The 72089-nt window shown below is 37.1% G+C and overlaps 1 protein-coding gene across 2 annotated transcripts; it reads right to left on the minus strand.

The window, feature by feature from the left end:
• Window positions 1–12208: 12208 nt before the first annotated feature.
• NAMPT (nicotinamide phosphoribosyltransferase) lies at window positions 12209–56717 on the minus strand. Of its 2 annotated transcripts, XM_019745377.3 has the most exons (12): window positions 56459–56717; window positions 55804–55907; window positions 47152–47308; window positions 45575–45678; window positions 43540–43668; window positions 36599–36757; window positions 35900–36036; window positions 31964–32189; window positions 29981–30100; window positions 20039–20179; window positions 18239–18373; window positions 12209–15233 (listed from the first exon to the last, which is right to left on the minus strand). In XM_019745377.3, exons 2-12 carry the CDS (start codon window positions 55858–55860, stop codon window positions 15123–15125), a joined length of 1476 nt encoding a protein of 491 aa, XP_019600936.1. In that variant the 5' UTR covers window positions 55861–55907; window positions 56459–56717; the 3' UTR covers window positions 12209–15122. The 2 variants fall into 2 exon arrangements, with proteins under 2 accessions (XP_019600936.1, XP_088653936.1); XM_088797810.1 differs by lacking the exon at window positions 56459–56717 and having other exon boundaries at window positions 55804–56152.
• Between the last annotated feature and the right edge of the window lie 15372 nt (window positions 56718–72089).

The raw sequence follows: 72089 nt of genomic DNA on the forward strand, positions 1-72089 counted from the left end.
CATAGGCAAGGTGCTCCCCATTTCCCATGGACCACACACCCCAGGAAACCTATGAGGAAAGCTCAGGAGGACATGAGGGAGGGGAGCCACTCTCTGGCTCTTTTCATGGTTTTGCTCTTAGCGGTTGGTTGGTTGCAGATTTGTTAGGGTGCCCTTACCTCCCTCCTTAGTCCTTTATTCTCTTTTCTCCCTCAGCCTCTGCTGCCTGGGGTGGCAGTCTGGATTGTCTGCTCTTTAATTCCCCACCTGGAAAGCTGCATACGTATGATTTCTTATTTTCAGCCCTTGTCCCGAAACTGCAGGCAGTCAGCTGCCTGAGAAGTTGTTTTGGTGAAGCTGATAGAGCCCTTCCCAGCTCTGGCCTCTTCAGTGAACAGCTTATGCCAGCTTCAGAAGGAACTAAAAATAGCTGGCAATGCTCTGGCGAGTCATTCTCAAGTAGCTGGGTCAGATGAGGCACCATAAAAGAGAATCATAGAGCCTGATATACAGCTTCAAGAACTGCAAGCGCCTGTTTACTGAAAACCTGTGTGTGATCTTGGGAGCAGAAGAGCAATAGACACACACACATTTACACGCACTCATATTGCACACCTACCACACATGCAATGACCAAGCAAGGCAGAACCTCGTGGGAAAATAAGGTGTGAGTTGTATATGTAGAGGTAGACAAGCAGTGGCTTCATGGAAGGGCCTTCCCGGAGGAAGTGATAGAAGCTCAGATCTGGCGTGAGATGCTGCCTGTGGACCGACACAAGTGAAAAGGGTAAGAGGGAAGGGCTCTTCCTTGTGCCTAATGCGATACAGTCAGGAAGATGGGTATGGTGGCTGTGGCGTCACACAGCCCCCGCTGGAAATCCCACATTTCCCTCCGAGATTGTTACTTTCTATCTGTACTCATCAGTGTTTTTCACCTCTGAAGCAAGGATGATGCCCACCATAAATGGCTGAGATTCAGAAAGGTCATTCATGCAGGAGCTGGTATGCCTAGTACAGAGTGGGCGAGCATAGCTGTTCATTTCTTTCCCTTCCAGTCTCCTTCTTACACAGGAAATGGCACAGTGAGCAAATCAGTTACTCGCTACATTCCTGAAGCTCATCTAGCTATAGTTGGAGCTCCCAAGTTTGCCGAGGAGCCTGCTTGATGTGGGCCTTCCTGGGGAGCTTTATCTTGAGACTGTGAGAGAAGGGTGGATGTGCTGTCCTGAGGTCAGTTTAGGCCAGTGTTGTTCAACGGCAGGTCAGGACCATTAGTGCTTCAAGACACCAATTCTGTGGGCTAGCGCCAGCAGTAACAAACCGACAGACAATAGAGTAGAATAGAACCAGACCTACCAGTTGTGCCAGTATCAGAGTGCGCAGCACAAAGTTAAGGGTTCTGGTAACAAACGCGCATGTGTGTGACAGGGTTGCAATGTGAAACGCACTTTTTACCGAGGGTTGTGGTCTAAAAGTAAAAACAAACAAGCCCAAATTATGGTCTGGAGGACTGGAGGTTTTGTTTAGGGAGTTCCTACTATGGGAGTTCTGGCCTCTGAACAGTAAATTCCTGAGGAAAGCTTCCTAATACTAGTAGTAGTTCTGGGGGTGTGGTGGGGAGAGAGTTCATTGGATCTTTTCTGGGAGAAGCAGAAAGAAATGTGGAGCTGGAATTCCCCACAACATGCAGATGAGTGGGGGCTACCTGAATGGCTGAGCAGTTCCACTGATCATTCGAAAGCCATTGAAAGCGCTGCCATTTGAGTCCGGGTAACGAGGATCTGGCAAGTATGGAGTAGGAGATGCAGGTGGAGAAGGAGATGTGGCTACACAGTGGGGGAAGGGTGAGGCAGAAGTGACAGTTGTACGATGACGAAACTTCGCTTGCTCAACACGTAATGTTGAATGTCTCCTATGGGCCAGGCCTAGGTTAGGCCTTGGGATGCACAGTTCAAAGGTCCGGCATTGCTCCTGCCCCACAGAGCATGGTATCTAGTGGTGGAAACACGTAAGCACCTGCCGAAGGAACAGTTTTATCCAATGAGTTATATTTTTTACCTATCAAGATTTAAAGTGTCCTTGGGCATAATATGGGATTTAAATAGCTTTTTAACTATTTGTGATACATATATTAATTTGTTCTCTGTTCCCAGTTTCAAAACTACCTGAGAAGGAAAGCAGTGAAGTATCTATCTCTCTATCTATCCATCTTTCATCTATCTACACACACAAACACACACACACACAAACCGTGTTAAGTTCCTTTCAATCACGTGGCTCTCAGATTTTTTTCAGCAGGCCAGTGGTCCTCAATAGCAGAAGGCTTCCCTAGCTAACCCACTGGAACAGTGGGAAAAACTCATCTCCAGAGGCGTCCTGGGCACACCACTCTTTCGACTTATGGAGCCAGCACTTGTAATTCCATTTATCAAAAATGCTTGTCATTGTTTTTGTAACAATAGTAATAATATGTGCCCCTTGTAGAGAATATGGATAACACAATAAAGTATACACCTGGAACTCTTTGATATATGGAAATTGTTGCTAGAAGCCTCCTTAGAGATTTGTTTTTCCAGGTTATCATATGTGAAGAGGAGAGGAAAGGATATGTTTCACCACGTGAATAGATTTGCAGAGCTTGGAAACAATACAAAATGTGTCTTTTCCTCAGAGCTAAATCATTCTCCTCTTGGCTCCTTATAGGAAAAAATACAGAGAGCTTTCCTCCCTCAGGCAGGCAGGCCAGGGTGATGACAAGTTGTATAAGCCTCACAGAACCATTCCTGGCCGCCTCTGGCTGTGCCTTGCTCTCTAAGCAGATGGGAGAACCCTGCTGCTGCTGTTTTAGCTTGGAGGCACTGTGGTTTATATAGGGTCAGGGATAGAGTCCTGCATCAGGTTTGGGTAGTGGTTTATACAGTGCCGTGCTTCTCAACCAGAGATGACGGGTGTTCAAGAATTATCTGATGGTTTATCCAAACTGCATGGGCCTTTCTGCTGTCACATCCTGGCAAGTACAGAGATGTTCAGCAGTAAATGCATGTAGTTCAGAAAAGCTCCCCAGATCATTCTCATCCTCTCCCTCCCCTTCTCCGCCTACTGATACAAAGGGGGATGGATCTAAACCCTCCTCAGAGATACAGAGAATGAATGTGAAAAATATAATCATTGGAGGCTAGAGAGAGTCTAGAAAAAGGATTGACAGCAGGCATTGTTTCTCAGAATGCATCTTTTCCTGCACGAAAGTGTCCTCTGATATTCCTAAATGTGGCTTCTTAGGTATCACCACAATGAGAGGAGACAGAGGGAGAGAGCTCTTTGCCAAGGCACATATTACCCCAAAGCGTGGTGAATAAAGCTCCGAGCACGTGGCTGCAATGCCCTTTACCTCCTGAGTAACACACACTGTTGGCTCCGGTCTGGAACCCAGTGATGCAACATGTTGTTTCAGCCTGCCCTGGTCGGAACCCTGAGCAAAGAAGTCATCCAGTTTAAAGGAAAATAGCAGCAATTATTTTCAGTAAATTGTTACCTTAAAAAATTTTTCAACCTTTTTGCATCTTATATTTTAGACATGTCTCTTGTAAGCAGCAGATAGTTGGATTTAAAAAAACCCCAAACCAGTCTATCTTTTAACTGATTTTATGTACATATATGTAGGATATATGTATGTATTATTCACATATAGAATATATCATTTATCTTATTATTTTTGGTATTTGTCCCACTCGTTTTTTTCTCTCATTTTTGGCCTTTTGAAAAATTTTAACCTTTTCCTGTTAGTTTGTAAGTAATACACTTTGTTCCCATGCCTGTTAGTTCAACATACATACTTACCAAAGTCTAAAGTTGATCAGTAAGTTTAACCTCCTCCTGACAATTCAAGTGACTTAGAACACTTTTAATTCCTTTTACCTTGCTTCTGACTTATGCTGTACTGGGAGATTTTAAATATTAATTTAAGTCCATAAGACACCATCATTATTGTTATACAGTCAATTTTGTTTCATTTCCCCATACTTGTTCACTTTAATTGCTGCACATTCTTTCATCTCAGAACTTCCTTTAGTGCAGGTATGCTAGTGGCAAATTTCCAGTGTTTGGTGATCTGAAAATGTCATTTTATACTAATTCTTTTTTTTTTTTTAAAGACAATCTTTTCTTTCTTTTTTAAAAAAATTTTTATTGGGGAATATTGGGGAACAGTGTGTTTCTCCAGGGCCCATCAGCTCCAAGTCGTTGTCCTTTAAGCTAGTTGTGGAGGGCACAGCTCAGCTCCAAGCCATTTTCAATCTTCAGTTGCAGGGGGCGCAGCCCACCATCCCATGCAGGAATTGAACTGGCAACCTTGTTGTTGAGAGGTCGCGCTGTAACCGACTGAGCCATCTGGCTACCCCTATTCTCATTCTTGAGAAGTATTTTTAGTGGGAATAGGATTCTGTTTTAGCAGGTACTTCCTTTTAGGACTTTGTCCTTTTAGAATGTAGCATTGTCTTCTGGCTACCGTTGTTGAGAATTCAGCTGCCAACCACTATCTTTAGAATGCAATCTTCTTTCCTCTGCCTGCTTTTTGAAGAGACTTTTTGCTATTGTTGACTTTCACTATAATGTGCCCGGGTGTGGATTTTTAAATTTATCTTGCTTGGGATTCATTGAGCTTTCTTAATCTTTTGATTGTTGTTTCTTATCAGTTCAGGTAAATCCGGAGCCCTTATCTCTTAAAATATAGTTTCTACCCCATTTTCTCTTTCCTTTTCCTCTGTAGCTCTGATTAGACATACATTAGACCCTTTTACTCTTCCGTGTTGCTTAACTTCTGTTTGAATTTGTCCATTTGTTTTGTGCTGTATTCTGAATAATTACTTCTGACCTCTCTTCCGTCTGGTTCCCCTACGACTGTGTAGTCTGTTAATCTCAGTTCCTGTATTTTTTTTATTTCCACAAACTCTATGAATCCTTTTTTCAAATCTGTTAGGTCATTTAAAAATTTTCCTATTCTTCGTAGATATTTTCAAACTATTTTTAAAAAATATATTAAGCATAGTTATTTTATAATGCCTCATACTGTCAATATCAGCACTTTTTGGTGGATTCTTTCTGCTGCCCTCATTCATGGTGTCTTGTTTCTTTGTGTGGTTTACTTTGTGAGTTGCTCATTTTCCTTATGAAGTTGTTTTGGGAATTCTTTGAGACTCAGGATGACAGTATCCTTTCAGAGAGGATGTACATTCTGTCAGGCATTTAGAGAACTTTAACAGTCCACTTTAAATTTATAGCTTGAGGTTTTTGTAATGTAGGGGGTGTGAATTTGGACAGCAAATAGGTATAAGGGCTTGTTTGCAATGATAACTCCTTGGAGATTTTTCTTAACTTGATCTGCCAAGAGCTAAAGCAACTGTTCTTGCAGTGCCCTAGTGGTGTGGCGGTGGGTTTACTACTGGTTCATCCACATCCCGAAGTGTAGCCCTTGGGGGTAGGGTGTGTTTTTGATTTCTGTTCACCAAGTCCTGTCAGGCCCTAAAAATTGAAGCTCAGGGTCCTCAGGTTTGGTAAATGCCCCAGAACAGAAGCACCTTCAGTGACAGGTTCTCTCTTCAGGGTCCAATTTTCACTTGGATTTTGACCTGGTAATTTCTTAATGTCCTTTTAGTTCAATATATATTTAAAATTAAATTTATTGGGGTGACAAAATTACATAGGTTTCAAGTGTACAATTCTAAAATATATCTTCTGTATATCACATTGTATGTTCACCACCCAGAGTCAGCTCTCCTTCCGTCACCATATATATTTGACCCCCTTTACCCTCATCTACCACCCTCCTCCCCCTTACCCTCTGGTAACCCACTAGACTATTGTCTGTGTCTATGAGTTTTTGTTTCTTTGTTGCTTTCAGTTTTATATCCCCCATATGAGTGAAATCATATGGTTCTTGACTTTTCCTGTCTGACTTATTTTGCTTAGCACAATAATCTCAAGATCCATCCATGTTGTCAAAAATGGCACTATTTCATCTTTTCTTATGGCAGAATAGTATCCCATTGTGTATATGTACCACATCTTCTTTATCCAATCATCCATTGAAGGACCTTTGGTTGTTTCCATGTCTTGGCCACCGTAAATAAAGCTGCAATGAACAGTGGAGTACATGTATCTTTATAGAGAAATGTTTTCAGGTTTTTTTGGCTCTAGATATTCTGTTCTTTAATCTGAAACTGGTAGTGTTTTTTCTGGAACCTTCTTCTAACACTGGGAGGGTCGAGGTAGGGAAAGCTCTGGGAAGTTGGGGGGAGTTGGCCAGGCTGTGTGTCTTTGTGTTGTTTTCTGCCTGGCAGTGAGTGCTTGAACCACATGTGGGGACAGAGTCCCAGAGAGCAGTTTCCAGGCTCTCAGCCTCTTGTGGGGAGGTGCTGGCTCGGGTAGTGAATGACCATCAACTGTGATTGGTTGGCTATCAGCTGTAACCAGTTGGCCAATTGGCTACTGATGTAACTGCTGGGCTGCGTTGATTGGTTGGTTGGTTGGTTGGTAGGCAGAGAAGTGAATGGCGGACTGCAGATCGTGTGGCTACTACTGCGTGTGTCTCACCCAGCCGCCAGAGAGAATATAGTGGTATGACTCCCCTACCTATGGCTTCGTGGGTGTTCCTTTTTGGCCTAGCCACATCCTGCACTCTTATGTGGGGAGCGGGACCAGAGGCCCCGCAGGCCGACCCGAACGACACCACAGTTCTCACCCTTCTGTATTTGGTCTTTGCTCTGAGGCCCCAAGCACTATGTTCAGCCGTATTATATGCTGATCCTTCAGGCAGGACTGTAGGCCACAGGGAGTGAGTGTGCCTGCACTCCGGATTCTTCCCTCTCCCAAGACTGCAGTTAGCTCCAGACTGTGTCCTGCAGACCCCGGCCCGCATCTCTGCACTTCCCCCTTCCCTTCTCCCCTGCTTGTCTGATTTTTCCACCTTTTGGTGATTCCATGTGCGGATCTCTCAGATGTGATTGTGTGTTGTTTGAGTTATCCTTTGCTGAATTATAGTTGTTCAATTTGTTGTAACTTCCAGAGGAGATTTCAAGCAGCACTCCTCATGCCGCCATTTCTGTGACATAATCAGACAGAGTTTTTCAAAAACCCCTCCAATATTTTAAAATAAAAAAAGTTACCCATTAGTTTTTGTTGTTTTCAGTGGGAATGTGGTCAGAATCACCTAGCCTGGTTACATGTATGGAAACAGAACCTTCCAGTCATAAAAATACAAAAAAAGCTTTTATGAAAAGTTTGGTGTTTCTAGTTTGCATAGAAGACTCCTGGGATTTCTTCTTAATCTTCCCACAGCACTTGGTCAGATTTCTTAATTTTATTTCCTAAGCTTCTGTGTCTCCATCTGTATAGAAGGCATTAAAAATAGCCACCAATTTTGGAATCTGCATCAATGAAGTTCATAGAACACCTTGAAAGTTGAATTAAAATTATATTGATTTACTTTGCCTTGTTCCAAAAATAATTTATGGTGATTATAATCTTAAAATTCTCAAGAGCACCACTAGAAGTTCAAATAGAGCGGTGAGGGCATTTGTGAGCAAGCCGCTGATTTCTAATCTCTGCTCTGCAGCTGACTTGAGGAGTTCTCAATGTGGTCTGAAGAACAGCCTCCTTAAGTTATCTGCACGTTGTTTTAGTTACAAATGAGAATTTTTCTGTGGAGAGGGTCCAAAGCTTTAAGCAAATTCTCAGAGGTCTAAGACCCAAGGAAAGTTACAAAATATTGTACTACATACAAGGTAATCTTAGGCAGGTAATTTATCTTTTTTGCCTTAGTTTTGTGCTTAGTTTTTATGCTTTAAAGAAACAATCTTACTTCATGCATTTATTGTAAGGGTTTTTCAAAAACACTTTATGTGAAAATGCTTTGAAAGTTATCCATCTTTTTAAAAAACTTAGTAAAATGTTCCACTCTTTTGAAACACTTATAAAAATGCTTGGGGTATTAGTATTCAGAGGTTATCAAAACACGGTAGAAAAGTGTGTATCTTAATGATGTTTGTTCAACAAACATTTGACTGTCTACTCTGGGCTGAATGCAGGAGACACAGATGAATAAAACACCATCCTATGCTGCCTTGTATAGGACAGCTAGGTCCATGGAGTGTGAGTACTGTTTACAAATAATACCTGTGGAGGCTAGAGGGGAAGGGCATGTGAGGAGATGGCAGCGCCCACTGAATGCTTCTGACAGGCTTCATCACCTAATCACCTACAATGAATTAGCCAAAGGTAGGCATTCCTGGCTGAGGGGTCAGCATAACCAAAGGCAGAGAAAAAGGAAATGGTGTAAGGTGTCTGTGTGCATATATGTGTGAGGCAGAGCAAGTCAGTGTGGCTTGATGATGGCAGAGAAAACAAAGGACAAGACCTGAGGTTATCTGCGTAGCATGGGCCAGATCAGGGAGGGTTTTGTGGGTTAGGCTGCATTCTGAGCATTAGCCTGCAGGCTTAAGGCAGCACCAAATGCTTTAAGCAGGGAACTGAAACTATTAGATTTTGTTAGAATACTCCAGTAGCAGAGTGGGAGGGAGAGGGGACTAAGGATAGAAAATCTAGTCAGATACTTTTTATATTGTTTCAGGAAGAGATTTGTGAGTTTGAAATGGGAGTTGGAGAGAAGCCAGATTATAGCAATATTTAGGTAGTACGTAAATCAACAGGACTGTGACATTGATTACATGTGTGGGATAACGGAGAGGAAGTCTCACTTCAGTGGGTTTGTTGAACCTGCAAATGAGGCAGACAGTGAGGAGGAATATAAGTTTGGACTCTGCGTTTAAGTAGGTATCTGGGTGGAAATGCATCCTAGACAGGTAGGGAAATTCAGAGGTGTGGGCTACAGACATGAATGTATGGAGGCTTTAGTAGATAGGTGATAGCTGAGACCATGTGAATGGCTGAGATCAGCCAAGATAAATATGGAGATAAATGGGAAAAGCCAACATTTAAAAGGTAAGTGAAAAAGAGCCCAGAAAGAGGAGGGACTCAAGACGTTTCAACATAGAAGACAAAGTAGTTTCACGGAATGGATTATTAGCAGTGGCAAATACAGGAAAGATCCTCTGGTAAGATAACTCAACATTCTCATTTGGCAATCGAGAGGTCACTGGTTTTAATGAGGGATGAGAACCAGATTGGAGAAGTGAGGCAGTAAATGGAGAGGAAATGTACACAGCTCGTGAAGTCTGGATATGAATGAGATGGAACAGAGCTGGTGTTATCAAGGGAGGTACTTTTTTTTTTTTTTTTTAAAGGATGGAAGAGGAAGAAGGAATAGTAAGGGAGAGGTTGAAGGTAAGAGTTGGCTTTTCCCAGACTCAGAAATCTGGTAGAAATCTTCAGCTATTCAGGAAGACCTAATCAGAATTAAACTTGTGGCCAATTCATCAGGAGAGCTCAGAAGTATAAGAGTTAATCCATTTTAATAAAAACTACAGAATGTCATCACTAGTTTAAGTCAAAGAAGTAACATTTCAGTAGCCAATTACAAAATTAAATAAAAAAAATAAAGCTGGTCAGGATAACTGTATTTTTAATTGAATTTTGTTTCCAACCAAAGAATGATGCCTCTTTCCTCCATGATGAACATAAATCAATATAAACCAAAACTGTATTTTTCTGCAGAGATCATGCTATAAACTTGTAGAAAAGTCAATTGGCAGGCTATCCTTCTCACCAAGAGAGTGACATGAGCCCTGAAAAGTGGTAACAGCTTCAGGTCCCTTGTGAACATACCAATTAAGTCACCAAGAGTCCACCTATACCAATGAGGTGATGGGTCCATCAGGCCATGTAATGGCATACTGGCAAATTCCTGATTATCTAGGACCCATTTTCACGTTAATTAAAAAAAAAATTTGGTGACGTTTTTAACTTGAATGATTCTAAAATTCCTTTTAAGAACATACTTCCCTTTGCTGGAATAACTTAAATATTTTAATAAGTTTTAATGGAATGAAGAACTGTGAATCAAATATAGAGTTGTCTCTGGGGAACAGAACAATTAGGGAAACTTTTGAATAAAACCATAATTTAAAATTAGGTGGTAAGAACCTGAATACATGGGGAGGTGACTGATTTTAACTGGCTGCAGAATACTTTGGCTGGTCTCTTTAAAAAATAAAATGTAAATCTTAAAACATTTGAAACAAAACAAAATTTTAAATGTATTTAAAGGCTTACACACTTGGGCCTGTATCAGTGAAAGGGGGTTTGGAGCAAGCTAATAAAACCAAGGAATTTTTTATCTAGATTATTCCTTTCCTCCATCAAGTCAACAAATATGGTCTGAGTGCCCGGTAAAGGACATGAAACTGTTGGTAACTGAACACAACACTTTTTAATCAGTTTGCACTTGTTATGCATGCTTGGACCCTCCATCTCTTTGAGGTTCACATCCCTCCTGGTCGCTGCCTCCTGCTGTCCTGGTCCCTTTCCTTCAGTCACGGATCACTGTGGCACCTGATTTAGCGTTCCTCTCCACTACAACTTCTGCCATCTTCCAGGAGGATTTTATGGTCCACCTACACAACCTATTCGTCCTGTCCGATTTCTTGACCTTGTCTTGTCTCCAATGATCTTTCCTTCATTCAGCCACTGCAAAGTCACACCTTGGATCGTACTACACCATGAGCTGGCTCCTCTCTAATCGCTAAATCCAAGCATCCTGGTCTCAGACTACCGTTTCTTGGCCTTTGAAACCTGCTTGTTCAACAACTCCCAACAGATCAGAGCTGTCATCAGATTGTCCATCGGATTCTGTCTTCCCAATGCTCTGTGATGCCTTCATGTCCTTACCTATTCTAGTTTAGATACTGTAGGACCATTATTTCAACAACTCAATTATTTCAGTAACTGTTCAATTGTTGTACTTTTCTTTCAAAATTATCTAGTTAAACCCCAAGTATCTCCCCTTTTCTGTCTGTACCCAGGCATCAGGGTGCTACTAGGGAGGGAAATAAAAAAATCTTAATAGGCAAATTTTCACTGTAAGTTCTCAATCACCAGTGAGTTGGGTCCTCCACACTGTTCTATGGTCCTCTACCTCTGGTCACTTTACTCTCCATAATAACTATTTTAAAACCTCCATTTAAAAAACTCCTACTCCAAAAACTTCACAGAGAAAACCAAAGCCTGCATACGCACCTCTCCTCTCCTCCTTTCTTCCAGAACAAAAGCAACCCCTCCCATCTAAGAGCTAATCCCTGCACCAGGGCTTTGGACCCCACCCTCCTCCACCTTCTTTAGAACCCAACATCATCACCCTCTCTGTGGACTCTATCAACTTCTCCCTCTTTCCTGGGTCTTTTGCAGAGATAAAGCATAGCTAAAAAGGGAAGACACACTATCGCCTCATTTTCTCTTCAGACCCAAAATTCAGAGTTATGTAAAGTAGCTTCTTTCTGCCATCTGCCTCCTCTACTACCTGGATGGGAATGTCTCTAAGCCACTGATGATTTCCAGGTTAAGTCCAATAGATGCTTTTAATTCCTCTTTCTATTTGATCTCTTAGCAGCATTCAACATTTGTGCAGAAAAACTCCATTCCTTTGGCTTTTGTGACTTTATTTCTCCTGGTTTTCCTTCCATCTACACTTGTTCAGTCTCCTCTGCCTCTCATCTTTTGCCACTTAACTTTTGCGAGTTCCTATGGTTTTGCCCTATGTCCTCTTTATAGTAGCAATTGGCTTTTTTTTTTTTTAAGGAACATATAGTAAAATATTTTAGGCTTCGCAAGCCGTAAGGTTTCTCACAACTACTCAAGTCTGTGACTGTAGTATGGAAGCAGCGACAGACAATAATTAAACTATGGGCATGGCTGTGTTTCAATAAAACCTGACAAAAATATACAGTGGGCTGGATTTGACCTGTGGTTTGCCAGGCCGTACTCCATGCTCTTCCTAGAGAAGGATCCTTTCCTGTGTCTCCAGTGACCATGTATATATCAAATCCATACCTTGGGACCCTTCTGTCCCCAAATCTGTATATCCAACTTCCCTTCCCCTGCTAAATCTGGTCCCCTTCTAGTGTTCTTAGTAAGAGGCACTGCCAATCATACAGCTGCACAAAGTAGAAAATAGGAGTCATCTTTGATACCTCTCCTTCTCTTATTCTCTAATTCTTTGAACTGGAGAAATATCTAAAAAAGACAAGTCTCTAAATGCCATTATTTGAAGCACACAGTCAAATTTAACATTTCACTAATAGAGCTAAACTTTATTTCCATGTTTATTACATGTTTATCTTTGATGTTGAATACATATTAGAATTGATTTAACATACAACTTTGGAGAAAAGCTGACATTCTCCACTGAATGGGTTAAAAAGGAATGTAAAGCTACAAAATACTTGTTTGAAGTGTTGAATTCTAAATTATGGCAAACAGAACAATACCGTGCCATTTTTCTCTTTCTAGTTTTCCAAGATGGATTTCATTATAAAATATTTTTCATAACAATTTACTTCAAGAAAGGAAATAAGTGATAATCATTAAAACCATTTTACTTTAAGTATAGAGTACAAATGAAGAGTCAACACAGAACTCCTATTTCCTATTTAAAATACAAATACTTCATGATATGAATTGAAGGGGATAAACTGGTATCGGTTGTAAATCTAGTGACTTAAGCAAACCCAACACATGCCATTTGCTTTTGTCTGGACTAGTTAGGCTGAGTTAAGGGTGACACACAGCAGAGTTCTATTTGATGTCTATGGTGACCACTGCTACTCAGAATGCGGATGGCTTAGTACTAAGTGCTTAGTGATGGAAATTCAGGATTCATCAGTTCCAACTGGCTAAGAGCTAACAGAATTAATCATTCCACCCCCAATCTATGGCCATGTACAAACGTACAGATTTTAGCATTCACTGAAAGCTTTAAAATAAAACTCCTCTAAATACTCTGCAACTGCTGAAATTCACAGTATACAAAGAATATTGTCTGTAGTGAATTTCAATGTTTAAACAAAATCAAAATTATAAGTGGTTATCAAAGTTACTGGCAATAAATATAGTTTCTTTTAATTCTCTGTAAGCCCCTTAGCACATTTTGTAAAGGTATTCTTTTTAATACTATTAATCTTTACTTAGATACATTAAAAAAAAAAGCTTAAAATTTTCTACCAGAAATTACAGGATGAAAATTTTTACTAAAAGTGAATAATGCTTATTGTTCTCATTAAAGTGTTTAGAATCATCTGCGAAAACCTATATTGTTTTTAATGATGCTTATAAAAGACATTTAATAAAGGTAACTCACCTCTCATTAGATTATTTTACTGATAAAATACTTTCTCAAGTAACTGTTTAGGACAGAGGATTTATGGCTTTTCCATTTTTAAAAATTCACATTTAATGTCATGTTGTTAAAGCTTTTCTAAATCAGTCTTCCAGTATCAGATTCTTAAATGAGAAAAGAAGTGACAAAAGAGACAAACTCTGTATCAACTTAGCCTCCTCCCTTCCCTGGAAATCAACATTTCTCTTAAAATTCAAGGCACACTCCTTTTTTTAGAACGGGATGGAGAAACTTTCTGGAAAGGGCAAGATAATAAACATTTCAGGCTATGTGGACTGCCATGTGGCCACTATTGTAACCACCCAGTTTCTGCTGTTGTCCTGAGAAAGCAGCTGTAGGTAAGATTTATGACAAACAAGGGCAGTCCAAATTTGGCCTGTGGGCCACAGCTGTCCAACCCCTGCCTTAGAAGAACAGACCTAAATATAAAAGAATCATCTAAAAAAACATAAAACTGGTCTCTAGTCACATGTGATGACTGACTCAGAATCTAGCAGTTAATCACTCTAGGATATTTTGATGTTGAACACCTCGAAGTTAGCCAACTTTCTGCTTTTGGTTAAGATTCTTCTATTCAAACCCATGTTGTCATGCTTTTCATTGGGGATAACTTATCTTCATTTAAGAACATGCTGGAGTATTATTTATTGAGGGATTCAGTTTAAAATTAATAAATGATGTCCATACAATTTAATATCCAATTTAATTTTTAAAAAACTTAATGAAAAATATAACAGAATCAAAAAATTTAAAATAAGTACACTCACTACCCATTCCAGTAATTCATTTAAGTCATATCAACTATAGAATAGGAAAAATAAATCCAGAAGTGTTAATTACTTTAAAATACACTACTTCCACTTTTGTCAGTATTTTACATTTATGTATATATTCTATAGTGGAAGCAGAAATTCTCTCTAAAAACATTATCTCCTTAAAATCTTGAGGTGCATATTACAGCCACAGGCAATATCTGACATACAAAATTGCAGTACAGGCCTTTTAAATTTGGCATTTCACTGGTACAATACAATGACCAACGTACAGAATCACTGTACAGTGCCTAGACATTCCAGTAAGAACCATTATTTTCCTTAATGTAGAATGAATAATACATATTCTACAAGGGGCAGTGAAGTTAGTAATTCTCTATAGGGTATGTCCCAACATAATTTTCAAATTGTACAATAACACAAACCACTTTGTTAAGGCCATGTTTTATTTGCTGATTAATGGACAAAAGGCAATGTAATTTATTTTCAAGTATTTTCTTGAAAGTCTGTGCTCATAAAAATTATGAAAAGTTGGAAAGACTGTTAAATCATTGAAACTTTAAATATATCTTACACAATCTTGTTTGTACAAAAATACAAGTTAAATATAAACATAAAGCAATTATGATAATTTTATGCAAATCTGTTTTATGTGATCTTTAGTTATATATAAAAGTTTCTTGGTTCTGTTATTTGTGAAAAGATCAATACCGGATTGAATTACTATCTATTGGCAAAGGGCCCTAAAAAGCTTACTTTAGCATTAATCTTTTACATGATTAAGTGCATTTCCCAATTTGAGATCACCTAAACACTGGAAAAAAATAAAAAAATGAAAGGGCGGTATGTCCATAAACCAACAAATAATTTGGCTGTAATGTATCATAAAACGCAAAGAAACCCCACACATCTGTACAGTAAACATCACGTATTACATACACACACAGGTGTATTATGTGCGTGCATGCACATAAACACATACGCACACAAACACCGCCAAGCACACAGACCCACTCATAAAACAAAGCCTAATGAGGTGCTGCTTCCAGTTCCATATTCAGCCTCGCATTTTTTCTTACTTCATCAAATGAATAGCTTTTTGTCACCTTCCCATTCTTGAAGACAGTGTGGAGAAGATCCTGCACAAAGATAAAAGAATTTAATAATTAGACTAACAAGGAAAATACTTAAGTAATGCTATGATGGATTAGACTGGTTAGTCAAATACACAGAGATGTTGATGGGGTTCAAATTATAAAGTGATTTTATACACAAAGGATGCTGGTGGAGCAGGCAGAGAGCAAATGGCTATGCAGAAATATTTAACATTTATGAATAGGAATGATCTAATTACATCATTAAAGGTAAAACAAAAAAACTTAACAGACTCATCTCCTTTTTCCCGATGGAATATGCTTACTGTTTGGTTGCCCAGAACTATGGCTGTCGCTGATAAACATGACAGGCATCAAGGAAAACCTGCCAGAACTTCCCATTCCTAGCCAACAGACTCAACACCAGTTAAACTCATCAACCTGGAATTTAATTAAATTTCCTAGTCACTGAGTTTTGGCCTTAAAACAAGCACCCCTGAAAAACAAGAAACCAAACCCAAACAGAAACAAAAATAACTATTGATTTCTTGACTAATGCATAGTGACTGATTTAAAGAGACTTTGTGGATATTACAAAAGTCACTGGTACATGTAGTCCATTTGATCCATGCAAGGGTAACAAAGATGAATTAAGAAATTAGGACTAAATTCCCTTTTGGGTCTGGTAAAGCTATTCCTGTCTCATTAAAGAATTATCTGCCTCTAATTATCTATCTAATATATGTAAGTAATCTATCATGTATAAGTTTTTCCACCTAGTCGGAAGATTGTGATACATGACATTATTTAATATTTTTGTCATTGTGTTGTTTCAAATCACACTGCTCTAGCTGTAGCATTTTCTTTCATGAAGTTAAATAAAACCTATCAAGGAATGGTGGTTTCTATTCAAAATGCTTAGATGATTATAAATTCATTACTGCCTCATATACTCTAGAATATCATTCACATACTCTTAAAATCAATGCCTTTTTAAAAGTAATAGTTATGACTATGTCTAACATAACTTTAGTCCATCTGGGATAAACTAATTCAGCAAAGTCTTGATAACTATAAGGGCTAAGTGAAGACCACTCAAAGAACTGTATTAACAGGCTAAATAAAGGAATGTAATTTTATTTATTTATTATTATTTTTCACATTGATTGTGTTTAATTGTCTTTTTTTTGGCCTATTAGATTATTAGCTTGAGTCAGTTGAGGAAAGGAACCTAGTTTATCTTTGCAAGCCTGATATTTAATACAGAGAAGGTATTCTACGAACCTGTTGGGTGAATTGGAGGAGTGAATGAAAATAGTTTCCATTTTTGGGGGAGGGGACAATCAAGTGTAATTATTCATGGGCAGGCAGTGAAATGTGCAGTAAGAATAGCTCCCCTCGTTATGTTCCAGGAGCCTTAGTGTCCACCTTCCTGATGTATGAGAGATTTTAGTAGGTGGACTCCACTCTTACTTCACTTTCTTATACAATGCATGAAGGGGGACAAACTGATTTGAAATTAATTTCTGTATCGGTCATTTTATTCTCTTTCTCTTTAATCTTTAATTCACTTGTTGCCCTCTTCAGTATTTGTGCATCATTCTTGTAAATGTTGCTTTTCATCATTATTAGTGATCAAGATAATGTTCTTCTCTATAATATGGGTTAGATTGTCCTCAAAATCATGAATAACAAGTACCAAGATAAGGAAGGAGGAGGTTTTAGTAATATGAACACAGCTGGAAATGAAAACTGCCAGACTGAGGAACAACCTCCCAGCCCCTGTGGAAGCCTAATGGAAATCAGAATTTGGAACCTGAAAATAAAGAGCTCTTGGGTACTTCAGTCGTTCCTAAAATGCTATAAAAAAGAAACAGATTACTTTTCCCCCTGGGAATGGACTCCTTTCAGTGGAAGATATTGTACCCCTTTTTTGTGGGAGACGATAAATAAGTTGTAAAGCAAGCCCTCCATTATTTGGTAAAGAAATGAGCCCCTTTTCATCCTAAAGGGATCTAATTTTAAAAGTTTGTTTAGGAACTTATGTATTTTTCAGTAAATACAATAGGAAAATGTTATTTCATTAATTTTGGCTCAAAATCTTAAAAGAATATAATAAAAGTAACAAATAGAATATTTGATATGGTACGAAGAATCTAAAGTAACAAATTAATGTGTTTATGTTTAATGTAAACTTCTCTGAGAATATGAATATTCATGAGTAGTTTCCCTCCAAAAATGAGTATTTTTTCCAATCCAGTGGCTTAAAAAAGAGAAATTTATAACTTTTAAATATAAATGTACTTTTATATGTTAAAGACCATAGCTCATATAGACTACTTTAGCATACTAAAAATCTTTCCAGATTGGTTGACTTGAATTAGAAAACTTGGTTAGTCTAGGTGTCACCTTTTATTGTTATATAATCTGAGTGAAGTCATGTAGCTTCTCACGTTACACTACTAAAATAACGTAATTTGCCTTTTTAACCCATAGAGTTGTTGTGAGAATCAAACCATCTAAAGAAAACCATCTGAACCGGATTCTAGTAAGTTTTTAAAAATGGAATTATCTTTTAACAACATTCTAGAAGTTGGATAGCCCTTCATTTATCTATTAAAATTACCCAAGTTTACTATAATATAAACAGTTATGAGAAGTCGAATAGCACCCTTTAAGTATGCTTAACTACTCCTCTTCAGAACAGACTCACTGCTGACTGGCAGTGAGAGACCAAACCCACAGTTTGCTGACGCTCCTCAGTCACTACCTGCTGGTCAGTAGAAACACTTCCTTTTTGTTTTGACTGTTACAAAGTATTTCACCCAATTTATGATCTAGCCACTTAGGTTTTTTATTTTATTTTGGTAGGCTAGGTCAACTATTGTATATTTTATAATAAAACTGTTTTGTTTTCCAAGAAAAAATATTGTTCTGAAAATAATTTAAAATTAAAATAGAACATAAAAGCCTCCTTTCTTGGCTGTGGGAGCCAAGTTACTACTGTTAAAAAACAACAACAAAAACCAAACCCAAGAGCAGATACATACATGACCATATTCCTCAAGGTCTCCTTTTCCTTCCTCAAGTGTAACAAAATTCCCTGCTGGTGTCCTATGTAAAGATAATCGACCCTTTTTGGACCTTTTGTTGGGATCAGCAACTGGGTCCTTGAAGACATTAACCTGGAATCCAAATTAAGAAAGAGAAAAAGAATCATCAGAAAGAGTCACTCAACTCCATTAAAAAAAAAAGTATATACATAACTTACATATAAATTTTAAGGCACTTTATAAGTATAATGAAGCCAATCCACACTGGGCTTTTAGAAACATAATTCTAGCTTGTTTTGCAGGACAGAGTCCTCTGTCAGGAAAAAAGATATGAATAAAATACAAATCTTGGCTATCCTTTCTTACCACTGCAGAATACCTAATACTCCATTTGTAGGTAGTGTCTGAGGTTAACACGTGAGCCTTCAAGTATCTCCTTTTATGTTACAAACTGCTTTTAAACTGATCTAATCATGCTATTAAAAAAAAAAAATCTACGTCAATTCAATTATATAACCTGTGGCAAGGGAACTAGGATTTTACTAAGGTATAAAGGCTTTCCTACTCCATAACCTTTCCCTTTGGTTACTTTTTTCTATTATCCTTGTCACTGTCAGAAGCAAAAAAGACCTAGAGAACCTGGAGAGAGCAGAACTTTTGTTTTAGGATCAGAAAAGTAGGAGGCAAAACATAATAGGAGCAACTAGTGATGGGTTTGAAAGAAGAAAACAGATGAGTCAATCCCAGAACTCTCCAAAGAAAGATGGACGTGAAGTAAAGCTGGGGACCAACCCAGGTATTTTTAAGAGAGTTGTTAGTATCCCCCACCCTTACCCTTCGACCCAGACTCTCAAGAGTTAATGGAGATCTAGTGGGATTGTTGTTCAGCGGCCTAGTAGCTTGGCCTCTCCTGTTCTCAGGCTACTAGAACGTGATTCTGGCATCACAACTCCAACCTCGTACTCCACCTTCCTAAAACACTGTTTTGATAGTGTTTACACTCGTACTTGCCCATCTTTAATATATGATGGCTAGGTTAGCTCACATTCCCATTCAAATATGGCCAACTTTTTGATTCAAAGTTACGTACTGAAGTAGTGGGAAATGCCTGACTTGCATTATGTCACTTAAATAATCTCGCATCTTATTTTTCCCCCTAAGTCATATTATTTATTACCTAATGTCTCTTTTCTTTCCTTGTTTCTGAGTCAAGGTCAGTGGTATCTGACAATATTAGGAATATTAGGGCTGGGTGGCTCAGGTGGTTAGAGCGCCGTGCTCTTAATGCCAAGGTCGCCAGTTGAATTCCCACATGAGCCAGTGAATTACGCCCTCTACAGCTAAGATTGTGAACAATAGCTCTTCCTGGAGCAGGGCTGCTGTGAGCAGCTGGAGGTTGGCGTGAGTTGAAGTGTGCTGCTGTGGACTGCCGTGGGCTACTGTGTGCTGCCGCTGAGTGGCAGTGTGCGTGGCCAGCAGCCAGTGAGAGCTGCTATGTGCTGCTGTGTGCTGCCATGAGGGGCTGGGGGCCAGCGTGAGCTGCCGTGAGCGGCCGACTGCCGACCGATGGCCTCGGCCGGGAGGAGCGCAAGGCTCATAATACCAGCATGGGCCAGGGAGCTGTGTCCTACACAACTAGACAGAGAAACAACGGCTTGAACCGGAGTGGGGGGAGGTGGAAGAAAGGGGGAGGAAAAAAAAAAATTATAGTTCAGAACCATATTATCCTTTAACTATTGCATTCAATAACTACATTCTACCAAGATACATAAAGAAGGTAAAAGTTAAAGGACATACCCCAAGGCCATTGGTTACAACATAACTACACTTGAAGGAACAATTCAAGAGATCTCTTGTTAACTTCTGTAGCAAAGCTCCACCAGAACCAAAGGAAATGTTTTCAATACTCCATTTTTTTTGCTTCATGCCTTCTACAATCTAGAAGATTAAAAAATAAAAAAAGAACAAAAACTATTATTAAGTAACCTGGAAGGAGGAGGAGATAATCTTCCACGGGCCATACTGATGAATAAACAATTTCGAGCCATTTTATAACAATAAATGATAAGAATAAGGCCTATATAAAGTTATATCCCACCATTTCCTCTTTTAAAAGATTCACCCACCCCAAAAAGGTCAGCCTGAGGGATAAGTGTGGAAGGAAGGGATTTCATTGAAAGTTACTGAACTTGTGCTGTTGTGTCATCATTGTGGTTACGGTTGGGGAAAAGAAGGAAATGAGAGGGAGTGAGAAAACACTGGCAATAAATATTCAAGGTACTTGAGTAAACTCCTATGTCTCTTGAAGTTATTGTCCAGATGCCAGTAGCACAAGCAATGGGACCTAGACATTTGCCCTGAATTACTACACTCTGGGAATGATAAATCATCCCTAATAAATTTCAATATATGTGATCACATGTCATAATACATGCCATATGTAATGGGGCATTTAAAAATCAACAGATATTGGTGGCGAAACAATATAAAATACTCCCTCCTACATAATAGTTGAAACATTGGAAGAGTCATTTTACTGTGGCTGGTACTCCACTACCATAAGCAAAATTAAGAAAAGACTGGGTGCTAACATTTATCACTGGATCATTTTTGGCAGAACGATTATCTACCTATAAGCCAGCTAGAGAAACCTGTATGAGCATACAGCTTTGGCAGCTAAAATAGTTTTTTCAAGGAATACATAATTTAAAAGTTATGTTAATTTATTCAGCTACATTATTATCAATGTCATTTATATTTCTTTTTCCTACGCAGGACTTATTAACACAGAATCTGTCTTATTTAACACATTCAATCACTTTTATGACAGAAGATGGCACATAAAATTTAGTAATCATTCCTTTAATTTCATGAGAATAGTCAAAAGGAAGTAACTGGAAAGTCTTGCTCTATTTTATTGAAACAGAACTTTTAGAAGTGATTAGAAAATTATAAGCAAATTTAATAGTCCTATGTGAATCATTAATAATATATATTCACCATATTCCCCTCAAATACTAAGAGTCTCAACCTGAATTATCTATTATTTTCAACACTGCAAGATAAAAATATATGAACTCCAAGGACCTTCACCTTCTTTTTTTTTTCAATTAGTTTCAGGTACACAAGACAAAGTAATACTTAGACGATTATCATTTATATCCCTCACACTGTGTGAACACCCCCCCATTCACTATCCCTCTGACATCGCACAGAGCCGTTACATTTCCTTTGTCTCTATCCCTAATGCTGTACTCAGCTTCTTGTAAGTATATACTTACATTTTATATATATAAAATTTATATATCAAATTTTATATATATAAAATTATAGTTGGCATTCATTATGGTTCAGCTTCAGGTGTACAGTGCAGAGATCAGGCATCTACATCATCCCTGATGAAGTCTCCCAAATGGGACAAGTGTCCATCGGATACCCTACAAAATCTTTACATTATTGATTACATTCTCCAAATTAATTTTCAAAACCCCATGGCAATCTTGTGAATACCGACTGTTTTCTAATCCCCTCACCTCCCGCCTTATCCCCACCACCCCGCCCATCTAGCAACCCTCAGTTTTTCCTCTATGCCTCCAAAACTGTTTCTGATTAGTTCATTCACTTATTCTTTTCTTTAGATTCCACATATAAGTGAGATATGGTATTTGTCTTTCTCTGTCTGACTTATTTCACTTAACATAATGTTCTCTAGGTACATCATGTTGTTGCAATGGTAAGATTTCTTTCTTCTTTATGGCTGAGTAATACTCCATTGTATAAATGTACCACAGTTTCTTAATCCAGTCATCTACTGATGGGCATTTTGGTTGTTTCCATGTCTTGGCTATTGTGTATAGTGCTGCAACAAACAGGAGTGCATAGAGATTTTTGAAATAGAGTTTTGGATTTCTCCGGATAGATACCTAGGAGTGGGATTGCTGGATCATAAGGTAGTTCCATTTTCAGATTTTTGAGATACCTCCATACTGTTTTCCACAGTGGCTGCACCAATCTGCATTCCCACCAACAGTGCACAAGCGTTCCCTTTTCTCCACATCCGCGCCAGCACTTGTTGTTTGTTGATTTATTGATGATAGCCATTTTGACTGGGGTGAGGTGGTATCTCATTGTGGTTTTTATTTGCATTTCTCTGATGGTTAGTGAGATTGAGCATTTCTTCATATGTGTTTGCCATCTGTATGTCCTTTTTAGAAAAATGTCTCTTCATGTCCTCAGCCCATTTATTAATTGGGTTTGTTTTTTTGGAGTTGAGTGAGTCTTTTATAAATTTGTGATATTAACCCCTTATCAGATATATCATTGGCAAATATCTTTTTCCATTCAGTAGGATCCCTTTTTGTTTTATTGATGGTTTTCTTTGCTGTGAAAAAACTTTTTAGTTTGATGTAATCCCACGTTTATTTTTTCTCTTACTTCCCGTGCGCGAGAGGATATATCAGTAAAAATTTTACTCCGGGTAATGTCTGTGAAGTTTCTTCCTATATTTTCTTCTAGGAATTTTATGGTTTCAGATCTTACATTTAAGTCTTTAAGCCATTTCGAATTTATTTTTGTGTATGGTGTAAGGAGGTGGTACAGCTTCATTTTTTAGCATGTGTCTGTCCAGGTTTCCCAGCACCATTTATTGAATAGACTGTCTTTACCCCACCGTACATTCTTGCATCCATTGTCGTAGATTAAATGGCCATATAGGCATGGATTTATTTCTGGGCTCTGTATTCTGTTCCATTGATCTATGTGTCTGTTTTTATGCCAGTACCATGCTGTTTTGATTACTGTAGCCTTGTAGTATAATTTGATGTCAGGTATTGTTATACCTCCCACTTTGTTCTTATTTCTCAAGATTGCTGAGGCTATCTGGGGTCTTTTATGGTTCCATATAAATTTTAGGATTATATGTTCTATTTCTGTGAAAAACGTCCTTGGTAGTTTGATAGGAATTGCGTTGAATATGTATACTGCCTTAGGCAGTATGGACATTTTAACTATATTAATTCTTCCTATCCATGAACATGGTATGTGTTTCCATCTATTTGTATCTTCTTTCATTTCTTTCTTCAGTGTCTTATAATTTTCTGAGTACAGATCTTTTACTTCTTTGGTTAAATTTATTCCCAGGTATTTTATAGTAAATTGTAAATGGGAGTTTTTTTTAAAATTTCTCCTTCTGATGTTTTATTATTGGTATATACAAATGCAACTGATTTCTGAATATTAATTTTGTATCCTGCTACTTTACTAAATTCATCTATCAGCTCTAATAGTTTCTTGGTGGAGTCTTTAGGGTTCTCTATATACAGTATCATGTCATCTGCATATAATGACAATATTACTTCCTCCTTACCGATTTGGATGCCTTTTATTTCTTTTTCTTGTCTGGTTGCTGTGGCTAGAACTTCCAGCACTATGTTGAATAGAAGTGGAGAAAGTGGGCAACATTGCCTTGTTCCTGATCTTAAGGGATCTTAATGGTTTTAGCTTTTCCCCATTGACTATGATGTTAGCTGTGGGTTTATTATATATGGCCTTTATTATGTTGAGATATGATCCCTCTATTCCCACTTTCTTAAGGGTTTTTATCACAAATGGCTGCTGGATTTTATCAAATACTTTTTCTGCATCTATTGATATGATCATGTGATTTTTATTTTTCATTTTGTTAATGTGGTGTATCACATTAATTGATGTGCGGATGTTGAATCACCCTTGCATACAAGGGATGAATCCCACTTGATCATGGTGTATCTTTTTAATGCATTGCTGAATTCTGTTCACTAATATTTTGTTGAGGATTTTTGCATCTATATTCATTGTAGATATCAGCCTGTAGTTTCCTTTTTTTGTGGTGTCTTTGTCTGATTTTGGGGTCAGGGTGATAGTGGCCTCGTAAAAAGTGTTTGGGAGTCTTCCCTCCTTCTGGATTTTTTGGAAGAGCTTGAGGAGAATAGGTGATAATTCTTTTTTGAACGTTTTGTAAAATTCACCTGTAAAGCCATGTGGTCCAGGGCTTTTGTTTGTTGGGAGATTGTTGATTACTGATTCAATTTCCCTGGTGGTGATCAGTCTATTCAAGTTTTCTGTTTCTTCTTGAGTTAGCCTTGGAAGGTTGTACACCTCTAGAAAATTGTCCATTTCTTCCAGATTGTCAAATTTGTTGGCATATAGTTGCTCATAGTAATTTCTTAAAATTTTTTGTATTTCTGCGATGTCTGTTGTCACTCCTCTTTCATTTCTGATTTTATTAATTTGGGTCCTCTCTTTTTTTAATGAGTCTGGCTAAAGGTTTGTCAATTTTGTTTATCTTCTCTAAGAACCAACTCTTGGATTCATTGATCTTTTGTATTGTTTTTCTGGTTTCTATTTCATTTATTTCCGCTCTGATCTTTATTATCTCCTTCCTTGTACACCCTTTGGGCTTATTTTGCTGTTCTTTGTCCAGATCCCTTAAGTGTGAAGATAAACTGTTGATTAGGGATGTTTCTTGTTTCTTTAGGTAGGCCTGCAATGCTATGAATTTCCCTCTTAGGACTGCTTTCGCGGCATCCCATAGATTTTGGGTCATCGTGTTTTCATTTTCGTTTGTCTCGAGATATCGTTTGATTTCTTCCTTGATCTCCTGTTTGACCCATTCATTATTTAGTAACATATTATTCAGCCTCCATGAATTTGTGTGTCTTCCAGTTTTTTTCCTGTAGTTCATTTCTAATTTCATAGCACTGTGGTCAGAGAAGACAATTGGTATGACTTCAATTTTCTTAAATTTATCCAGACTTGCTTTGTGGCCTAACATATGGTCTATCTTGGAGAATGTTCCATGTGCGCTTGAGAAGAACGTGTATTCTGCAGCATTGGGGTGGAATGCTCTGAAAATATCGATTAAATCCAAGTGGTCCAATGTGTCATTTAAGGCTGTTGTTTCTGTATTGATTTTCTGTCTGGAAGACCTGTCCCTTGTTGTCAGAGGTATGTTGAAGTCCCCTACTATGATAGTGTTACTGTTGATCTCTGTCTTTATGTCAGTCAATATCTGTTTTATATATTTAGGTGCTCCTATGTTGGGTGCATAGATGTTTACTAGGGTTATGTCTTCTTGTCGGATCGATACCTTTATTATTACATAGTGCCCATCTTTGTCTTTTAATATGTTCTTCATTTTAAAGTCTATTTTGTCAGAGATAAGTATTGCAACTCCAGCTTTTTTCTCATTTCCTTTTGCATGAAATATCTTACTCCAACCTTTCACTTTCAGCCTGTGTGTGTCTTTTGATCTCAGGTGAGTCTCTTGTATACAGCATATACAAGGGTCTTGCTTTCTTATCCACTCAGCCACCCTATGTCTCTTGATTGGAGCATTTAATCCGTTTACATTTAAAGTGATTATTGATAGGTACATAGTTATTTCCATTTTTAAATTTGTAGTTAGATTGTTTTCATCTTTCTTCTATTTACAGAAGTCCTTTTAGTATTTCTTGCAATGCTGGCTTGGTGGTAATAAATTCCTTTAGCTTGTTCTTTTCTGGGAAGCTCTTTATCTCTCCGTCAACTTTAAATGATAGCCTTGCTGGATAAAGCAATCTAGGTTGTAGGCCTTTGTTTCCATCACTTTGAGTATCTCCTGCCACTCCCTCCTGGCCTTCAATGTTTCTGTAGAAAAGTCATTTGATAGTCTTATGGGAGTTCCCTTGTATGTAACCCTCTGTCTTTCTCTTGCTGCTTTTAGGATTCTTTGTCTTTAACCTTTGCCATTTTAACTATAATGTATCTTGGTGTGGGCCTGATTGGGTTTATCCTGGTTGGAACTCTCTGCATTTCCTGGGCTTGTATGTTGGTTTCCTTCATCAGGTTAGGGAAGTTTTCGGACATTAATACTTCAAATATGTTCTCAATCCCTTGCTTCCTCTCTTCACCTTCTGATATTCCTATGATGAGCACGTTGTTGCGCTTGATGTTATCCCAGAGGTCTCTTAAACCATCTTCATTGTTTTTTATTCTGTTTTCTTTTTGTTGTTCTGTTTGGGTGATCTCTGCTAACTTGTCTTCTAAGTCGCTGATTCGATCCTCTGCTTCATCTAACCTGCTGTTAATTCCTTCAAGTGAGTTCTTTATTTCAGTAATTGTGTTCTTTAGTTCTAACTGGTTGTTCATTACGATTTCTACATCCTTCTTTATGTTGTCTCTAAGCTCCTTAAACATTCTTATCATCAGTGTTCTGAACTCTGTCTCTGACAGGTTGGTTACCTCTGTTTCATTTGGTTCCATTTCTGGAGGTTTCTTCTGTTCTTTTATTTGGGACATGTTTCTTTGTTTCCCCATTCTGGCTGACTCTCTGTGTTTGCTTCGATGTATTAGGTAGATCCCCTAGAGTTCTTTGTTCTTGCTGGGTTATCTTATGTAGCATGTGTCCTTTATTTTTGACTTGCACTACTTTGTTCTTCTTTGGACCTTCACCTTTTAACAAACCCACATTGAGAAAGGCAATCTTCTTAAATCCCAACCATCTAATTCTAGTGCTACATGTAAGGAATCAAGATGGAAACACACACAATTTATTTTAAAGTGATTCCTTAGACTTTACATAAATCCAGTCTCATGTCTTTATTATTATACCTGAACCTGAAAGTACCCAAGGGCCTCGAATTCAGATTTATTTTTCATTGAAATAACTGTGAACAAAATATAACTAAAACAATAATAAACCTTGTAAAATATGAAATTAAGGCATGTTCCAAAAGAGTGAATTTCAACATGGAAAAAATGAAAAGAATAGAACAGAAAAACAGAGGAAAAGAAAGGGACACAGATAAATGGACGGTAAGGTAGTTTGATTAAAAAAACAGAAAAAATAGTTTCAGACCTGTCACCTGATTTTAGATATGCCTCAGAAGCATAAGAATGAGAAAATTACAAAGAACAGTAATCACCTAGTGTCCTATCTCTATATTTCTGGCCCTGTTTCTTTAAGAGAGTCTTCCCATATAGCTATATAGCTTTATAATGAAATTATATAGCTTTATAAAATTTAGATAATTTAAAGTTTTAGTGAATTGTTCTGTTAAGAGTACATTTAGGGCCGGCCCGGTGGCTCAGGCGGTTAGAGCTCCATGCTCCTAACTCCGAAGGCTGCCGGTTCGATTCCCACATGGGCCAGTGGGCTCTCAACCACAATGTTGCCGGTTCAACTCCTCGAGTCCCGCAACGGATGGTGGGCTCTGCCCCCTGCAACTAAGGTTGAACACGGCACCTTGAGCTGAGCTGCCTCCCGGATGGCTCAGTTGGTTGGCGCATCCTCTCAACCACAAGGTTGCCGGTTTCGACTCCCGCAAGGGATGGTGGGCTGTGCCCCCTGCAACTAGCAACGGCAACTGGACCTGGAGCTGAGCTGTGCCCTCTACAACTAAGACTGAAAGAACAACAACTTGAAGCTGAACAGCACCCTGTACAACTGAGATTGAAAGGACAACAAATTGACTTGGAAAAAAGGCCTGGAAGTATACACTGTTCTCCAATAAAGTCCTGTTCCCCTTCCCCGATAAAATTAAAAAAAAGAGTACATTTAGATAAAAAAATTAATGTGTTCGTATCATTAAGATTTACATAAAACCAATGTCTTCTATTAAGATCCTCACAAGGATCAGGGGAAATTCCCCAGCAAAGTAGAGAAAAGGGTTCTAGGAAAATAACAGGATAATTAAAGGGGAAGAAGAAAAGTATTTAAAATATGTGGAACTTCACTTGCAAAGAGATCTTGCCAATCTTGAGAATCTGGTGCCATTTTTGTCGTTAATGACTAAATCCCTAATGGAGACACAAACAGAAAGAGAAGACAGACATTTCTGTGTTTTGTCCAACACAAGAGATTTTTGCCTTTTTTCCTAACTAAGCAGACTGATTTTGGCACACACAAACCTAGAGCAGGCTTACACCGTATGTAAACTTCACGGGATGCTACAAGAAGACTGACTGAGAGAAGCAATCCAACAGTGAGGCTGACTGTCACTTGTTTGAAATTAAATACATTTTTCATTTTGTCAAAAGTAAGGCATTTAATTTGGTATATATACAAAGCAAAACCACTCACTATATGTATTATTCCTGCTTCTAAAAACTTATTTGACCCACTTCCAATATGAAGAAAGCAGGTATCACCCCATCAGCCTTTAGGTAAACCAACACTTGAGTACATCTGCATTACACAAATGATTCATTCTCTGATTGTTCTGTTTAAGGTTTGACCAATGCCAGAATATTTGTCTCAATATTTAACTTTGTATTCATAGTTAAAAAAAAAAAAAGTTGAAGTTTTGAACTGAGTCTCAACTTTTAAAATGCACATACATTCTCAAAGTTTATTTAAAAACAAAAAGAAAAGAAAGAAAAGCTGAGAACTCAGGTTTTTTTTAAAGGCAAGTTCAAATACCTGTTTGAACAGCTCAACTTAAAGAGCTCAGCACTGGAACCAGGAAGGGCAGGTCTAGCAGTGAAGAGAATGGGGCTAATGGGTTTTCTGAAATTGGTAGAGTACCCTGCTCATGTTTCTTCATCAGACAGGGGGATTAAGTGTGTGTGAGGGTACCCGCCAAACTGCCTAAAATGAAGGAATGGGTAATAATGCTTAACTGATGCCAAGATAAGAAACTTTTAACTCAGCTGAGCTAAGGAGACAACAGCAATTCCATATGCCAGCTGAGGTTTCCACACTCAGGCCCTGCTTCTCACAGCAGGTTTTTCTTCTATTCTTTCCTTTTTACACGAAAGCCCCTAACCAATACCAAATGCCTTAGAGGAGTTTGGGGGAGTTTCCACTTTTATCAGGCAAAGCAGTTTGGGAGGGTTGGTGGAAGAAACCTCACTTCTCTTATTCCAAGAAAGCTATTCCAGACACCACCTTTAGGAGCTCCAACTGCACAGAACCACAGAAGTCATGTCTGTTACATGTAGGAGTTCCTACTTTTAAACAAATCTTTGGAAAACAAACTATTTATAATTTGGGTACTGAACTTACTCTAACCACACCAAACTTTCACACAGAAAATCCTTTGATAACTTGTGTTATCCAAGTGGATACCATTGGAGACAATATACATTACAATGTCAGTGGCTTACAATAGCAGATGGTCCATGTTCTGACACCAGTGAGATCCTTAGTTTTTATGGAGTATTTAGGTATTAGTTAAAATGAAATTATAGCTCATCAGAAGCTTATTTGAAAACAAAAGAGGCAGAAGCTGTAGTGTAACGCACTATTTGGTTAAATCTAACAATAGTGATAATAGTGTTTAATTTAGAAGAGCTGACAAACCATTTTATAATTTTTGAAAAAGCACATATTAAAACCATTTGAGTTTCACACTTAAGAGTATGTAAAGTTCCATTCTATTAAAACTGAGACCTATTTGGGCAGCATCAAGATTTTTTGTTTCATATACAAGGAACATTCCTTGACTGGCATTTTCTTGTGTCATAGTGATATTTCTTTAGGCTCATCATCTAGGGTGGCCAGTGAGGACTGGGAATATAGTAAGTGTGGTTTGGCGGGTACTTCTATACTTTAACTAACTACTATTTACAAAGTTTAAGCAATTAACAGAAAAGACATGTACATTATAAACTTATGAAATGAATCACAACTGTACTCAAATTATTAATGTGTTTATCAAACTAATAAAAAGGAGCTTAATTATGATTACATTATTGGAACATTTACTATAAAACACATACCTCTTGTAAGGTATTAATATCTACTCCATCCCCTTGAATAACTCGAAGATAAGGTGGCAGCAACTTGTAGCCCTTTGAGTTCTCAGTCACAGGGAACTTCTTACCTAAAATATCCAAAACCTGTACAGAAAAATACACACCCAACACAAAATAACTAAAACTGAAAAAAAGTGTAAAAATGACTTTGCTTTGCTAGACAATCTTGAGAATATAAAATTAATGAAATTACTTAAAAAATTTTACAACAATATGTATAAGCCTTCTAAAATTTAGTCTCAATTCCTTTGATTATGACAGAAACAGGCATGCTATTTTCTATCAAGTCAATTTACATGGTAAGTGGCTCAAAACATAAAGATTTTTCCCTTGTATCTTTCAAATTATACAGATTCAGGAAAAAACCTCTAACTTTAGAAACTTAAAACAGTAAATATAATAGTTTTAAAAGGTATAGAAAGCATCATTTAATAAACTCATAATTATACTTTTGACTTGGATTTATTCTGCTTGTGTCCAATAGTTTTTGTTTGGTTTAATTTTGATATCACAAATATAAATCCATTTGAATTACAAAATTCAGAGAAATGATGGTATGTAGACAAAGCTGGAAATAAGTATATATAACCCCCAGTTTCTCTGAAGTTCTCTTCATTTAAAGATGACACCCATTTTTTGACACCCAAGCCAAATTGCATAATATGCAAATTGTACCACTCATCCATTAACTACTGGAAGTTTTATAGCAGCTGAAATACCTAAATATTGATTTAAAATTTCTGAGAAAGCTGGTCAGAGATACAAAGACCTATCAGACAAATTTTCTCCCCAACAATCAGTCCCTTTTCCTAAATAAATTGGTTTAAGATTACAACAATGAGAAAATTCCATATTGATGCCTCAGTTTATTCTTAAAACTAGGTCTACACATTTTTATTAGGTAACAGGAAAAAACATGAAACCTGTTAAGTTAGCGAAAACCAAATCTGTTAATACTTCAGGTTAAGATAAGACCTTCAGATCGGCCTATTAGTTAATAGGAAAAGAGCTCCTTGATTCTATATTCCCTTCCCCCCTTATTGGCTCTTTTCTGAATTACTGAAAGAAAAGACTTATTTCTAGCTTTTCCCAACATTTAATATATCAGTAAATACATTCCTTCAATTCCTTGGAAATGATCTCCCCACCTTTCTTAAGGGGTAAGTAATGTATCATCTAATCATTAGTTAGGAAACAGTGTGGTAACGTGAGAAGGCCATAGTCAGAAAGACCTGCAATAGGGACTTAGCTTATTCTCTATGTTGTCTTGTGTGACCTTGAACAAGTTACTTTAACCTCTCTAAGTCTGTTTCTTAGTCTATAAAAAAGAGATAACATTTATTATAGGGTTTTCATAGAGATTAAATGACACAGCTTAAGTAAAGCCCCTAATACAATGTTTTTCTAGTAGTGAGGTCAAATAACCTGCTCATATTGGTGTTTTTCAAAGAAGGCAAAGCCCTGAACACTAAAAAAATGCAGCATTGCTACACTGAGGATCAACAGTATCTCTAAAGAATCACTACTTGAAAAGCATTTTCAAATTTTTTTTATTCCACACCACCATGTACTTATTTCTTTTGCACTAAAAACTTCCAAGGTATAGCAATGATTTGTGATAAAGGAAAAGAAAGAAACCATAAACTTGGTAACCAATTCACAAGATTGGTTAAAACGGTAATGCTATTAATTTTGAAAGTAGAAAAGAAAATATCTGCAACAGTACTTAACTGTCTATTTGACAGTATAAATAAATAACCCATAACTCTGGGTATCCTGTTATTAATGTGTGACCTTGGGCAAATCTATTACTCTCTCTGGGCTGCAACTCTGAAATAAGGGGACTGGTCCAGATAGCTCTGTAATGGTGTGTGTATAAATGAAAAGTAGTGTTGATGCAGCTGGTGTGTAGGCATTTTAATAATCAAGTTACGTATTAAAATTTACCTTTAATACAGTGTCAAGAGGATTTCCAGAATCAGGTCTGATTATTAGTGGTGCCTCTGTACTTCTTGATACTATTAAATGTCTTAGATCTTCACCCCATATTTTCTCACACGCATTATAAATATCATAGCTATCGCTGACCACAGATACAGGCACTGATGAAAACTGTGTTACTATATGTTCAAAAGCATCTTTTTCATGGTCTTTCCCCCAAGCTGTTATGGTACTAGAAAACAAAATGAAAATAAAGATTTACTTAGGCAGACACATTAGCTGTTCCTGAATCATATTTCATGTTTACTACACCGCCAACACTGCAGAGAAGGTGAGTGATTTAGTTTAATGAATGCAGACCAGGTTACTTGAATACCTGGGCCCCTTGGCCAATTTTTTTGTATACCTCTCTAATAGTTGTTTTAGTTTTTAAGTCAAACAGAACCAACTACAGTTCTTTTTTTTTTTTTTTTGGTATTCCTGAACCTACTCATTTAAAATCAGTGAGCTACAAAAGTACCCGCTGAATGTACTCTATTTATTATGCCAAGATGTTAGAAAGAATGAACATGCTCCCATTATTGGCTAGTACTTGACTCCCTTCTGTGAATTTTCAAAACCATATACCAATAATAGTAGGGACATGTATTTGATCTTTTTTACTTTTCAAACCTTACACTTAAAGACAATTACTCATATACTATACTATATACATATAGTCAACTCTTTACCTGTAATATCTTCAAATGGCCAGTAATAGGTAGTCATTTATTTCATTTATAGATTCTCCACTACTAATTAATACATGCCCAAGGAATAAGAATTCTTAGTCTGAGCAAAACACAATTAAGATGGGCAATAAACTGTGAGTTTCTATAAGGCAAGAATGGTTATAGTGATTTTTACAATGTCCTCAGTATGGTTCTTCTTATTGAATAGATTAATATACGTATGTAACTTAAGTACTTGTTGGTTAACTAATACATAATTTTTAAAATTCTTAAACAGAATAATGAATTTGAAAATTGCTGCCATTTCCTCATGCCAAGCAAGTTTTCTCCCTAATTTTCTTGTCTTTGCCTCTAACTTATTTTCCTAAGTAAAATAATGGAAAGTAAGACAATCCACTCATTCATGATAGAACTCCATGTAGATATAAATTTATTTCAAGATTGACTGAAGAGCCATACTAATTTATGTTTGAAATTGTCATTTCGTCTTAATTTATTTTCTAAAAGATTGGAGTAAACTTTTCTCGTGCTGTCAATGGTACGCTGAGGATAAAGGGAGCACGTACAATTCAGGATTATAAAGACTTAGCCTACCCCAGAGACCTCTCTCATCTGAAATGGACAGATAGCCAGCCTGTTTACATAAAACTCATTTTATGGTGAACACTCTTCTAAACAGTTACAGAGACTGCCAGTAGCTATGATGCCAACTCTATTTCATGCAAGCATCTGCAGGCTAAGGGAAAATTACGATATGAAGAGAAGCCTCTTCTTCATATCAAGAATTGCTATTGTCTTCTTTATAAGGGAGAGAATTAAGCTCAAAGAATACCAGTACTGGATAGCTTTGTAATGGAAGAACAAACTTCTATTGTTAGAGGTCATGCCAATTGTTACTCCTATTCTAGTGCCATATTTGGTATATGGAAATCATAAATATTTGTTCAATGAATTCTACTCATTCTATAACTCCAATTTCCAGCAAATTAAATTTGGTATCTTTCCAAAGTTTGAGGGAAAAGTTATGACACTGCATACTTCTAGTCGATTCATATATTCCTTAAGAAAATATTTATAACAATAATGGCAGTGCTCTAAATTTTAGAGTTCTATTTTAAAGTTATTTTAGATGTTAGTCATTTATCCTCAATGACCTTCTGATGTTAGAGATGTAAAATTTTAGCTCCTCCTGTTGTTTGGTTGGATGGAGGAACTGGAGAACAGAGAGTTAAGTGACTTGCCCAAGGCCACCCAGAATGTCAGCTGTAAAGGTTCCTATGGTTTCCCAACTTTCAGTCCAAAGTTCTATTCACTATACCTATGCTGTCGTTTAAGATTTTGCTGTTTAAGAACATCTGAAATAATCTTATGTATTAAGGAACTGAAAATTTACAAGTAAATATCATGTGACTATGTAGATTTTCAGTGTTTTACCACGAAAGCCCTAAAGATATTATCTTTATTCTCAGATTTATACTACCATACTCATATTACTTTAAACAAAACCAGTCACGAGTCTAATATATGGATACTACATTAAGTTTTAAAAAGATGCATATATATCTAGTCCAAAATAAATATACTGTAACCCCAAAACTTTTACCTGTTGATAAATTTTCCGTTTCACTAGTCTTAAATGTGAAAGTATTCAAAAGGCCCTACTAATACAGCAATGCTCATAAATGTTAGCTGAATCTACTCTCTACTGAGCCCCAATTCAAATCATCGAGTTCTAGCAATTTCATCTCCCAAGCTACTGCTCATGTTTACCCACTTCTTTCCATAGATTTAGCCACTTGGCTCTGGTGCAGTATCTTTCTATAAAGCCCCCTACCGTCTCTTTTCTCACTCTCTTTTTTTTTTTCAATTCAGAGGATATCCTATCAAAATAATCTTCCTGAAATATTTCTTTGACATCACTTCTTTGCTCAAAAACTGTAATGCCCACTCCCATTTGAAAATGGAATTAGAATAACCCAGCACAAATTTGAGGGCCTTTGCTAAACCTGTCTTCCCAGTCTACCCTACGTTGCCTACAAAATCTCTGTTTCATCCCTAATTCCCTAAACACACTTGCACTCTCCTCTTTCAGTCTTGCTCTTTCAGGACAATGCCTGACACATGGTAGGCATGCAATCCACATTTACTTAGCTAATCAGTGATTCCACCATGACTGCCATTAAATTTTACCATTCCTTCAAGAAGGCAAGATTTCATACCATCTCTATAAATTTTTTTAAAAATTGTTTATTTTTTGTTTATTTCTTTGTCTTTTATCTATAAAATCTTTCTGGATCCTGCCAGTGGAATATACCTTCCCCACCTTGCACCACTAGAACACTTTAATTGTAACTCTTTAAAAGTACTTAATCAACAGAGCAGAATGTCGCTAGTGTATTATTTTTATCCCAAATATAGGGTCATTTTTTTCTCTTTAATCTTTCTATCCCTTGTAGCACTTAGTAGATTGCCTTGAATAAAAGCTCAGCTTTATTCTAAACTCAGTGCTAGCTTTGGCACGCTGCAGTATTAAAATATGAGTTGAACTTAATAAACCTCCTCAAATAGTAAATACCTTTTGTTAAGAACCAGAAATAAGGTTTGCCATAGATTTTTAAAACTCCACTGACTTTCATAAAGTTACCTCTAGGACTAGAACAGCTGCTGCCTAGAATTATAACTGCCTTCTAGTTTAACGAGATGGTTTAGTAAGATCAGATAAGGAAGCGAAGAAGAATCTGAACTCTCTTCCTTCCATCAAAAGGGCTTAGGTGATCATCTACAAATGAGAGTACTGGGTCCAGATGACAATTTCTAGGGCAAAGATAGGTGAGGTCATGCAGAAGAGCAGGGAAAGGGGAAAAAGTGACCAGATCTCAACAGTGATGTGTCCAGACTTAATTTAACAAATAAAATATATCTGATATGGCAATAGAGTCGTTGAAAAAGTTTTACCATAAAATCCATACAGCAATGTAAGAGTTGAAAAAGATCTTAATTTGTTTCTATTAGGATAGTTCTCGGCCTCTGATACTAATCTTTATATAAGGTATAAATACTGCATTTGTATTGCTTAAATTCAGGAAGATTTACTGAAGTACATGGCTCTGTAGTTAAGCAAAACATCACTCAATTACAAACACAAGAGTGAAAAAACTTAGTTTTAGAAAACAAATGTTTGGATAATGGGAGGATGAAACCAGAATTTTACCTGTGTTCTGCTGCTGGAACAGAATAGCCTGGAACAGGATCTTTTGTTCCATAGTATTTTTTAATTAAAGCAATTCCTGCTACTGTATCTGTTCCTTTGAAGTTAACCAAATGAGCAGAAGCTCCGATGCCAGCAGTCTGGAAAATAAACCATAAATCAAAATCCAAAAAGGAAAAGAAAAACTCATACTTGAGGTACACAGCATAGCTCACAAGGAATTATTATTCTCGTTTTCTTAGAGATAGTTAACTATTATCAGATAATAACTCCTTACAACAAAGATCCAGTTTTTCCCAAATATTTAATTCAATTATCTCCTCAGAGAGAACTACTTAATACTGATCCCCCCCATTTCTCATCACCCTCTTTTCCCTTACTTTGCCTTGTGTTTCTCTGTGGCATTATCTGACATCTGCTATATTTATTATGTCTGCCTGTCTGTCCATTTGTCTGTCAGCCCATCCATCCATCCAATATATAAAGGATATGGACATTTGTTGAAGGCTATAGTCCATGTGCTTTGAACAGAGGCTGATGTATGTAGATAGTTAATATATATCTGTTCACCGAATCTCTGGAATTTCAAAATATGGCCGACATAGAACCAACATCAATCTCATAACTTCCCAGAAAATTTATAATGGTAATCTATCGACAATCCACATTTTATTCAATGAGGTTCATTTCAAAGCTTCTTACCTCTTGGGAAGAGACTCCTCTGTAGCCAAAATCATGCAACTTGTACTCCAGACCATCTAAGTTACCAGATGTTTCTAACAAATACTTGGCCAATATTTTCTTCTGCTCTCTAGAATTTGTGGCTACGGTGATTGGATACCAGGACTGAACAAGAATAGTCTGTAGCAATAAAATTAACCATATATATTAATACATAAAATATGGGGTTCTTTCTGAGGAAAATCCTAGCTTTCTCTGGAGATATGTCCTGGGCTTCCATACTATTTCAATTGTATAACAGGATGCCTACACATGTATTCCAGATATGGTGCATAGCTCAGCTCTCAAATCAGCAACACGAAGGTAAAGCATACTGGGCCCTTACCAGTAGAGAATGTCAAATTACCTAATTCTACCCAAAGCTCCAAAGCAGCAAATAATGTTGAGAAAGATTATCTGTGATGAAAGACCAACTTTTAAAATGATTTTCAATCTGTCATAGGTCAATAGTTTTATAAAATATACTCACTCTTGGATGGTGAAGCAATTCCCATAAGTTTCTAAATGCTTATCCTTGATTTCTCTATTTAATGTGAACCTGCATCAAATAGTTCATGGACCAACACTGGCCCATGGACTACACCTGGAATAGGATGGGTCTAAAGTTAATCATTTCTCCAGGTAGTCTTCGATCTAATTTTTCCTTGGATTTAATATGACCATTGGTAGGTTATTTACTTGAGATACTTTTGCTTAGCACTAGAGAATTCTATTCACTGAGTTTGCTTTAAGTCCTTGGCTTTTATCAGAAGTCATTATAAGGCCACATGAAACATTTCTGCGTATGTTGTAAAATTGCAAGGCCACTGTCTATTTTAAAACTTAGTACCTATTATATAAGTTCCCAAACGAGGCAATGGAAGAACTGCTACGTTCCTACTTTCTGATAAGAACTGCCCTTTGGGGGCCGCCAGATGGCTTAGTTGGTTAGAGCACGGGCTCTGAACAGTGGGGTTGCCGGTTCAATTCCCACATGGGCCAGTGAGCTGAGCCCTCCACAACTAGATTGAAGACAACGACCTACCACTGAACTGCTGAAGGGGCGGCTGGAATGGCTCAGCTGGATAGAGGGCGAGCTCTCAACAAGGTTGCCAGTTCAATTCCTGCATGGGATGGTGGGCTGCGCCCCTGCAACTCTGAAACGGCAACTGGATTTGGAGCTGCATCCTCCACAACTAGATTGAAGGACAATGACTTGGAGCTGACGGACCCTGGAAAAACACACTGTTCCCCAATATTCCCCAATTAAAACAAATAAACAAAAACCTGTCCCTTGGTTTCCTTTTTTTTTCTTGGGTGTTGGAAACGCCAAAGTCAGTCTGATGTTTAATCATGGCAACCGTATTAATTATTATGGCTTGGGAATTCATTCTTTCTCCATTCTAGGATCATAATTTTCTATCTTTATTTTATAAACCAGATAACCTATTATTAGAAGCAACCTCAAATTTGTTTTGGAAAGAGCAGCTAAGATGACAACAATGTCTGAGCTCAATCAAAAAGCTATTTAATGGCTTAAATTTTACAAAACCAGCTTTTACTGAATGCCAGATCAATAAATAAGTTAAAAAAAACAGAGAGACTATTTAACCTTGGACTCCCCAACTTGGTCACTTAAAAAAAACACTGTAGCATTACACTCCTATGATTGATAAAATATGGCCACAAATCTTTGCAGCTCCTCTCATCAAGAGATGGAATCTGTTTCTTCATTTCTTGATTCTGGACTATTCTTATGATTTGCTTTTAACCAACAGAATGTGGCAGAGGCCATGTTGTATGACTTTCAAGCTTCTGTTTCAAGAGGTTTTGCAGTTTCTACTCTCATTGTCCTAGAATCTCGAGACTACCATGCTGTGAATCCTAAATTATGGAGAGGCCGGTAAGCCCGGCCATCTGAGTGAGGCCCCAGGCATGGATGTGAGGCCATTTTAGCCGGTCCTGTCCTTGCTGAACCCTCAGCTGAATGAAGACACACAATCCAAGCAAGACCACAAGGGAAGCAGCCTGTCAACCACAGAATCATGAGAAATAATAGCTGTTTGGTTTTAGGAGAGTTTAACATAATAGGAAACTGATGCAACTCCTAACTTAACCTCTATAACCAATCACATCTAATCTCTGTTTCTGAAATTACTCCTTTGATTCCCTACCTCTAATCTTAGGTTCTCTGACTTACTCTTCATACCATCACTGGTTATCATTCTAAAGCCAGAGTTTTATTCAGGTTGTGTCATTCCTTAAAACCCTTTAATGACTATTTACTGCCCGTAGGGGAAAAGGCCAATTCATGCAGAAGTTTGAGGCCTTCTATAATCTTGCTTTGTTTAACATCTAAAGGTTTATCTTCTACTATATTTTCCACTTTGATGCTGCAATTTCCTTTGGGCTATTTGCCATTCTAAGACTATTGTGCCATTTCCTCAGCTCTTCCACGCCCTTATTAAATCTTATTTATTTTTTCTATTTCATGATTTCTTAGACAAAATTACCTATTTTTCTGCTACCAATTTAGCACTTACTGTTGGCAAGAATGTTAGTGGTTAGTTAAGGATGAACTGCTCCTCCCCAAAGGCCCTCATATCAAAGACATCTTACTTTAATTTTTGTGCCCAGCATTTTTTTGTAGCTGGTACTCATGTTCATTTGTTGAATTTAATTCAATTAGTTCTCACATTTTAACTTAGATTGATATTATCTCGGCGTACAGAAAGCTAAAACATAATGTGAACAACTCTAGTTGAGTTATAAAGGTAGAAGATTGACCTTACCCCTTGAAAAATGCCAGGGAAGGAGAGAAATAACTATCAGACACAGTGATCCTTCACATCACCATTTCCTTTCCATAGTCCAACAAAATCAGCTTAAATTATACTCTTAATAAAATCAGTCCCCTTTAAAAAAGATCACTGTAGGTGTAAGCAAGGGAAAAGAAAGGCAAGTTAGTTTGGGTTAATCCGAGGTCTAAATAAAGTAGGCCTTGTTGGAATATTTTCCAAAACAGCAATTTGCCCACATAAATCAAGATTTAAGTTTTTTGCTGAAAATCTAAGACTGAAAAATTAAAACTAAGACTGAAGTAAATGAACCTGCAAATTTTATTTAAGACGTATTTACTGTAATGTTACTGAGCGGAACAAAGAATTTTAACGCATAAGAAATGGTGTGGGATATAGAAAGGGGACTGGACCTATTCTGTTAACTAATCTGCTCACCTCTCAGGGCTTCATTTCCCCTGTGAAAGGAGGGCGTTGGATTATGTAATGCTTTTTAGAGTCAACTTTTCTTTTTAACAGGACGAGGTTTTGTTTCTGGTTGGAAGAGACAGTTAAATTTAGCCCAATATGCTCGTACCTTAGCCTCTCATAAGTCTGAGACACCTCTGTAGAACCCTTAGGCTCTTTTAAATATATTCTGAAATCTGATTTGAGGACTAAAATTTCTTCTAGCACTGATATTGAAATTGATAAAGCAATTTAATAATTTTAGTGGGTTTTAAAATTCAGCATATTGAAAATAACATATGATGAATAACAAGGAAAAAATGTGATTAATAACTTTGAACATACACTGGGAAAGAGAACTAGAAGGAGCACTATTTAGTACTATACTTAAAATGTTTTAAATCAAGGATTGCCTGAAGAATATCTTCACGTTTGTAAATAACAAGTTTATTGGATATGGTAATAGATTTCACACATAAGGTGGTGAATGGGAGTTTGGGATGAGTAAGAATAAGATGAACCTCCTGTAACCACACATAAATACTCACAAAGGATGCAAAGTTACTATGAAGATGTCTCTTCTGGAGACCTGGTATTGAAAGAGTCAACGCATTGTTTTATAAAACATGGATCTGTCAGAAACTATCATACTAGTTTGTGGCAGACCATAAATTTCTTTTCAGGTAAAAATACCTGAAATTATTAAAAAAAATATATTAATAGAATAAAAGGTAAATTTGATATAAATTGTTTCAGATTATAAGCAAATAAAAATAAGGAACTACGTACTTTCTCTTTTCTTCAAAATCTAACAGTCTCATATTGGATTTTACATTTAATAACTTTTAAATTAAAATATTTATATATTTGTTAAGAAACTACTGCTGTAATATAGCTCTATATAAAATTTACTTTATGATTTTCTAGTGAAATAAACCAAAATAATAATGATATTAAAAAGGTTTTTTTCTCTTTCTTTTCTTTTCCTTTTTTTTAGAGGCTAGTGTTTTTTTTCACTTTCTGAAGAGGATAAATAAAAATGCACATGAAGTAAGGCAGACTGGGAACTAGTTCTCTATGTCCATAAATAACTGCTTCATGGAAATTCGATTAGACACAAGGGAAGAGTACTTATTGACTAAATCCTCAAAACAGAAATCTAAACTAAGTGAAAAAAGGTTATGCACTGATGATGACTTTATAAGATATACTTATTTAGGCTCTTCTGGCTTTGAAGGTAAAAGGATAGACAAGATGACGTGGTTAAGAACTCCTCTACTTTTGTGTTTTTATAATACCATCCCCTCAAAATCAAATATTTGTCAGTACAAATACTATAACAATTGTACAAAAACTAATAAAATATGTTTTCTTTTACTTTGAGTTCATAATTAATTCAAAGTTTTAAGACAGCAATTAACTACTGAAAATCTTTATTTTAGCTAATTGTACACATTTTCTGAGCCTATTAGCTGATGGCCCATTAAGAGTCTAATTAGAAAATTTTAAATTTCCTGTCAACTTGGCAAAAATGAATTTCAAACATATTCTTGGACCTCTTGATTTTTCTAAATTTTATCCACCCTTTATAAATGAACCTCAAATATATTATTTTAAAATATAACAACAAATTAGTTTAACCAATAAACTAATAAGATAGAGTCAGTTCTAGGCACTAATACCTCTCAAATAGAAAGATGGTATTTCTATGGTCACCTTTGAGAATATTTCCTGTTATAAAATCTAAACTGCAGATTATAAATATCAAAACTGTGATCATGAAAAAACAGGATTGTGTAGGTATAGATGCAAGGAAAACAAACAAAAAGGCTTTAATACAAACTCAGAATTAGTAATATAGCCTTCTTTTGGGCTTAGAAATTGAACAAAATAATCAACAAATCTTGAATGTATAGAGCCTAAGTCCTTAACTTATTAGATAAAAATGAAGAAAGCAATTACTAAAAATTTGAATAAAATTCCTTCAGCCTAATTGGAACATAACAGCCATAAAATATCTTAAGTAACCAAGAATAGGAGGTCTGACAATTAAGCTCGTGAACTTGCCACTGTGCGCTTACATTGGCAGCACTGTACAGATAGCTCGGGAAGGTTTCATAACTTTGGTATATCAGTAGCTCATAGCTGTGTTCATGTGGATGTGTGGCGGTGTCTTGCTGAGTGGCGTTCATTATTGTCGTTGTGTGTTTTTGTGAGCCACTGTGAGGATGTCTGAGCTTAAATTAGAGCAACAAAAAAACATCAAATTTCTTGTTAAACTTGGCAAGAGTGGAAGTGAAATCAGGGACATGGCAATCCAAGTATATGGGGATAATGCCATGAAGACTAAATGGATTGTACACATGGATTAAATGTTTTTCTGAGGCGAGAGAATGCACCACTGATGAAGAGGTCAGGGTGGTCAGTAATGAGCCGAAATGACAAAAACAACGCAAAAATTCTTTGAATTGTGCGTCCAAATCATCGGCTGACTGTGAGAAGCATAGCAGACCAAGTAAATATCGAAAGAAAAAGTTAGGAAAGTCTTAACTGAAAATCTTGGCATGAGAAAGGTGTGTGCAAAAATGGTCCTGAAGGAGCTCACTGGTGAACAAAAGCAAAGGAGAGTCAGTTTGCCAAGAAATTTTGGAGAGGCAAGACGATGTTTTGGGCCTTGTTATTACTGGTGATGAAACATGGGTGTACCAATACGACGCTGAAACAAAGATTCGAAGTGTGTAATAGAAGGCAACCATTTCTCCACATCCAAAAAAGTTCCGTCACTCCAAGTCAAGAGTCAAAACGATGTTGCTAACCGTCTTTGATATCAGAGGAAGTATTCATCATGAATTTGTACCAATTGGACAGTTAACCAAGTTTACTATTTGGAAGTGCTGAAAAGGCTGCATGAAAAAGTTAGACGAAAACGACCTGAACTTTTCTCCAACATTTCATGGCTCTTGTATCATGACAATGCACCAGCTCACACAGCACTGTCTGTGAGGGAGGTTTTAGCCAGTAAACGAATAACTGTATTGGAACACCCTCTGTACTCACCTGATCTGGCCCCCAATGACTTTTATTTACCCAAAGATAAAGAAAATAATGAAATGAAGACATTTTGATGACATTCAGGACATTAAGGGTAATATGACGAAAGCTGATGGCCATTCCAGAAAAAGAGTTGCAAAATTGCTTTGAAGGGTGGACTAGGCACTGGTGTCAGTGTATAGCTTCCCAGAGGGAGTACTTCAAAGGTGACCGTAGTGATATTCAGCAATGAGGTATATAGCACTTTTCCTAGGGTGAGTTCGCAAACTTAATCGTCAGACCTTATACATCTGTGCTGTTTTTCTAATTTTTCACTATGATAATAGTGAAATTTATTTAGGATTGAAACAAATAAGATGGAAGCCAACTGAGCTTTAACAGCAATAATTCTTAATAATTTGATTTAGATAAAATCTCAGAACATTAGATTTCATTGGAAGGAAACTTAGATTATTTAGTTCACCTGTCATTTATAGATGAGGAAACTGAGGACTGGAAAAATTTTTTAAATTGTAGGAAATTACATAGCTTTATTAGTAGCAATGTTTAAACTAGAATCCAGTTGAATATTTTTTACACCTTCAATTAACATTAAATAAGAATTAAAAACAAAACAAAACAATTCACCTCAATCCAATTTGTAAGCCAGTAACACTCTGGATCTGTGTTTTCCACTGTGAAGAGAACATTTCCTCTGGGAATGACAAAGCCCTCAGGAACAGCTTTTACTTCTATTGGAAGATGCCCATCATATTTCTGGTAAGAGAGTCATGAATTTATTAATTCACCAAATGATATACAGTTACCTGTTTTAATAAGGTTCTTTATATTTTATAGAATCTAAACTTATTTGATAGAAACTGTCACTACAGATGTCATTATATTGTTAGTCATCCATCTAGTCAGAATATCCTCATCCTGATATAAAATTACTTAACAGCTTAGGCACTGACATTAATTTTTAAATTTCATGTTGTCAAAGTGCTTCTGCTACAAACATTTATCACTAGAAGATACAGATAATTTTAAACAGATCAAAAAAAGGTTGATTCCCCTCACTTTTTCAAAAGAAAAAGAGTGTATTCTTTCAAAAAAAAGTTTATTCCAAGAACATGATCTTTCTTCTAAGTTGGTCATTTTCATCAAAGAAAGGCTAAAGACTGAAAGAGAAAATAAGGGATTACTATTAAAGAGCAAAACAAAATAAAATAACAAACAAAAGAGAGAGAGAGGGGGAGAAAGTGAGCGAGTTCCCTGCCAGTAAAAGAATCTTAAATAGGTTTTTTCTTTATTCTGATAGTAGATCTGAAACCATTTGGTAGTAGATAGACCAAACATTAAGTATACTTTCTAGAGCTTCAGCAATCAATACCCAGTGCCACAATTCTCGTAGGCGAAGAATATATTTGCTACATGGTATGTTACTGGAAATTTAATTATGCCTCCCCTCTTTTAATGTAAAAGCTGTGGCTAACTTTTGGCTAGGAAGGCAAGTTGTATCAAAAATTCTCATAATTTATTTCTGTGATTTCGGACAAGGTAACTAGATAAAAGAACAATCTGTTTAATGAGAAGCTCTGAAGGCCTCAAGATATAGCAGAAAGAATACTACTTAGAAGTCCTGGAGGGTCCTCAAAGGAAGTAGGCGACCTTGGGCAAGTCATTTAATATCTCTAGGTCTCAGACTCTGTGCTTGTAAACTGGGGTTATACAAGATTATCTTTAGAGAACCTATGAATCCCTAAGATTCTCTGAACATAAAATCAAAAGGTTTATCACCCTGGCCACTGGGAATTATATTAACAAGCCTAGCACCTAACTTATGCATTACTATTATTTTCACAACATACCAAATGGGATAAGTGCAGGAGTTACCCAGCAGACTTTACTAACCTTACTTAAGACATGGGAAAACTACAACACAGAGTACTCACCTGACTTCTTCAAAGACCCATAAGTACCAAATAGTAAAACTCAGTATTACAATATAGGCATGAAAAATTTCTAATTATTTTGTGTTTAATAGTCTACAATTGGAAAGACATTTGTTTTTAGAAGTAAATTAATACTTAACATGGAAAGATGCCAATAGATCCCATTCCCAATCTATCTTTGTAATAAAGAGGACATTCAATTCTTATAACTTAATGTTCATGTCTTTGCATGCCCAAAAGTTTAAGCAATAGATCCAAACATGCTAAATATGAATATTACAGTACAAAAGAATAAAAAGCAACTTCATGGATCTGTACCAAACCATTCTAACTATTCAGTAAGGGAAATTACATAGATTTATTGTGTAGTGGTAGACACACAGCATCTGTTTTCTTAGATGTCTACAGTCAAGAAAATAGACCTAAATTTTGAAATTAACAAAAAACCCTGCCCTTTTCTTAATTAGTATATTTTGAAAGGACTAACTTGCCTTCCTAAAAACGTGCTAGTTATTTAAATTATAATTCATTATAACAAATCACTTAGACCTGCTGTAGATTCGAGATACTAATGATTTGCCACTAGAAAAAAATTTTTTTATGTTACCCTTAACTTTTCACAAGAGTGTCTAAAACAGCCATGATATTTGGGTCACTGGCAGAAAAGAATTGTAATTATACATCTAATCTAACAAAACAATAGAGCAAAACATGAAACCATTTTTTACCTCAAGAATGTAGTTCCATCCCTTTTCATTAAACACATCATCTTGAAAATGCTCTTTGTATACCTCTTTGGCTTCCTGGATTTTCTCTTTGGTCACTACTTTACCTAAAAGGATAAACTTTGGTTTACATTTTGAAAAGCATTCTGTCAGTTGCTGAGTTGTCACAGGATTAATGCCTTTAGCTATTTCACCCATTCATGGATAGTAAAACAAGAACTGAGAGGTTAAATAACTCACTGAGTCAAAAACAGAGCCAGCAAAGGAATTTGCACTTTCAATCACTCTCTCAAAGAACGTTAATTTCTTATTTGAAAAGTAAATGTGCAATATAAGAAATTATTACAGGTATGTTTTACAAATCACAGTAAATTAACTTCTAAGATATCTTTTCTATCTCTATTAATTGCTATGCTCCTTAAGTGTGAGTAAGCCTTTGATACAGATGATTTTCCAGGTGAACCTTCTCACTTTATTCATGAAGCATGTCTTCAGGGCTGATGATCCAAAAATTTTCAAAATTATTATATTTTTGCCCCCCAAATATACTTTTATTTAACTTTGGTCATCTGTAAAATGAGGATAATAATAGTAGAGTACCTACTTATTGAGCGGTTGGGAGGACTAAGTGACAACCACTCAATAAGTAAAGACATTTATGAAACACTTAGAATAAGGCTGGCCAATCAATATATTTTAGCTGTAAATAATAATAACTGATATCTTATGAAGCTTTTAAGCTGTAGAATTGAAGCGTGACATGTTTGGAAACTTTATATAAAATCACCAGTGAACTCATTTAAAATATCTTAGGTAGTCTTGCTGTAAAGAAGTATTTTTGCTATCCAAGGAGGTTTTCAAGTCTATAATGTAACTGAATTACCTGATTTTAAAATTGCCAAGATTATGGAAAAAGATTATTATCTGCATAAAATTTAATTTAATCTGTATTCAATTCTGATTATTTTTATTTAAAAAGGTCAAAGATGAAATTTTCCAAAATATATAAAACCCGTGGGAACTGGTTTCCCCCTAGAAACAATATTACAATACTGATTAGAAATAGACTTTCAAGTAAGAAAGTAAAGAAATTATTTTGGGGATTTTTTTGCTTTAATATGCATTTGAGACTAACTTCAGTTACAGGTAGTTGGGAAAAAATAGGGCTTTAAGGTAAAACTGACTAGCATAAAAATATTCTAGTTATAATTGCTACCTAATTCAAAATGAGTTCCCAAGTCAGTAACGACAAATCCTTTTTTTGTTGAATTAATGACTAAAGTCTATTAAAAAACCATATTAGCCCCAGAAAATTAGTGCCTTTTCTAAACTTATTCCCAAACTTGTTTCAGAAAATCTTTTTCATATTTAGAATACAAAGCACATACACCAATTTATAAGATTTAATGATTTAAAATTAACAGATTTTTTTAAAATTCAAGAACCCCTAAAGTAATTAAATAAATATCAAAAATTAGACTATTCAAAAAGTTACTTGAAATAATAAAATATAAAAAATAGAGGGAAAATTATGAAGTTATATAAAAGCAGTGTTTTAAATGTACTAGGACAAATAATACCTTTTAAGTACTTATTAAGAATGTACTGCAGCCCATAAAACACTGTTTCCTCATATTTCACCTTCCTTATTTTGGAGTTTTCTGTCTTCTTTTCACGGCATTCAAAGTAGGAATAAACTTTGCTTGTATTGGGTGGGTATTGTTTATAGTGAGTAACCTATATAAAAGAGAGATACTTGAGTTAGAAAACACCAATAAACTATAAATCACAAAAGAAAGGGCTTCAAATTATTTAAAACCAGAGAACTACACTTATTTGCTATTGATCAGCTTCTTTCCCTGGCTTATAAAAAATAAAAAAATAACTATCATACTTACTAAGATACTTTTAACAGTTCAGTACCTTAAATTCAAAACTACAAGAGAGTATTAAATTTTATAAATAAGCAGACTGAACTTAAGGAAGTACAGGCCTGTAGGCTGCACTTGGAACAAAAGTAAGATGACAGGTATCTCATTAGATCTTGAGGAACAGTCTTCTTTCAGGGGAAGGAGATGCAGCTGCACATACACAATATAAAAGAATGAGCTGAAAGGAGAATTTGGTACTGTTACTATCTACATGTGGTGTGTATGTTAAGTCCATAGTCAGTGACTTCCCATTGCTCTACTTCTTCATCTGTATAATGAAGGGGTGAGAATGCTCTCTTCTAAGTCTTCATAGTGACACTGAAAACCTGAATGAAAGCAAAAGCAGCAGTAGTGAAGAAAAAAAAAGAATCTTGTTTGTAATCTTTCTTTTGCTCAAATTATCTGAGTTAGGAAATAAATGCCTATACAATGCAATATCAAATTCTTATAAGTTTAAAGGTATGAAGAGGTATTATCACAAATTTCTTTTCCATGAATTTGGGTAAGAGTCACTGTTGAAAATTTATGTTTTTGTTTTAAGAAAAGAAAGTGAGTATTCATTATAATTTTAATTTTATTATATTTTAATGTGTTTAAAAAATTTTACCAATAAAAAAATAACTGTATGAATAATGTGTATTTGCCCAATTGAAAGAGTAGGAATAATAACACCATAAAGCTTAGAAGCATTGGATGGTTAATTGGAGTAATGGTGGAATAAATCTCTGCAGATCAATTTTCATGGACTACCACTGTGAACATAAACCATTTTCCTGTTTAGCTCTGATCTCAAGTTTAGGAAAAAAACAACAACATTTTCCTTGTTTGGTTGTATAATCTTAGTCCCAGTAAAACTTGGGTTTTAATAAAAAATTTTTGTACTTCAGCACAAAAATATAAAATGAATATATCACAAAAGCTTAGAATACTTTAGTTGCCTCTCCAATAGAAGGAACTAGCAACTCTATAAAAATAGCACCCTTGTGTTGCTGACAGGCAACCCTGGAGGTGAATCTTTACGTTAATATGTGGTTTGACTGCCTAAGTCAGCCAACAGAGTTAAGAACTTTCTGTTTTGCTCAGGTACAACAGGTATCCATCCATACACTACAAGGTATAGGGAGGCCTCATCAAAACCAGTTTCTTTTAGGTTAGAACCCAGAGACTTACATCACTGTTAAGTTTAAGAAGATTTAAGAAGTAGGCAAGTGAAATAGCTAATACAAAATCCAGAGCAATTAGATCTATTAGGCAATTCACTACAATGCAAAAATAATGTAAATCTACATATGAATGATACCCTAGTAATAAATGATTACTATTCCAACTACTTAAAAAACTGATTAGAAAAAGATACCACCACTTAAAAACGTACCATGTATATAAAAATGAAAATGTCCAGTTTACCATCTAAATAACTCCAACTCTTTTAGTGGGAATAAGCAGTGAGGCAGAATAAAAGTCAATTATGATGAAGTAAAATTTGAAGAAGGGTCTGGATCACATTACACAAGTTTATAAAAAGTCAGATTCATAGTTGTTACTATCAAGTTTGACTGTCTTTACAGTGCAGATACTTAATGGTGCATCTTTATAAATTTACTTTTTCTACATCAGGTTTAAAAGTATTAGAAGGCAACTGAATTATTTTTATTTTCTGAGTAGACCAAGCAGTCAAAATCTAAATGGTAATGTCCCTAAACTATTTAACTCCATGTTGGTCTAAAAGTATACTAAAGTTTCCATCTTACAAATACTTCTGGACAATAATTAAATATGTTTATAATTTTAAAGCTTTACTTTAGCTATGTCCTTTAATTATGATATTTAAAACCTGTGGATAAATATTCAGAATGCCTCCTCTGAAAATAAATGTCATTAAAAACACAAAATTGTCCAGGCTGCTAAATTAGAAATGAAGTATGACTTCTAACATCTTCTTTGAAGAAACTTAAGAGAACTGTTTCAGAATTTAGCTAAAGAATCTAAGTCGTCTAGGCAAACTCTCAGGCAATTAACCATGAAACATAATTTACTATTATAATAACAACCTACTTACTAACACCCAATACTTGTATAGAAGAATAAAATGGTACGTTCATATCTATTTATATTGGCATATAACATTGTTTTAAGAGAAAAAAAATTTAAACAGAGCTTCTTAGCAAATAGTAATATAAAAATACAGTCAATAGATGACATAGTAATTCTAATTTTGCTAGGTTTCCTGTCCTCGTCATTTTACTTTCTGCTAAACTTGTCATTCTGAACTCCTCGGAACCTTAACCAGTAATTGAGATGATGTAGCAGAAATTGAAATTAATAAATTATTTTATAAATAGTTCATGCATTCACAAATATATACTCAGCACCTATCAGACAATGAGTACTTGGAAGTAAATAGACTGAAATGGCTTCTATTTTCACAGGGATGAAAGGTCAGAGAATACTACATAAATGAAAAAATAATTTCAGATCGAAATGGAAGCTATGAAAAATTAAAAGAAAATGATGGACTAGAGAGGGCCTGGGAGACTAACTAGAAGGCCAGAAAAGCTTCTATGAAAGGGTCACATGTAAGCAAGACCTAAATGACAAGGTTACAGGAAATAAGGGACAAAACAGAATGAAGGTCAGAGTAGTTGGTGCTTAGAGAATGGGGAGCAGGAGGTACATGGTGCAAGTCAGAGAGAGATGCAGAGACAAGAACATGTAAGGCTCACAAGCTACAACAAGAAGTTAGAATTTTATATCAAGTGCAATGGGAAGCCATTAGTATGTTTTAAGCTGGAGTATGATCTGATTCACATTTTACAAGGATCACCCTGGCAGTGAGCTGAAGAATGGATTACAGGGTGACCAAAGTGGAAGCAGGAGCATCAGGTAAGAGGATACCTCCAAAGACTAGGTTAGGTGAGAGAACTGGCTCAGGATCTTTGGAGGTGAGGAGAATTAGGCTGATAAACTAGATCTGGAGGACAAGGAGGGGAAGGAATTAAGGATGTCTCCTAGATTTTTGGCTTGAGCAACTGCGTGAATAATGATGCCATATACTGAGATGGGGAAAGCCTTAGAAGAAATGGGTAGGGAAATCAAGAGCTCAGATTCAAATATGTTAATAACGACAGAAAGTTTCATAGTATTCAAAATTAAAGTGAACTACATAAAGGGAGCTCTTAAATTATGTTGTTTAGCACTGCTTTGACTTCTATCACTCTAGAAAATGGTTCTATAAGAAATTTAAAATTTACAAGATGAAGAGAAAATAGCAAATTTCTCACAATATCCTCAGCAAACCTTACTCCGGAAAATGTTTCCTAAACTGGCACGACCTTCCTGCAGCTAATAGAGCACGGCCAGTAAATACTTGTAAATATATGTGTGGTAAAGAATATAGGCACACAGGAAAATGTAGCTCTTTTAATAAAACTTAATTTCAGTTATGTGATTGATTTACTTTATGAAAAGATAAACTTCTAGAAACTGTAATCCCAAGACTAAATATCCTTGGCCCAGGTATGACATTTAAAAAGAAGCATGAGCAATATTTAAGTTGTATAAAACTGTTCTGTGAGAGCAGTCTAACTTTCTCCTGAGCTTCTCTGGATTTCCCATACGGTTGATTTGATCATTCCAAGAGCATTCCTCCCACAATGGGATCACATAATCCAAGAATACCACTAACCCTACTATTCCAGTTACAATTTTATTTTTTATTACTAAGAAATAATTACAAGACAATATTTTAACAATATCTAAGGGCATTCAGAAGAGGATCCTCTCATCCTTACTCTAAAACTTTCTACTTCTTCAAAGCTAATGTGCTAGAAACAGCAAAAAACACAACTGAATTCTTCCTTTTTTTCTGTATTAAGATTTCTCAAGCTCTGGAAATACTTCTGTTTCCCCATTGTTGTGTGGCTTTTGAAGCAATAACAACTTCACAAATACAGCTTAAGGATTTTTGAATTACATTGTTTTGGGGAAGGGTAGAAACTGTAAAACCAGCTATACTCATTATATTGCCTCTTCTCTAAAATCTCCTGACACAGAGTTCCTGGAAACTTACACCTTTTCCCCTACACTTTGAAAAGAGATTTCATCAACCGACAAAGAGGACACCAGCTTCTGCTATTTTTGTTTTGCAAGATATTATACAATCATTACTGACCTAAATTAATTTTCCTATGAAGTATATTCATTATATATGTATTTTTTTATTTCTATTGCCTGAATTTTTCCTATAACTTAAAATAAAATGGAAAAATTGCATCGTAAGAATGCACAGGTAGTCTCTGACATACAAACCATAGCATACCCCACTCCTCACAGGCTCAGGCTGTCATGAGAGCCACTATGACAATACTTAAGTGTCCATTTAGAAAGTGAAAGGGAAGCAACAATGACAAATAGGAACAGCTCAGAGGAAGGCAGTGGGTAGCTGAAGTTCAAGGCAGGACAAACTTGGCCGTAAGAGATCGTCATCTATCCCCAAATCCTTCCCTCCAAAAAGCCCAAACTTTTCAGATTTGTTATTCTGCCATTAAAAAGGAAGCAATATCTTCCTTTTAAAAAAAGCTGCTGGAGGCCGGCCCGGTGGCTCAGGTGGTTGGAGTGCCGTGCTCCTAACGCTGAGGTCACCAGTTCGATTCCCACATGGGCCAGTGACCTCTGCCCTCTACAACTAAGATTGTGAACAACGGCTCTCCCTGGAGCTGAGCAGCCAAAGGTTGGCGTGAGCTGCTGAGTGCTGCCATGAGTGGCCAGTGGCCAGTGTGAGTGGCCGGCAGCCAGCGTTGAATGGCCAGCAGGTGGCGAGAGCTGCCGTGGGCTGCTGTGCGTGGTGGACCAACGATTGCCGATGGACTGCCTCAGCTGGGGGGGAGCGCAAGGCTCATAACACCAGCATGGGCCAGGGAGCTGTGTCCTACAAACTAGACTGAGAAACAACGGCTTGGAGTGGAGGGGGGGAGGCAAAAGAAGGGAGAAGGGGAAGCTGCTTTGGGTGCCTAATCACCATACACAAATCATATAGCCTTTCATAAATTCTCTAAAATCAACTTTCACCCATCCTGGATTGTAAGAGACATCTCGTGTCTTTAGAATACCTAATAGGTCTCTGATATTTATTAAACCAATGATGAAAATATGCTGAATTCTAGATAACCAGTTTACAAATGACCTTTTGTGAAGCAACCCACACTGGACAGCACAGTTCAAAATTAATGTGTGATGTGGTTTAAACTGTTAAGTTCTTTAAGGATTACTATTTGTGCAAAATATTCATAAATAATATAAAATAATGTATTTTATATTAGGTTCAGGATAATATAAATAATAAATAATGTAAAATAATATAAAAATATTTCTATATTTTTTTCAACTACAGCTCAATCAGCAACATCTTCCATTTTAATCTGCTATTAGGTAAAATGTTCAGAAATGTTAAAACTATTCTCTGCTGTAGTTTGTTACAAACATTATCTACATAGAAGGGAAAGGAAGACTGGAACAGAAATACATCTTTTAATGATCCACTGTTATTTGGAAACTGATTAATAGTTATCCCAGAGATAAGTGAAAAGAATGACTTCTCTCATCTGAAAAATTCCAAGTGCTTAAATTTTTAAGCACCACAATGGTTAAGGCCAATCCAAATACACCTTTCCCTAGCTAGCTCAGCACAATGTAAATACAACCCAGTACATAATTTTACTTTAAGCCATTTTGAAAATGATTGAAGATATTAACATTTAAGATTAATTGTCCTTTTTATTTGTACCAAGAACCCAGGATGAAAACAGAACAACCACATTTACCTGTTGTCCTAGTTCCTTATTATGTATAATAAAGTATGAGATTACAGAAAGGGATATATATTTTAAAGGCTCTTCCTTTGGTCCAAATTGCCCTGAACCCTTTGGAGAGGATAAGAGTAAAAACAAAACACCCACATGTTGTCATGCACTTGGACACTATCCCATGTACTTGCAAAAATCCTTTTTATAGTCCTTAGACAACCAACGATCCTTTCTTCAATTTTAGAAAGACATCAACAATATTCTGCTCTCTTCCATCAACACATCTAAAGCCACTAGTTCTCTACTTTAATTGGTCAATAGTTTGTTAAGTACTGATAAGGATATGTAATAACATTCTCGTGTAATTTCCAAATAAAAGTTTCATTCCTTCTAACCTCAAGATGATCATTTGTCCCTTCTATACCCAAGAAGATAAAAAGGCAAAAATGGAATACAGGACATAAGGCCCACTAAAAATGTAAGGAAAATGAAACTTAATGACTAAAATGTCAGTGTGGGATACACAATCCACTTTACTGTACAGCTGTAAATCACCGGTATAAAGACACATCAACCTGACTGAATCCTCTTGAGGGGATTTTTTTGGGGAAAAACGAAAAATCCTACTAAGATGAAAGTCTTCTAAAAAGGTTTCATATTAGAAAGGGGATAAATATACCAGTCTGACTTGAAAATGGACAGGAATAAACATTATTAAACAGATGCGAATTCTAATGGTGAATGAAGTATGTCCTGCTAGGAGATTAGAAAACTTGAAGGTAACTCACTCTCCTAATTAAAGCATCCTAGGAAACAGATGTTAAAGCAATTTTACATTCTTTATGTATAATGGCTAGAGAAACTACAAACTAAAGGAACTTGTATTCCGTTTTGTTTTTAAAAGTTAGACCAGTCAACATACATTTACACTTCCCATTTCAATTAAATCATAAGTTACTACATAAAATTTTTTTTGAAAATTATTTTAAAGATTTTAGTTGAGAAAAGAAATTTAGTTAAGAAAAAACTATGAATGAAACCATTTTAAAATCACTATTTAAAGATATTTAATCACTATTGAAACACCATGATTAAACTAAGAAAACAGAATGGAAGTTTTAGGGTCAAGTAAACCACACGTGATAATACCATGAACTTGCAATAGTGTAGATTTCCACTTTAAAATTCCATTTATAAGACCACTCATTAATGACACTTGGTTCTACTTTAAATAATAACCCATCTAAATTATTCTAAGTAGAATCTTAAGCCAATTGGGAAGAAATGGACAAAACAAAACTTAAGTTAACCGAGATTCTCCAAAATACTTGCAATAGTTAAGGAAAGAAAAAGCAAATAAACAAACAAAAAACCAAAAAACAAATCACAAAAACATGAGAACATTATGCTTTACCACTGTATTTCAAACCATCGTGCTGCTGAAGTAAAACCTAAAATTTACTTCGCACAAGTGGGGTTTTTGGTTTGACATTTCATCTTTTGGCTAACAAAGCTTAGCAAAGTATAATCATATAATTCATATGCCATATAATTTGGAAACTAGGGGAACGAACTGCCATCTTTTTTCTAATCATTCTTTCTTTTACTAATGTGTGTGTTTCAAATAAAATTAATGGGGCAGCTATACATGCAAGTATCCAGTGCGCATGTGAACACAATGTTGTGGCATTTCTCTCTCGCTAAGTTCTCCAGGGTTAAAACTACAGTTCATTTAACTCCTCGTTTCACTTTCCTTTTCACAGAAATCCTGTAGCGGCCCTAAACGGCGTAAGGGCAGATTGGCCTTTGCAACAAGGAGCAAGAGATCACCAGGAGCAAAGCAGTTTGAAACAGAGCCCAGTGGAGTGGGACAGGGGTATCCAGCACCGCTACCGGGGACAGATGTGTCCTCCGTACCCGGGCTACAGGCAGGGCGGAACGTAGCTGGTTACTCCGGCACCCTTACTAGGACCTCGCCCACACCTTCCTGGAGAAGGAGCATTATCTGCCCAGCAAGAGCTGAGCACACCCCACTTCTCAAACCCAGGTCTGTCCCTCCACAGCGGAGCCCTAGGGGCAATTACCTAACTGACCCGCTCCTCGGGCGAGCCCTCGCGTAGGCCAGTTCAGCCCAGCCAGTGACGCCCAAGCCAGCCCGACCCTGGGCCCGCTGCCCCCGCCGAAAGCTGGACCCCCGACTGCAGGCGCACCAGCGGGCAGGCGGCGCCGGCTTGGCCCGCCTCGCCTCAGCCCCTCTCCGTGTCCCCCCACCACGCACTGCCAGGCCCCGCCTCCTGCCGTCCATCCCTCCATCCCTCCTCCATCCACCTCCTCTCCACTGCGGCGCCAGCTTCACCTGCCCAGCGCCGCCACCCGCGCCTTCCCTCCGGGACGCCCCGCGCTACAACCCTAGACCCGCCACCCCCAGCCCCGCAACCTCGCGCTCGCCCCGAAAGCGCCCTCGCCTCCTCCCTCACCTGCCCCCACCCCAAGCCTCTACCTTGTAGGAGTCAGTAGCCAGGAGGATGTTGAACTCGGCTTCTGCCGCAGCATTCATCTCGGACCGGAGTGTGGGGGCTGCGTGCCAGGGGCTGCCAGCCGCCACTGCGAGGAAGGAGAAAAATGGGCTTCACCGCGCTCCGTTGCTCAAGTCCACGCTCGGTCAGAGCAGGGAGGAGGGGCCTGAGGAGGGGCCTGAGGAGGGAGCCGTGACGCGACGCGGAGCTCGTAGTCTGGAGACTCGGCGAGCCTTCTCACCTCGGCCCCCCGCCCCATCACGGGGCCGCGGGGGCGGGGCCGTGAGGGGGCGGAGCGAGCTCGCGCGTGCGCAGAGTGCAGGAGGCGGGGCTGGCGGGGAGGACGTGAGGCACGCGCTCTCAGGGACGCTCACCCCGGGAAGCCGGAGGCTGCGGGGCCGTCCCGGATTGTGACCCGGGCCCCAGACTCGGTTTCATTTCTCTGGCCGGCGGGGCGGGGCCGAGAGGGGGCGTTTCCATCCTCGCTACTCATGCAATCTGTTCGCCAGCCCCGCGGGCACCTTCCCGACCTACCCAGTCCTGGCCCGTTTTCTAAGTGCTTAAGTCACGCCACCCGGTTGGGGCCTGAGGAGCCTCTCCCTCTCTCCGTCTCCCTGTACCCCTCGCGCAGTTACTTACCTTTGTCTCCAGCTTGGATTAAGGCTGGAGCTGTTTGACTCCATTCCTCTTGTCCCTCCTGAGGAATAAGGGCTAAAGGGCCCCTTTAATCTGACACGTCGACTCCCCTTTCCTCCAGCTCTTTGATCCTTTGAGGGATACTTTGGCTTTCCAGGAGAAAACAGCCTGCGTCGAAAGGCAGGGACTGAATTTAGTCCTCACAGATGAGAGGACAAGACCTAATTGAAGCTAATATTGCCGAGAAGTAAACGGCAACAGGCCGAGTCTTTGACAGTGCGGAACTGACTTACCATGATTATAATCGTTAAATTTTGGGAACCGAGTTGGCAGTCTCAAAGAAAAAAGTGAAACGACGTCCGATAACTTCACTGAAATGCTGACGGTGCAATTGCGAAGTTCTCACACAGTGGTTGCGTTTTTGCATAAAACTAAGATTCCCTTTGTCCACGTGGTCAATACCCTGTTTCCCGGAAAATAAGACCTAGCCGGACAATCAGCTCTAATGAGTCTTTTGGAGCAAAAATTACAAGACCGGGTCTTCTATAATAGTAGTAAAATATGACCGGGCATTATAGTAATTTTTGCTCTGAAAGAAGCATTAGAGCTGATTGTCCGGTCAGGTCCTATTTTCAGGGAAACAGGGTAGCTTCTTTTTTTAAATTTTAAGATTTAGGTTTTACAAGATTCAAGTGGCCGGAGAAAAAGCGGTTTAATGAAAACTGGTACAGGAACTTTATATAGACTGTCCTCCAAGTTATTGGAAGTCTCATTTATTGGGGGGTGGGGGCTGTGACTTGAGAGACATTCATCCCAAGAAAACTGACACTTGTTCAATTAAAAGTAACTTTGATCCAGACTATGTTTTGGAGTCAGTACAGATTCGTGATAATCGCCTCCATCCATATATAGATTCAATACAGTCAAAATTCACAGAGGTGTCAAGATAGCTCTAGCACTCACTAAGGTAGTAATAATACATTTAGAATTATTTTTAGCAACAAGGTTTAAGAGAAAGGCTTTTTTTTTTGGGGGGGGGGTGTTGACCCTGTGTTTACTGGGGGAAATTACTTTTAAAGACAAATAACTTTAAAATTTTATTTTGGGAGATTTTGTTAATTTAGTTCAGAAAGGCTAATGATCCTTTTTGCTCCTCTTAATTTGGTGTTTTTCTTCTTCATTATTTAAAATTTCCATAACCTATTTTACTTAAGTGATAAATTATTTTTGCTTAGCTTCCTGGAATCCACGTATGTATAACTGACCATTGTTCTATGCTGCCTTATACAGAGGGGAAAAAAAGGATTCTGATTACAAAGTAGGCTTTGTTTATGGTTGCATTTTTGTTTTTAAAAAGCAAAGTAAACTTTGATCTTGCAGTATTTGAGTCAAATTTGAAGTTTGAAGGTGAGAAATTTAATATTAGTGCAAGTAAAAATATTAATATTATATTGACATGGCCTGTTAAATGTAGAAATAGTCCTAAGACCTGTACACATATTAATGACTTAAACCCTTACCGCAATCTCCAGAGGAAAAGAGAAAAACGCAGTAGAAAAATCACCATTTGCCTAAGATTTTGGCACACTCTATATGTAACTACATGCTTAAGCAGGACCAATATTGAATTTGCATTTAGAACTATAAAGTTATCACCAAATACCAAGTCAAGATTTCATTTTGAAATGACCTCCCTTGAAAGACAATTTAAAAGCTAGGATGTAGTATATCTAGTACAATGTAAAAAATCTGCAAACTGTTTCTCATGAGTCCCCACAACATGACAAATAATGACTAGCCCCAGCCTTTTAGTCAAAGCCCTGGATTAATCTATCATTCCTACCAAACAGCCAGTCAAGAAGGGCGAGCTGCGCATCCAGCTCCTTGTTTACATCCCACAGAGTGCTGTGAAAGACCTGCAACCCATACACTTGATCAGGCATAGTGGGTGTTACTGCACTATTCCTGTTTCCAAACATGCTTCCAGATAGCCTTTGGCACAGTTTTATATTTCTAAATTGCCTTAGAATTCCAGTCTGACCTGATTTCACCTAAAAAAACACACAAAAAACACACACACACACACAAACAAACAAACAAAAAACACTAGAGAAATAGGTGTGGGACTCACCCATCTGCAGCACCTGACCATGGTCCTATCCATCACCCTTCATAACTTCTAGCCTTACCAAGCAACAACAATTGTCACAAAGACAAACATAAGAGGGGAACTACTTAATTTAGACCTTTTTCTTATTCAAACTTCCATGGCCCTTTGCGGACCTCCCAGAGTTCTAATTTCCTATGGAAAAGGCCTCATCTACAGCAAGACATGGGTCTTCATGGATCTGATTATCGGTGCTCCCCCTATGTGAAGCACTCTTTAATGACTTAGTCTGCTGAGTCCTCTACAATCACACAGACACAGAAAACTGCCGAGTCTTAGTCTAAAAGTATGAAAGTGACCGAATAACTGTAACCCACATACAGGAAGAATTAGTGCATGTACACAGATTGTTCACAGGCATTGCACTGCAAAATGTTCTTTTATACTTTGTATGGTGTCCTTATGGTCTGACTGGGCTACACTCTCCTAACTATTTGCCTGGGCAGTGCTGGTGGTTGATCGTCTATCTGATGTTAAATTCTCTTCAAATCTTATATGTTGCAGGAAGTCTTCCCAATATATGTATGCTGCATGACAAGTCTCAATTTTCCCACTTTTATTAGTTGTATTTTTGGTTTCCATTATATCTAAACATAATTTTTTCTAATTTCAACCAAATAAAATGGGAAATAAAGGTAGAAAGCAAAAAGAAAAGGTTTGAATTTATCTTTAAAAGTAAGGTAAATGTGGATATACATGTTATGATGCTATGTGTGGGGATTTGGTTGTTATAATTACTTATAAATTTTGCTGATGGCCACTTTGTTTAAGACTCAAAATCAGTGACTGAGAGAATGAGAGTGTTAGGAGAGTAAAAGATTGTTAAGATCTTTTAATGCAGGGTTTTCCTTAGTGAGGCTTGCTTATCACTGATGGCATATGACATGCGTATTAGAGGCACTCAGATAAACATTTTTAACTTCAATAATTATTTTTAATGAGTTTTAGAAAAACATAACTAGCACATAAAACTTGATTTTTTTTGGTGGGGGGGGAATTATTACTTAAGATGAAGCTAAAGTAGGTGGGCTCTCAGATTGATGAACCTTACTACTTTCCTTACTTTTCCTAACCTATAAGCTATTTTCATGTCCTTGACATAAGACTGGTTTTCTTTTTTTTTATTAAATTTATTGGGGTGACAATTGTTAGTAAAATTACATAGATTTCAGGTGTACAATTCTGTATTACATCATCTATAAATCCCATTGTGTGTTCATCACCCAGAGTCAGTTCTCCTTCCATCACCATATATTCGATCCCCCTTACCCTCATCTCCCACCCCCCACCCCCCACCCCCCTTACCCTCTGGCAACCACCAAACCATTGTCTGTAAGACTGGTTTTCTTGAAGAAGTCAAACATGAAAGGCTATATATTGTATGATTTCATTTATATAAAATTCTAGAAATTCTAGAAGGAAAGAAAGCAAATCAGTGATTGTCAGAGGCTGGGGTTAAGGCAAGCAGATTGACTGCAAAGGGGCATGACGAAACTTTTTGGGTGATGGAAATGATATATGTGGTATTGATTATACAACTGCATACATTTGTCAAAATTCATGGAATTCTGTTCTTAAAATTGGTAAATTTTATTGTATATAAGTTATGTTTCCATAAGACTGAATAATAAAAGACTGGTTTTATTAAAATCATTTAAGATATTCCCCCCTCTTTTCCCATTCTTTTTTCTTATGTTTCCATTTCCATGTTTTGTTGTTCCCATCTTGCTTTGCATGATTTGGAGATGAGCACAATTTTACCCTCGTCAGAGAAAGGAGAGTTGTTGAAGTAGCTGAACACTTACAGAACCCTGATGCCAGAAGGAGTTTCTTGCTATTGGGTAGGGAGCAGGAAAAAGAATCAATCCCAATATGATTCAATTCGATAAGAATGTATAAACAACTAGTAAATACATATGAGGTCAGACAATTAAGTTCGCGAATTCATCCTAGAAAAAGAGCTACATACCTCATTGCTGAATATCACTATGATCACCTTCAAAGTACTCCCCTTGGGAAGCTATGCACCAACACCAGGGCAGTGTGAGCTGGTGCATTGTCGTGATGCAAGAGCCATGAATTGTTGGCGAAAAGTTAGGTCGTCTAACTTTTTCATGCAGCCTTTTCAGCACTTCCAAATAGTAAACTTGGTTAACTGTTGTCCAGTTGGTACAAATTCATAATGAATAATCCCTCTGATATAAAAAAAAGGTTGGCAATGTTGTTGGAACAAGTTCGTGAACTTAATTGTCAGGCCTCCTAGTATTGTGCAAAGAAGCATTAGAGAACTTCAAAAAGAAATATCATATTTATCCTTAGTTCTTTTCCAAAGTAGCTATGAAATAACTAGGATCTGGAGTGGGGGGAGACAAAACAATATAGTCAATTCATTATCCCCAGTAATTTCAGCATTGGATTGAGAGAGCAATACAAAGTTGCATGTGGATATAATCCTTAACTGCAGGGACAGCTTCTGAGGAGCAATCAGGTCTGATTAAAGATCAACTAGCCCCCACCCAGTATCCACGCCCTGGACTTTTTCCATACCAAGAACTACTCCACCTGTGAAACCTTAAATTGCACTTGTTGGGCAGTACACCTGTCTTTCTAGTTCACTCACTTTCCTCTTAAACTTTGCTCTCAAGACCTTTGTCTGCTGCCCAACATTTGCCCATGACTTTATTTTCTTCTTTATCTAGACCTAAACCCCATTGCTTCATATTGCCAACATCATCTCTGGCTCCCTCATCTCTTAGCTGGTCCCCAGATTCTTAACTTTTTTTCTCAGAGTAGGCAGGCCACTGAGCACTGATACTGTTTTTCCCCCAAAATAAGACCTGGCCAGACCATCAGCTCTAATGCATCTTTTGGACCAAAAATTAATCTAAGACCCGGTCTTATTTTACTATAAGACCTTATATAAGACCGGGTCTTATATAATAATATAATATAATATAATATAATAATGTCTTATTTTACTATAAGACTGGGTGTAATATAATATAATATAATGTCTTATTGCACTATAATATAAGACCAGGTATAATATAATATAATATAATATAATATAACATAATATAATATCTTATTTTACTGTAAGACCAGGTATAATATAATATATATAATATAATGTCTTATTTTACTATAAGACCGGGTATAATATAATTAATATAATATAATACTGGGTCTTATATTAATTTTTGCTCCAAAAGACGCATTAGAGCTGATTTTCTGGCTAGATCTTATTTTCGGGGAAACACGGTAGGAAATATCACCAGCCATACCTGCCATCCATAGCAGGACATGCAATGCTGCCTGGCCGTTCTTTTATTCTTCCCGTTCAGTATTCTTTCCCATTATGTTCAGCAGTTATTACAAAGATTTACCTCTCTCCTCAAACTCCTTACTTCCAAATAACTCCCTCACTCTCAGCAGATGATAGAATCCCCTATGTCAGTAAGAAAAATCAAGCTGTCAGTGGGAACTCCTAAACCATAAGAGCTATGAGAGCAGAAGTCTATTCTCAGAGCCAAGTATAGGGCCAAGCACATAGAAGGGGCTTAGTAAATACTTATTGAATGAACAAGGAGCAAATTCTATCACCAACAAAAGCAGGATGGGCCTTGCAGACTGAATTATTTGCCCATATTCAAAGCCCCTCTCTGTTGTATTGTTCACCCATATTCATCATCCCTCTCTACTGTACTGTGCAGTCATATTCAACGTCACTCTCCATTGTTTCATTCTCCCATATTCATCGTTCCTCTCCTACATCCCTGTTCTATTGAACTTAGGCATGATCATGGGAGTTGTTTTAGCTATGAAATGTGAAGTGAGGTGATGTGCATCACTTTCCAGCTTTAAGAGCTTCATGCATGGTTTTCTGTTCTCTCTTCTTCTGCCACAAAGACTGCAGTATTCCAGATAAGGGCTGATCTACACGCCTAAATCCTGAAATGTGGACAACACAGAACTGAATCAGAGCCAGCTGGCACTGGACATGTAGTGTGAGTAAAAAACAAACCTTTCTTGTTGTAAGCGATGGAAATTTTGGAGGTTGTTACCACAGCATAACCAGGTTTGTCCTGACAGATACAGGCCCCCACACACGTCTTATCTTTTTCTCCAGACTCACAGAAAGAGGTAGCCCTCCTTCTGCCCCAGCTTAATCTCTCTTACCTGTGCTTTGATTCATCCCACAGCCTCCCTCCCCCTCCCCCACCAATCTCCTTAGGTTTCATTCATTAATCATCATGCCTTCCCTCTTCTGAACCTTCAAACATCCTTTTTCTCTTGACTTCTCCTTGGCATATAAATATATCTGAATCTCTTTCATCTTAAAGAACAAAACCAAAAAACTCCCTTTTCTAGTTATCACATTTCACAGATATTGGCTAGTTACACCAGTAAAAAGAAAAATTGTTTCTTTTCTTCATTTAACCATTATCCTTCTTGTTTTTCCCTCTGAAAACAGGATGAGAGAGAGTTTTCTCCAAAGGAAGTCTGAACCACAGTCCATCTTGCCATGGAACTTGGCTGTAGGTCCCAGAAGAAATCACATGTTATCTACCTTAAAATTTATCTGGGCCTGGGTTACGTACCTCTATCTTTTCCAGTGGGGGATTTCCTATTCCCCTATAGCATCTCTTAATCAGAGGTGAGGAAACACTTTGGATCCCATCTTGTCCAGAGTTGTTAATCTTACCATCCTGAAGCCAACTATCTGTCCCAAAGAGCTTTTCCCCACTTTTCATAAGAGGCCAAGGGGCTCCTCATGCATAGAAGAATCCCTGTGGCGTGAACTGAATGACCTACAGATAATGGTCCACAAATAGTTCCATCAGGTGACTCAAAGCTGATCAAACTATAGAGGACTGTGAAACACTAACTAAACCTAAAAGCAACACATTGGTTTCTTTGAGGGAAAATTTAAGAAATTGCAATGTGAAATAAACCTGCTTTGGCAATAAGATCCTGTTATCAGTACAGCAGTTTCCCTCTGAAAACCAGTTTACATACCAACAATTTTTTTGGCAGATACAGAATTCGACATTGTGTGTTAGATGTTCTGTTTTTTTTTTTGTTTTTTGTGTTTTTTTTTAAGGTTTTTATTGGGGAAGGGAAACAGGACTTTATTGGGGAACAGTGTGTACTTCCAGGACTTTTTTACAAGTTAAGTTGTTTGTCCTTTCAGTCTTAGTTGTGGAGGGCGCAGCTCAGCTCCAGCTCCAGTTGCAGTTGCTAGTTTCAGGGGGTGCATCCCCCCATCTCTTGTGGGACTCGAGGAATCGAACGTGGCAACCTTGTGGTTGAGAGGACACGCTCCAACCAACTGAGCCATCGGGAGGAAGCTCAGCTCAAGGTACCATGTTCAATCTTAGTTGCAGGGGGCAGAGCCCACCATCCCTTGCGGGAGTCGAAGAGTTGAACTGGCAACCTTGTGGAAATCGAACCGGCAGCCTTTGGAGTTAGGAGCACAGAGCTCCGACCGTCTGATCCCCGCGCCGGCCCCAAGTGTTAGATATTCTGAAACCTATCTCCATGAAGCCATCTAAGTCTTGATAATTAGCTTTCTTTATTCTGGGGATATTTCTGTCAAGGTTAGGGCTGTTGGTCTCCTAGAATCAAAGCTACCCTCCTCTTAGGTAGTATCAGAAAACAGTGACAAATTCCACAGGGACCATTTCAATGTGCCAGGCAAGTTACAGTGCAGTGTCATTTCACATTAGTGACATTTGAGCCATATTCTTGACATGGGCATTGGTCACCTTCCAAATCTATCAACAACACATTTGTCAGCTGTCTCTTTAGCTTTTGGTGTTACGATTACACTGTTTTCTGTTTTCACTTTCAGAAGATGATGATCTTTTCCCTATTCTACCCCCACATGCTGGATATTCTAGTGCAGTCCTTCATGTGACAACAATATTCAAGTTTTAAGAATAACTTTAAAACTCTATGCCAGAACCATCACATTTACGAAGAATTCACAAGGTTCTTCACAATGAAATTGTTCAAACTAACTATTCGTGTGTGTGAATGTACTGAAATGTGATGACTTACACAATTTGGGAGGACATAAGTTCTCCATGGGCCCTGAATTTCAATTAGTATAGGAATACGTGTCAAAAATCATAGAAGAAATAAGTTTATACAGATCATACTTACTCATTGCCATTCTTTTTGCACATTTAGAAGTTTGTATTATCTTTGATCTTGTGACAAAGTCTGTACTGACAGAGATATAAAAATGGAGAGCTGGAAAATTATTCAATAAATTTAGTCATATAACTTATTGAGCATTTGTTCATGACTTGTTAATTTTTGTTAATTAAACAGGTACTGAACACGTAAGTTATCTTGAATATTTATAGAATTTAGAAGTACATATACAATTAAAAGTATATTTTGCTGTGCTACGAATTTCTGGTTTTTTAACATGAATGCGTATTGACTTTTCTAAAATACTATTTTGTTATCTACTGAAATAATCACATGCCTTTTCTCCTTTAACCTTTCAGTGCAATAAATTACATGTAATAATTTATTAATATTGAATAGTCTTTGTTTTCCTGGAATAAACCCTACTTTGTTATGTTATGCTACTCTTTAATATATTGCTATATTCAATTTATTTATATTTGAAGCTCATGTGGTTGTTGGCAGCAGCCCATTTTCATGGACTGACTGTTGGACTGAGGATCTGTTTGTTGCTGGCTATTGGCTGGAGGCCCTGCTTACTCCTTGTCACATGGACCTTCCCAGTATGGCTGCTTGCTTCCTCAAAACCAGCAAGAAAGAGCATCTCCTATTCAGATGGGTTGTAATCTTGTGAAATTTAAGCAAGGACTTGTAATTTTGTTTATTTTTGTCACATTTGCAATATTCAATTAGTTGGAAGCAAACCTGGTTCCCACCCACACTCCAGGGATGAGGATCACACAATTCCCAGCTAAGCTTTGCTCAATCTTGCCTCAGGGTATTTGCATAAATTATTTCTCTTTCCCAAATACCCTTTTCTTCTCCCCAAATTTACCTAGTTAATTCCTACTCCTGCAGATTTCGACTCTATCCTAGTTGGTCTGTGTCTTGGGAGGAATTTGGGGAAATTTAAAACTGCTGCCACCATGATCTTCCCCCAGACAATTTTTTAGTGGCAGGTTTTTGGATACCTTCTCAATTTCTTCTGTGGTTTTTCATCTTCTCAAGTTCTCTCACTGTCTGTCTCTCTTTAAAAGTTTTGTCAGGTATGCTTTCCAACAAGATCATTCATTTCATAGAAATATTGGTCTTTTGTAATCTTCAAAAATTAAAACAAATCTCCATCTATATGAGGTCTGACAAATTCGAGAACTTGTTGTGATGATGTTGCTAACTGTTTTTGATATCAGAGGGATTATTCATTATGAATTTGTACCAACTGGACAAACAGTTAACCATGTTTACTATTTGGAAGTGCTGAAAAGGCTGCATGAAAAAGGTAGATGACCTGAACTTTTTGCCAACAATTTATGGCTCTTGCATCACAACAATGTACCAGCTCACACGGTGTTGTCTGTGAGGGAGTTTTTAGCCAGTAAACAAATCACTGTATTGGAACACCCTCTCTATTCACCTGATCTGGCCCCCAATGACTTCTTTCTTTACTGGAAGGTAAAGGAAATATTGAAAGGAAGACATTTTGATGACAGTCAGGAGGACATCAAGGGTAATACGACAACAGCTCTGATGACCATTCCAGAAAAAGAGTTCCAAAATTGCTTCAAAGGGTGGACTAGGCGCAGCTGTCAGTGTCTACCATGTTTCCCTGAAAATAAGACCCAGCTGGACAATCATCTCTAATGTGTCTTTTGGAGCAAAAATTAATATAAGACCCGGTCTTGTTTTACTATAATATAAGACCAGGTCTTATCTAAGACCCGGTCATATAGTAAGTTTTGCTCCAAAATATGCATTAAAGCTGATTGTCCAGCTAGGTCTTATTTTTGGGGAAACAGGGTAGTTTCCCAAGGGGAGTACTTCGAAGGTGACCCTAGTGGTATTCAGCAATGAGATATATAGCACTTTTTCTAGGATGAGTTTGCAAACTTAATTGTCTGAACTGTATAATTGCCTCCTTTCCTAATGTGGTTTATTTGTTGTTTCTTTTTTACCATAATCAGACTTGCCAAAGATCTATTTCATTGCTCCTTTCAAGGAAATAACTTGTAATATTACTGAACAAGTCATATTATCTATTTAATAAATTTTTGATATTAATGTTTTATTAATTACTTGCTTTTACTTTCTTTGAGTTATTTGTTTTTCTCTTTCTAGTTTCTTGAGTTAATTTGGTTTTAATTTTCTTTGATTTTTAATATATTAAGTCAATACATTATTCCCTGAGTACTACTTTGAATATATTACTTAAGTTTAGATAATTATTTCTCATTTTCAGTTTATTTAAAAAGTTTGTAATTTTAGTTTCAATTTCCTCTTTAAGAGTTGTTCAGAAATATTTAAAAATGTTTAGTTACCTTGTTAATTTCTAATTTCATTTCATTGAGATCAGAGAATCAAACTATAATTTCTGCTTTTAATAATTTCTTGAATTTGAGGTATTTCTTTTGGCTTATGTTCAATTTTTGTAGGTATTCCATTAGTTTTTGTAAACAATGTGCATGTTCTCTTTTTTTTTTTTTTTGAGGGGCATTAAATACATATTAAATCAAGTTTGTTAATTATATTATTTAAATTCTTTAAGTTCTGTTTACATAATCTATCAATTTCTGATGTATATGTAAAACTCTCATACTGTATTTGTGCATCTGTCAATTTCTTTTTGTTTTAATAATATTTTCAAATTTATACTTTAGAAGTTACATTAGGTAAAAGTTTTTGACTGTTCAGACTTTTTTGTAGATTGCTTTTTTCAGCAACATAAAAATATTCCTCTTTTTAATCCTGAAATTCATTGCATGTGACATTAATAGTGTTACAGTAGGCAGAAAGAATGGAGCCACAGGGAGAAAGGAGGAGGAAGGGAAGGAAGAGATGAGGGGAGACAAAGGAGGGAAGAGATGAGGTCATCCTTAAGGTGCGGCTAGCAGACTGTCCAGTGCTAGTTTTAGGTGGAAGAGAGCATATCCAAGATGTCATCTTGCCCCTCAATGTGAACTTTAGCTAATTATAATGGATTATAATGTTATTAGCATTGTGGTTGGGGAAATTCTCCACTCCCTGTGCTGCCAAGACAGTTCTGATAAGAGCCAAATAAGGACAAAAATCCTTCTTTCTGATGGGAAGTAGTGGTCAGCAAGGACCCACCTCGGTAGTAGGAACACCTATAACACCACCCCTAAGTCTTGAATATTTTGAACCTTCAATTTTAATGAAATAAATTCCCCAGTCTCATTGTTCTTCAGGGCAGCTGCTCTTCTCAGGGCCTGCCCGCTCTCACCTTCTTGAGAGTGTTCTGTCCTCCTTTTAGTAAATCTGCTGCTTGCTTGGCTTATTAGGTATGTCATTGAATTATTTCTTGTGGCATACACCAAGAACCTGTTTTCTGAGAACGATACCACCATATTTGCTTTCTTCTTATTAACATTTACCTTGGATATCATTTTTCCAAAACTTTATTTCAATTATTCAGGGTCATTTTGTTTTAGATATATCTCTTATAAAAAGCATGACTGGATTTAAATATATATATTTAAAACATTTGAACGCAGTCACATATGGCTGACTGTAGAATTCTAGTATAAAAACAATTTCCCCTAAGAACTACAGATACTCTTCTGTTGTCTTTTAGTATACTGCATTGATGATGCAAAGTCCATTGACAATCTAGTTCTTATTTTTTTGTAAGTAACCTCTCTTTTTCTCTGGGGAATTTTGAGATTTTCTCTTGGTCTTCAGACAGATGAGAAAAAATCAACAATAAAAAATAGTGGGTGGAAAAATATAACAGAAAACGGCAGGATATAATCCAATCATATGAATGGATTAAGTTCTTCTATCAATGGACAAAATAAAACTTATATATGTATATATATATATACATATATACATATATATACATATATACATATATATACATATATACACTTTTTATATATGTATATGTATATGTATATATACATATACTATATATATATATATATATATATATATACACATATATACACTTTTTTTAGGTATTTTGGGTATTTTGGGTAGGAGGGAGGTAGATCTATTTTACAGGGAAATCTAATGACAATTCAGTCTAAAATGTAGCATTTTAATATAAATTGCTGTCCTTCTCTTGCACCTTTTTTTTTCCGGTTTTCTTATAGAACCTAAGTTTCTATAAGAAACTAAACTTATTGGGAAGTTTATCTTTTCAGATTAAATCTGACAGCACTGCAGAGGGCATAGCATAAAGTTGTGTATCCTTTGCAAATCACCTTTTGGTCCAGGTCCTAAAAGGTTCCTAAAAATGTGTCACTGGAAATTTTATTCATATTGATTTTTTTTCTCCTCTGAGCCTTTTTATATTTATTATCTGAGGAATAGAATTAATATCTTTCTTTACCTCTTAATGCGTGTTTTGTACAGCAAAACACCATTACTGACATGTGTATTTAGTTAGCATCTACTTTGTGCCAACTGCTAGGGCTGGGGCTAACGGAGATGGAAAACTGATGCTGTTTCTGCTCTCATGGAGTTTATAGTCTAGTTGGGGAGACAGAGGTTGATCAAATATTGAATTATGAAGGAGGTAGTCTAGAGAGTCTGCAAAAGAGCCTTGAGGAACTTACAGGCAGTGTAGAAAAGGATGACTGTTGCTTAGTGCTGTTAACAAAGAAGTCGATGAAGTAGCAGCCACAAACAAAAGAGGAAAACCGGAAGAGCATGGTTTCATGGAAGCCAAAGGATAAGCATGTTTAAAGAAGGGATTGGCCATCAGTGAGGCTGCTGATTTAAGAAGATTAAAATAATTAATCTGGTGGCAAGAAAATTATTAGTTTGGTAAGAGAAGAATACAGATAGGATTATGTTGAGAAATTGGTGGGAGGTGAGGAAACTGTTGACAAATATAACGAGTTTGATGGTGAAGGGGAGTCTCCTGTAAGGGAAGTGAATTTAATATATTTCCTTCCCTTCCCTTCCCTTCCCTTCCCTTCCCTTCCCTTCCCTTCCCTTCCCTTCCCTTCCCTTCCCTTCCCTTCCCTTTCCTTTCCTTTCCTTTCCTTTTTTTTCCCTCTTCTTTTCTTGCTTTCATTCTTTATTCTCAATGCAAGAAAATGGGGTATGTTTAAAAGGGATAGAAAGATTTAGGAGAGACATTGGGCAATAAGTTAAAGATCCTGAGGAGAAAAGAAATAAATACAAAGTTAAAGCTCCTCAAACAGACAGGGAAGTGTGGGATCCAGCACACTGGGAGCCTGGAGGCCTTGGAAAGTCATTAACCTCACAGTCTCAGGTCCCCCCAGTGCTTAGGCCAGTTACGTCTTCTGAAGTGTTATTGAGGTGGACATATGTTGATGACTGCTTTTTCATTTATTGTTTTTGTCCCAGTGAATGATAATGAAATAGAGCATTTAGGTCATTTGCGCTTGACATCATTCTAACTTTATGCACCCAGTCTTTTTCCTTTTCAAATACATTTGCAGCATGTGCTTTTTAGGGCATGAGGTCCTGCATATCAACGACTCTTTGCCAATGTTTCCAGAGTTTGCCAACTCTTAGCTCTCTTTGTGGGATTCAGTGTTTCACCTAAAGTCTGGTTCAATCCCACATAAGTGGGGCAAATGAGGGACAGGCCGTTCTCACTTCTTATCATTGCTGCTGACTCATCTGACACCACCTGTACTTCATATTTCTCTGCTGTCCTGCAGGGTTTTTGTAGGTCCAAATGGTGAAAACCAACCACATGTGAGCAGCTGGAGTAACGCAGATGACAATCAAGCATTTATCTTACCTTAAGGCAATTACATATGTGGTTTTCAGGATACATTACATCTAAAGATGAGCTAATCCATATCAGAAGGTTGGCATCCCATCTTTTATTGTCCAGCAAGAAATATGAAAGCGCAAACCACATTACTCAGATAAGCCATTCTAGAATTAAGTAGAAAAATTTAGCACTTAAAAAAAAGATGTCACTCTTGCATCTTTTTTTTTTTTTTTTTTTTTGCATATTGCTTAGTGCTGTTATTCAGTTAAAAAAAGTGTGAAAAACTAAGAGAAAGACAGTGCAGGATAAAAGAAAAGATAGAACTAACCTAGTAATACAATTACTTACACGTCTTATAATTCTTTGTTACAAAAGAAATCTCAAAATGACATTTTTTTTCAACAGGCTTAGAAAGCAATAATCCAAATTAAAAGCGGAAGTCAATGTTGTTCAAGGAGGAGAGAAATGGAATGACTTACATGTAATAGCTAGCATGGATAAGGAGCTGGAATCCATTTGTAACATGGAAAAAAAGGAAGTATTTCTTCTCTATAAGATAAAGTCAAAGCAATCAAAAAGACTGGATAAACAAAAAGGTACAGAAAAAAGCCAGAGTCCAAATATGCAATCTAAAATGTGTAATGCTTTCCCAAAATTGGTAGATAGGAGGTAGGAAGAATCCATTTAACTTTGATTCTAGAACATTCTTCATTGAGCAGCACAGGGGTTATGATATTGGTACTATACAGAAGGAAGGCACACCTGACAATGACTGTACTTCTTCTCTACCAAAGGTCACTGCTCCCGAAGAGCACATCATCCTGTCAGCCACAGATCTCCTTGGAAATTCTGGTAATTACTCTTTCCCTGGGATTGCCAACCAAGGGAATCACCATCCCTTGTTGTTTTCCCTTAACCCTGCCCACATTTTTGTAAAAAGTCCGTTCATTAAATTCTCTTCACTCACCTCTTTTGATAGTGTCTACTAGTACCCTGACATCAAGAGAAAGAGAGTAAGACAATACTTTAAGTTCCATTTAAGTTCCACCCAGTGATGATTTCAGACCATGAGGTACCTGTGAGATGAGCTGAGACACACAAATCTCCTTCCCTCCGTCAGTCTCAGTCCCATGTCCATATGCCTCTCATGTGCTCCTCTTGTGGCAAGTATGATTCTAGTGTGTTTGTGAGGTACAAGTGGCTCCTAATGCAAACGTATTACCTTGGACTTAGATGAATAAACACAAATCAATTCCCATAGTTACTATTAACTCATTAGAACTGCTGTGCAAGTTACTTAAAATTTCCTCTTCCTCATCTTGGTGAACAGATGAGGCTAAATCTGTCCCCACTCAACCCTCTGGAATCCTTGGGTGGACAAGGCACAGCTTCAAGTACCACATGAAGTGGCCTTGCCTGCCCGTATGCCAGAGGACGAACTGGTTATGTTGGACTTACTGAGAGACAATTCAGTCTTGAGTTTTATAAGTCAATAAAATAAAATACTGAATTGTCAATAGCCCTCAAACCACAGCATAACCTTCCAAATC

This window comes from Rhinolophus sinicus, chromosome 4, assembly GCF_057876585.1.
Source record: "Rhinolophus sinicus isolate RSI-liver-muscle chromosome 4, RSI-T2T, whole genome shotgun sequence".
Classification (NCBI taxonomy): domain Eukaryota; kingdom Metazoa; phylum Chordata; class Mammalia; order Chiroptera; family Rhinolophidae; genus Rhinolophus; species Rhinolophus sinicus.

Bases quoted from the DNA above. Each gene is read 5' to 3' on its own strand.
- NAMPT (XM_019745377.3), bottom strand. From the start codon at position 55,860: ATGAATGCTGCGGCAGAAGCCGAGTTCAACATCCTCCTGGCTACTGAC. The intron at 32,190-35,899 runs GTAAAATTCTGG...TTTGTTTTCTAG, and splicing joins GTTCCAGCAGCAGAACACAG to TACCATAACAGCTTGGGGGA. The intron at 20,180-29,980 runs GTATGTGTTTTA...TTAATCTTCTAG, and splicing joins ATATTAATACCTTACAAGAG to ATTGTAGAAGGCATGAAGCA.